Source organism: Ursus maritimus, unplaced genomic scaffold (genome assembly GCF_017311325.1).
Source record: "Ursus maritimus isolate PB19 unplaced genomic scaffold, ASM1731132v1 scaffold_25, whole genome shotgun sequence".
Lineage (NCBI taxonomy): Eukaryota > Metazoa > Chordata > Mammalia > Carnivora > Ursidae > Ursus > Ursus maritimus.
Window position 1 is genome coordinate 10,506,381 of NW_024425008.1, and position 62,061 is coordinate 10,568,441.

General features: G+C 43.5%; 1 protein-coding gene across 1 annotated transcript; it reads right to left on the reverse strand.

Annotated features, from left to right (window-relative positions):
- Positions 1-27,749: 27,749 nt before the first annotated feature.
- On the reverse strand, positions 27,750-59,994 carry GOLGA5 (golgin A5; the record flags this gene model as incomplete). The annotated part of the gene is given in 12 exon segments (XM_008698460.2): positions 27,750-28,228; positions 29,513-29,576; positions 30,929-31,034; positions 34,013-34,238; positions 36,204-36,302; positions 38,750-38,878; positions 41,844-42,014; positions 45,933-46,136; positions 49,241-49,364; positions 50,044-50,263; positions 51,830-52,057; positions 59,421-59,994. Coding segments are annotated over 12 exon segments (2,196 nt in total). The 3' UTR covers positions 27,750-28,147.
- Between the last annotated feature and the right edge of the window lie 2,067 nt (positions 59,995-62,061).

Genomic DNA, 62,061 nt, shown 5'->3' on the forward strand with positions numbered 1-62,061 from the left:
TCTCTGACCTCATCCTTCCAGAGTTTCCTTGCTTGCCTCCATACAGCTGCCCAAACATGCCAGGTTCACTCTTGATCACAGAATTCGCACTTACAGTTCCTTCTGCCTGGAATGCAATATTCCTAGATACCCGCCATGCTCATTCCTTCACCTCTTTAGGTCTGGACTCGAATGTGAGGCCTTTCCTGGTCAGCCTTAACACTGAAGCTCCAGCCCCACTGACAGCCCTCCCCGCCCTTTCCCTACATCATTGTTCTCCATAGCACTGACTACAGCTGTCACACTTTATAACTTACTCCTCTGTTGATATATTGTTGTCTCCCACCATTCGACTACTAGCTTCACGAGGGTAAGGGTTTGGAGTTTTTGCTCCCTTCTGTATCTTAAGCGCCTAGAACTGGACGTAGTACACAGTAGGCTCCTTATGAATGTGGTTGAATGAATAATGTTTTGGATGAGGAAGCAGAAGTACAGAGAGCTCATCAGTGGTCACCCCAGCCCAGCAGGATCATATGAAATGATACTTGTGAGTGAATGTTCTCTAAACTAGAAATATTGATGACTGTCATTTCCCCCTCACTCTTAAGAATTAATATCCCAGGGGCACCTGGGTGGCTCAGTCAGGTAAGTATCTGACTCTTGATTTGGGCTCAGGTCATGATCCCAGGGTCGTGAGATTGAGCCCTGTGTGGGGCTCTGGGCATAGAGCCTGCTTAGGATTCTTTCTCCCTCTCCCTCTGCCTCTCTTGCCGCCTCCCCCACCCCCGCGCCTTTGTGAGTGCACATGCTCTCTCTCTCTTCCTTAAAAAAAAAAGAAAAAAGAAAAAAGAAAAAAGAATTAACATCCCAGCGGGCAGGAACTGAAATGGAAACCTTAGAGATCAGCTAGTCTGACTCATTATTCTACAGGTGAAGATGAGAGATTCTTGGGTTTTGGAATCCCAAGCCTCTTAGAGGCTCATGTTGGATGGCTTTGGACCAAACAGTTTGGGCCAACGTCTCAGACGGACACCTCCCTGTGAGGAGGAGAGTCAGAAAGGCAGCCATCCAACTTACAATCCCTGCACCCTTCCACCCCTCCATTCATGCATCCATCCACCCATCCTTGCAACCATCACTCATTCTTCCATCCATTTATCCTTCCTTCTATCCATCTCTACATTCTTCCTTCCAACCAACCATCACTCATCCTTCCGTCCATCTATCCTTCCTTCCATCCATCTATCCTTCCAACCAACCATAACTCGTCTTTCTATCCATTTTCTACCCTTCCTTTCATTCTTATCCATTCGTCCTCTCTTCTCTCCATCTGCCAACTCCTCCATCCTTCCCCGCGTCTACTTATCCTCCATACTTTTATTCCTCCATTTCCTAAATCATTCATCCAAAAACCAATCCTTTTCCCAACTGTTCATCCTTCCATACATCCATCATTCCACACAGATCATCTCCTGAGGGTCTGCCATGTGCCAGGCCCTGGACTTGGAGCTGGGGACACAGAGATCAACAAGACTTCTCCTCTCCTGGAGCTGACAGCCTTGAGGAAGGGGGAGTAGGGAGAGTATGGGAAAGCACCCAGCAGAGCTCTTGGTATGCATCAGTACTTGGATCTGGAGCTCTGTCTATGAATAAGTATCTCGCTGGAGGTCTCTCACTGGTATGTGGGGGAGCTGGCCCCAGCACCCAAGCTTTGAGTGAGTGTTCTTTTCACCACCCCCACGCTGTCTCTTTCTTGAGACTAGCCTGACCATTGTCAGCTACAGGGAGAAAATGCTAAGGGGGGTGGGAATGCCAGGGCCAAGACCTCAAGCAGTGAGGACACCATGCTGGCTGTCTTCATGGTGACCCATGACACCAGTGACCTCCGCCCAGGGAACAGTCAGGGGGGTAGGACAGCGGGCTGGGTGCCAGCAGGCAGGAGGCTCCAGAGTGGGAGGGAACAGATAATTTATTAGTCATACAAGCCAGCCAAGCTTTTCACATTAAGCCCCTTTATCTCCTTGCAATTGCATCCGATCAAGCAATAGAAAGCAATTTGGTTAAGTGGTGAATTTAATCACGCTGCAGCCATTCAGAAACCACTTAACGCCTTCGCCTGCAATCGTGCTCTGCTTACTTGGAAAGCATACTTCTTCAAATGCAAGGCTTTCGGGCTCTCAGCTGCTGGGTCTGCAGGGTGATAGAAACTACAGAATGTTCGCAGCGCTGAAAGGCAGCTCTGGGAATCTTCCCGGGGCAGCCCTTTCATCTTGAAGAGATGAGAGAGTGGGAACGTGGGCAAATCTGGTTCCTCATCTCTTCCTCCCCAGGTCCCCTGGCACGGGCACGCCTCCTCTCACAGACGCTGAAACCACCACCCAGAGACGTGAACCCCTCAGCTGGGTTCAAGTCCCAAACTTAAATCATTTCTTCATAACCGTATCTTCGCAGATTGCTTTTGTTAATCAAAAATTCTTCCATTATAGTACTCAGCCTCCTGAGTCTTTTCCATTTTATCTTCTAATCTCTGCAGCTGGCTTGCTCCCCACCCCAGAGGCACTAAGTTCAAGCCCACATAACTCCGTGCCAGGATCACGGCGGCCCCGCCCCACCCCTATGATCACTCAGTCCCCAATCTTGATGTCCTCTAATTCTCCGCCATGTCGCTGCCTGAGAGGCCTTTCCAAAGAGCAGATCTGGTCAAATCTCTCCCCTGCTGAAAACCCCAGTGGCTCCCATCACCCACCTCAGCTCTGGAGCCCTTCCCTAGAGCCTCAAATGGTGGAGAAGTGTCCACGACCAGGGAGGTACCGAATCTGCCTTTCTGTCAGATTTACTCTAGATCTCAGCTCCTCGGTTCACAGCATAGTGCACAGCCCTCGTCCTGCCTCTCCTCTGCACAGAATCCTTCCTCACTGCCCATTCTCTGCAGGATAAAATCTAAGGACGTTGGTCCAACATTCAAAACCTGCCACTGTTCAACCCTGCCTTGTCTTCCATCCCACCTGATGGACCCACTCACCATTTCCCCAACAAAAGATGCATTTTCAGATTTAACAAGCCTCTTTCAACCTCAGGGCCTTTGCATATGCTCTTCTTCCCTCTTCCCCCAAAGCTGGCTCCTTGCCCTGGCCCTCTCTAGCTCTTCTCGCAACTGGCCGCTTCTCACGTTTTAGGTGTCAGCTTTAGGTTTATCCCCTCAGAGAGGTTGTCCTAGGCCGGCTTCGTGTAAAGCCAAACCCTGAGTGGGGAGACATGGGTGAGGGATTGATTAAGGAAGTGCTGGCGTGGGGAAGCAAGACTGAAAGGAGTCGAGGAAGCAGGACAGGTAAAGGGGACGTGCTAAGCAAGTGTGCGATCTCTGGTCTGATCCCCCTAACCTCTCGCCTGGGAGTCCTGGAGAGTAAATTACAGCTTGGAGTTTTCCTTGACTCCAAGCAAGGGGTCTGGGCTCTTGTATTCCTGCACTTCAGTCAGTGGCCAGGAGCCCCCAGCCCCCGGGGAAGGGACATAAACCCCAGACACTTCCTGCTCCAGTGGCCCCAGGGAAGTTTCTCTGAAGAGCCCTACAAGAGGGCTGTCTGCCTGAAGCCTGAGAAGCAGAGTGGGGGGTCACAGAGCCAGCTAGTGGGGGCTGAGGGCATCTGGCCACAATGTCTGCCCCGGAAGCCGTCTTCAACCACCCATCCAGAGGGCGTCTTTCTCCATATCCACAGTCTCAGCCCTTCTGCCTTTCTCTCTACAAAATACTACTTGTGTTTCATTTTCTTGTTTCTTCGCCTGTTTGTGGTCTCTCTCCTCCTGGAGGATGCGAGGGCCTCGAAGACGGGGACCCTGTCTGTCTTGCCCACCATTCTGTCTCCAGTGCTCAGCGCAGTGCTTGGCATTAGTGTGTGTTAACGGGCAGTTGTGGAGTGAATGAATGAGTAAATGGATGAATGAATGAATGAACAGACACAGCCAGTAAGTGATAAAACCCAAATTCAGGGCTCCAAGCCCAGCTCTTTCCATTCAAGAAATCCAAAACTGAGTGAACCAATGGCCGAGAAAGGAACTGGCAAAGTTATAACAAAGAGGTTTTCATCGCAGGTGTTTTAATAGATGAATTCTTTCAAACTGTCAAAGGACAAATAATCCCAAGGAGCATATATACTTTGGGGAGACATAGAAAAATATAGAAAGCTACATAATTTATTTTACAAAGCCAACAAAACCCTGGATAACATCTAAGGTAGACAGAGCAAAAACTATGGACAGGTCATGAATACAGACAAAACTATACTCATTCACCACCACCCCCGCCCCTTAATAATAAATGCCTGATTTTAGCTGAGCACACGGATGTCCGCCGTAAGTGTCTACCTTTCTCAGCAATTAGGATTCAACTGTGTATTAAGAGAGTAATACGACATAACCAAGTGGGATTTATCCTAATGATAGAAATCTTCCAATAAAATGTAGCAAGTATTATATAAATCATGCAGGAGAAAGCATACAATTATCTCAGTAGATACGCCAAAAGTCTTCAGTGAAATTCAAGCCTTTATTTTAGAATCTCTAAAAATTAAAAGTATAACGAGATTGCCTGAACACGATAGAGGAAGTACCTCGACTTCTATGCCCATATCACATTTTATGATGGGACCCTAGAGGAGTTCCCATGAAAATCAAGATTAAAGTGAAGTGATCTCTGCCACTGTATCAAATATGAAACTTATGAATTAAAATGACCAGAAAAATAATGTCTTAAATGAGATAGAAATTTCCCTCTCAGGCAATAGAAATCTGAAAGTAGGAAATTCAGAGCAACCCCCTTGTCATTAGAACACAGAATTTCTTCTTTTTTTCCCCACCATCCTGGTGTTTACCCACCATCCTAGGTTTGTATTATTCAACGCAGATGTACCCTCTGACCGGTCTAGGGGGTCAGAAGTACTCGGGAATCTCACTGGGCTAAAATCAAGGTGTCAGCAGGGCTGTGGCCGTGTTCCCGGAGCAGCCCGTCTCGAGGGGTGAGCCCCTCTCCTTCCCTTTCCAGCTTCCAGAGGCCACCCGGGTTCCTTGGCCCTTGGCCGTATCTTCCCGTTGGTGTTTTCACATTGCTCTTCTCGCCCTGACTCTCTTGCCTTCCTCTTGCCCTTATGAGGACCGTTGTGATTACACTGGGACCGTGCCCATAACCCGGATGATCTCCCCATCTCAAGGCCTTCAGCGTCATCACATCCGCGAAATGCGTTTTGCCATAAAACCAATACACTCACAAGTCATTTTCGAGAGCGAGTTATCGGTGTGCATGTAACTATGTTTACCAATTTATCGGATGAAGATTTCTCCTTCAATCTCTCAGACCTGAGAGGGGAAAGCACCGCTCCCTGGGCCGACCTTATCTTTATAAATAATAATAGTATTGAGTGTTTGCTCTGCACGGGGCTCCGTGCTAAGAGCTCGATCTTACTTAACCCCGTGGCACAGGGACTGTCTGCTTCGTTTTGCTGGTGAGGGAAGCTCAGAGAGGGAGGGCAGTTTGCCCCTTTCCCACCGCAGATACGTGACAGGGTAGGACTGTGCGCCTCACCCCCAGAGGCCAGGGGAGAGAAGGAGCTCCTCTGCAGCCGTGGCGCAGAGCAGGACTTGAACCCAGACCTCCGGACCCCCGGCTGTGCTCTCTGGGTACGAGGCTGGCTTCCTGGAGGCGGGTCCTGCTTTACGCAGCTCTGCTGTAACCCAGTCCTTCCCTACAGGCCTGCCGGCTGCTCTTGCCTGTGTGACCGGTCCCTGCAGGGTTTGTTAAATAGCAGCTCCCCCTAGTGCGCTGAGATTGAGGACCGCGCCAGCTTTGTTAAAGAGGAGGGGGAAAAGAATAGAGATGGGAGGATGCAGGTGCAGAGAAGAAAGGAAGAAAAACCCTTTATCACTCTATCTAGGAGCTGGGAGCAGTGCAGGAGGAGATCTGTCTAGCGTCTCTGGAGTTACCAAGCAAGGAGCCAGCATCCCCTGGGGGCCTTGGGAGCAAATGTTCCAGTGGACGTGACCAGAAGGCAGGTGGATCAAATCACCATCAGAAATCTGCGAATGGGGCCGGCTTCCCAGCCCCCACCCCTAGGCTTTCAGTGCAGGGCCTGACAGCGGCTGCCCGGGGAGCAGGGTGGGGAGGTGTGTGTGTGGGGGGGGGGGTCCTGGTACCAGCGGAACCAGCTGCCTTCAGTTCCCCGGTTGAAGAAAGGGCCGAGCTCCTCACTGCCAACCAAAGATGCCCCCTCCAGGCCTTGGTACCTGATTCCAGAAAGTCAGCACTGTGGAGGAGGCCTGAGACCCTAGGTCCGGCTCTCCTGCTAAGGCCCAGCGAGGCCGGGTCCCACACCAAACTGCTTACCAGAGTTGGGGCTGGATTGTCCCAATCTCTTTCTTACTTGTAACCCTTTCCAAACCCATTTTAAGGGCAATTTACAGGGACTGAGAGGCATCTCGAATACTGCCTGTCTTCAATTGTCAGAACACCTCTGGGTCTAACCACCAGTTTGCAGGACATACGGGGAAATGGATTTAACGTTTCCGAAAATGCAATCAGATAAACGCAAAATGCAGAACGTAGGCAGGACAAGTGACCCAGTTTCTTCCCTAAATGCACTGCAGGGGGGAGGAAGGGGGAGGCCTAATGTGGGGACTTAAAGACACATCGACCCAATGCAGAACATCTGCATCCTTTGGGTCCTGATTTGAACGAACCAGCTATAGAAAAAAAAAGAACATTTAAACATTGACCAGACATTTTCATATGATATTAAGAGATCATTGTGATGTTTTAGGTGTGATATTAGGATGATGTGAAAAACAAAGCGACCTCATCTTCTGCAGACGCAAACCGACGTGTTTACAGAGGAAATTGTAGGATGTCTGAAGTCTATGCTGTACTAATCCGGGAGGGGCGTGGGGAGTCCAGACATGACAATAACTCCCCGGCGATTCATTATCCTACTTCCTCTAACTTTACGTAGTTACGTTTTCCCTCATTAAGAAAAATTAAGACCCGAGAGAAGGGGCGGGGGGGAAACGTGATTTAGAGTCAGACCCTGAGTATTGAAGAAACTTCTTTTTCTTACAGTTTCCTTTTTATGAGCGCACAGAAGAGTGAGGACTGATGGGTAAGATCCACACACAAATGACACGGGTAAATGTCACGGCGGCATGGGCTGTGGCTTCCCTGTAGGTGTCTCAGCATCTATGGGACCTAGCAATTGCTGGCTTTCCAACATGGAAGCCGTCTTGACTGGGGGCTAGGCGGGAGAAGCCCAGCATGGGTCCAGCCCAGCAGCACGCCCTGGGGGCTTTCCATTGCGCACAAGCCCTTCCCCCGGGTTCTCTGGGGACACGGCCTGGCCTCAGATGCCAGGAACCCGCTGCAGCCGACACTGATCAATAGCGGCCGTGGGGGCCACTGACACTCAGCAGGTGGCCTCTCGGAAACAGAGCCGGAGCTGGCGGAGGGTCAGATCCCGCAGGAAATGTCAGACCCAAACTCAAACAGGAATCATGTGCGTCCTCCCCAGAGTTTAGAAGGATGGATGGGGTGTCCTTGCTTGGATCAACAACTGTGCTATTTCAAAACCCTGGCCAAAAGGCTGAGCGGGGACACGGCCCTGGGAGGGGGCAGGGGGCAGAAGGTCTCCCCTTTTTCCAGGCCAGGGTCTGCTTGTCTATTTCCTATGGTGCTGCTGCTCTAAATCCATGAGCGAGGGACACCCCAACAGACACAGGAGACAGGGGGCAGCAGCAGGTGGAACGCAAGAGCAGATGCATGAGTGAACAATGCACACGGGGAGAAACATGCAGCTCTGCCAGAAAGAGAAAAGATGAAAATCAGGACTGGATATCATTTGGGCCTGTCGAGCTGTCAAAACACGCTGTATGATACTGCGTTTGGATCCTGGAGGGGCGTGGGGGGGCACACACTCCTATAGTGGACGTTATTGAAATAATGGGTTAATTTTGAATAGGAGTTAAAAAATAGTATCGTATCAAGGCTAAATTGCTGATCTTTTTAAAAAGATGTATTTATTTATTTTAGAGAGAGAAAGAGAGTATGAGCAGGAGGGGCAGAGGGAAAGGGAGAGAATTCTAAGCAGGCTCCGTGCTCATCGTGGAGCCTGACACTTGGCTCGATCTCACCACCCTGAGATCATGACCTGAGCCGAAATCAAGAGTCCGACACGACACGGACTGAGCCACCCAGGTGCCCCAATTGCTGATTTTTTATACCCGTATGGTGGTTGGAGAGGTCATTAGCAAACACACTGAAATACTTGGGGGTAAAGGGTCATGATACCTGCAACTTACTCTCAAATTGTTCAGAGAAAAACAGGGGAGGAGGTGGAGGGGGAGGAAGATGGGGAGGAGAAGGGGAGCGAATGGGGAAATGTTAGCACTTGGTAAATCTGGGCAAAGGGGGAGTTCTTTGTACTGTTCTTGCAATCTCTGTAAATTTGAAATTACAGGGATGCCCCTTGTTTTGAATGTTCGTATCACGCCACTTTGCTTTATAGAAGACCTTCGTTAGTATCTGTTTTTGCTAAAGGAAAATATCTGAAGAGGATTTTGGCTTTTACAAAGCGGGGAAAAGCAAAAGTAGTGTTTGGCATTTGTTTTGGGGCAAGCTGAGCTGTTGTAGGGCCAGCCGTCCCCGAGCGGAGAGGGCAGAGAGGGGCCCCCACCAGGACCCTTCCCCAGAACCCGCTCACCCTCTCAGCATCAGGCTGCCAGCTTTGACCCGTGTCTGTGAGCATCTAGGCTTCGTCTCAATTTATTTTGAGCATCCGTGAGCAAGATGTGTCCTAAGGTATCAGAAAAGCCTGAGAGAGGTTATTTTTTGGGTCTGGGAATGCTAAAAAAATTTCCGTATAAATTAATAGCAGGACGCCTCGGTGGCTCAGTCGGTTAAGCATCTGACTCTTGACTTCAGCTCATGTCATGATCTCAGGGTTGGAGATCGAGCCCCGTGTCGGGCTTTGCGCTGGGCATGGAGTCTGCTTAAGATTCTCTCTCTCCCTCTCCCTCTGCCCCTCCCATCCCGCCCTCTGAAAATTAATGGTAATTGTTTCTCTGCTTTACACAATTTCAACTTACAAAAGGTTGCGCAGCCACACTCCACTTTCAGACAGCTGGGGAAAGCCTGTATATCAAAAAGTTGTTTTTTTTTAAGTGAAAAAAAAAAAAAAAAAGCTTACAATGCTCCGTGCTGCAGGGAGCGAGGACTCGGAAACTCTGGTCCTGCCCTCGGGAGAGAAAACCAGCATATGTAATCTGGAGGATTAAGCAAGAAATAGCACAGCTTTTGACCCAGACCTTCTGCTTCCAGGTAGTAAACCCCAGAACAAAACCACAGATGTGTACGAAGATCAAAGTGCTAAGATTCTCCCTGAAGCCCTAAGTGCTCAGCAACAGGTTAGTTAATTAATGGTGCGCGTTCACAGAACAGAGCGCTGCGTGGTCCTTTCGATGAGCCTGTGGAACACGATGTAATCACACGGAGAGCTGTTCGGAATACGTGAATTGGGGAGAAAAGGTTCCAAGACATTACGTCAATGATCATTACGTAGAGTGACAGTCAAAGCCAAACCGTGAGTGTGTGTGAGTGCGAATGTGTGCGCCTATGGGTGTCTCCACGCGAAGCTCTTCGAGTCAGGAATCAAGTCGTGTATTTACTACCGTATCCCCGAGCCTGGGACCATGCCCGACGCCCAGTGAGTGGTAGTCAGAGTTCAGTGAATGAGTGACGAGCCGTAGTCCAAGGGGCCCGAGGACGTACTTCACAATGTCCTGAACAGTATTTCTAGGCAGGCTGAATACAGTGATCTTCATTTTCTTCCTGTCTGTATGGCCTAAATGTTCTACATCGAACACTGATCAGTTTTCCAGTAAATTATTTAAAACAGGACATGCAATTATTTAAAAACAATCGTGAATTATTCCGAACAATAACTACGATTATTTAAAACAATAAATACAGGGCGCCTGGGTGGCTCAGTTGGTTAAGCGCCTGCCTTCAGCTCAGGTCGTGATCTCAGGGTCCTGGGATCGAGTCCCACGTAGGGCTCCCTGCTCAGCGGGGAGCCTGCGTCTCCCTCTCCCTCTGCCTCTCCTCCACTGCTTGTGCTCTCTCTCTCTCAAATAAATAAATAAAATCTTAAAAAAAAAATAAAACAGTAAATATAAACTGGAAAAAAGTTGCCTTCATCTCAGGGCCCCTGGATGCGATCTCTCTGGAGAAAGGGTCAAGTTACGGAAATGACTCCATCCAAACCTCACGGGCAGCAGTATTCCCAAAGCCCAGTCGCACGGAGGTGGGAGGGGGCTGTGACTTGAGGCAAGTCGTTGGACCTCTCAGTGGCCCCTGGTTTCTCCTCTGTGGGGCAGGTGAGGGTGTGTGTGGTGTCCAGCACAGAGCTCTGCTGTCAGCGCCCCTCCAGGCATGCCACGGACCCAAGGAGCTTTGGCAGGGGTGGGAAGCGGATGAAGATAATTGTCCCCTTGAAGATGAGGAGCCTGAGGTCCAGAGGCTGGAACCCGAGACCCAGGGGGACCTGGCTTTCATTGCAGGTGTGCCTACACCCCCATGCCCGATAGCCAGCAACCCTCCGGAGCCCCGCTCTCACCCTGCCTAATGGACCTGCCTCGGGGAAAACAAGACTCACGAGTGTCCCCTGCCCCCTGAGCTTCCCTAGAGCAAGCGGACTCTCCCAGCCGAATGATAAACGTCTGCTCTAAGTTGGCCGAGGCTTGTCACCTCTCTGAACCAGGGGGTGCTTCAGAGCTGACCTCTTCCCCAGCCCAAGAGCCTGCCCAGATCGGCTGGAAGACGCTCAGCCTGTGGTTTTTGCGGCTCGCAGGATGGTTGCTGACAAATCCCAGGCTTTGTATTTCATGAAAAGCAAAGTGAGGCCTTTTAAAAATCAAGACTTCATTCTTTAGAGTGATTTTAATTTGTCGAGAACTGAGCAGAGCCTACAGGGGCTCCCAGAGAGCGCCCGCCTCCGCCGTCTCCCAGGGGCCCCCCCCAGTAACGTCTCACGTCGGTGTGGCCCATTTTTTACAATCCATGAGCCAGTGTTGTGGCCTTTTTGTACTCAAAGCCCACAGTTTACAGTTTCTTTTCTTGTCCTTGTGGGAAAATACACATCACACAGAATTTACCCTTTTAATCATTTGTAAATGTGCAGCAAAGAGGCACAAAGGACGTTTCACACTGCTCGGCAACCATCACCAGTGTCCAACTCCCAAACTGAAACTCTGTGTCCATGAAACAGGGAGCACCCCCCCTCCACAGGGTTCGCGTCTGCTGGTGAATCGCTCCTGGGGTTCACACGCATCCCATGTGTTTGGACAAACATGGAAGAAGCTGTAGCCACCGGGACACATCACGGAGAAGAGCTTCCCCGCCCCAAACCTCGCCTGGGCCCCACCTGGTCATTCCTCTTGTCTCACCTAACCCCTGGCAACCACGAATCTTTCACCGTCCCTATAACTTTGCCTTTTCCAGAATGACATGCAGTTGCAATCATACAATGTGTAACTTTTTTAGAGTGACTTCTTCCTCTTAGCACACGCATTTAAGCGTCCTGGTGACACGACAGCTCATTTCTTTTTAGCCCCGAATATTATTCTGTTGTCTGGATGCATCTGGTTTGTTTATCCCCAAATGAGCAATTTTTCATAATAAAAAAAACTGTATACTAACTTTTGGAAACGGGGAAAAACCAAGAGAAACGGAAGAAAAACAATCCCCATGTCACCCTATGCCTGGAAACCACGTTGTTAGTGTGCCCCCATCATTGCGTGTCTGCGCTCATATGGACATCTTTCTGGGTTTGACATAGCATGGTGCCTAACATTTTTATTCCTCTTTTTTCCCATTAATTATAACTTAGCTCTCTTCACGTTCCAAGTTGTCCACGAGCATCTTTCCTTGTGCCTTGTTTGAAGTGTCTGCAGTATTTTCGCTCGGCCGGGGATGTCCCAGTTTCTTAATCATACCTCTGTTTCTCCACCCTGGGATGGTTTTCGGTTTTGTGCTAATGTGAATAAGTCTGTCTTGAACCGTTGGTACTTAAATAATTGTATAGGTTTTCCTCCCAGTTGCTAAGAAAGGAGTTGCTTAGTCAGAGAGTTTGAACATCTTAAACATATCCCAGAGAGTTCTTTCTTTTTTTTTAGTGCATTTTTAATTGTGATTAAAAAACACATAAAATTTAGGGAGCCTGGCTGGCTCCGTCGGTGGAGCGTGACTCCTGAAATCGGAGTTGTAAGTTCGAACCCCACGTTGGGTGTACAGATTACTTAAAAATAAAATCTTAAAAAAAACCACATAAAATTTGCCATCTTAATTTTTAAGTGTTCAGTTCAATAGTGTTAAGTATGTGTTCATTGTCATGAGAAAATCTTCAGAACCCTTTCATCTTACAGACCCAAAACTCTACCCCCTGACCAACAGCTCCCCATTCCTCCTGCCCCCTAGCCCCTGGCAACTACCATGCCACTCTCTGTTTCTACGAATTTGATTTTCTTAGACACCACATAGAAGTGGCATCGTACGGTATTTGTCCTTTTGTGACTGGCTTATTTCACTTAGCATCACGTCCTCAAGATTCATTCCTGTTGCTCCTTCTTAAGGCTGAATGATATTCCCTTGTGTGGGTACATCGCGTTTTGCTTATCCATTCATTCGACGACGGACATTCGGGTGGACTCCACCTCTTAGCTACCGTGAATAACGCTGCTACGAATATAGAGCCATGAACATACGAACGATTATCTGTTTGAGTCCCTGCTTTCAATTCTTTCGGGAATATACCTAGAAGTGGGACTGCTGGACTGTATTTTTAATTTCCGGAGAAACCTCCATCCCGTTCGCCATAGCGGTCACACCAGCGACATTCCCACCAACTACGTGAATCCCTCTGATTTCTCCACATCCTTGTCAACACTTGCTCTTTTCTTGTTTTGTTTTAAATTTAAGAGGCCAAAGGGATCATCTGGTCAGTGGTTCCCAAAGGTCATGACTTTCTTTTATTTTTTTTTTAAAGATTTTATTTATTGTCAGAGAGAGAGAGAGAGAGAGAGCGAGCATGAGTGGGGGGGAGCTGCAGGCAGAAGGAGAAGCAGGCTCCCTGCCGAGCAAGGAGCCCCACGCAAGACTCGATCCCAGGACCCCAGGATCACGACCTGAGCCAAAGGCAGACACTTCACCAAGTGAGCCACCCAGGCACCCCCAGGTCATGACTTTCATTTGAGCTCATGCTTGAAGAGAAGTTTGTCTCTCAAACACACACTTAACCAAGAATTCACTCATTTCCTGTCTCTACACTTAGGTCCGGCATGTCCAGGTCTGGAGATTTCCCTGGGAACTGACTGCTGGCTCTCTTCCCGGTTCCGTGCCCCCTTCCTCCTGGGTACACTTCCAGGCAGACGCATTTCCCGCAGCCAGCGGGGGCCACGAGTGGCGTCTCCATTGCAACGGGCACAGAAGTGACCCACACAGCTTCTGCCCTTGGCTGTTTAAAGGCCTTGTTTGCCCTGGGCTTTCTGTCTTTCTCCTTCCTGCAAAAGCAGCACAGGACAGTGGCCAAGGCGATGGTGGGGCATTCTGTCCTGCCATCCAAGGTCTCTTTGTAACAGCATTTAACCTGGTCCCTAACTACTACAATCTTAAAGGCACCCCCCCGCCCCCCGTGGTGTTTGTCGTCCCCAGTGTCCTGCCCTGGGGCACTGTTTGTAATAGCAGAAGATTGGAAGTGACCTTAGGGTCCACTAGCAGGTGACTGGCTAAAGAAATGGAGGACGTTTAAAAGATGTTTTTAATAGACTTTATTTTTTTTTAAGATTTTATTCATTTATTTGAGAGAGTGAGAGAGAGAGTGATCACGAGCATGGAGTGAGGGGTAGAGGGAGAAGCAGGCTCCCCACTGAGCAGGAAGCCTAATGCGGGACTCGATCCCAGGACCCTGGGATCATGACCTGAGCTGAAGTCAGATGCTTCACCAACGGAGCCACCCAGGTGCCCTAGACTTTATTTGTAGAGCAATTTAAGGTTCACAGCAAAATTGAGCCAAAGATACCGAGATTTCCCATAGACGCCCTCCCCCCACATGCACAGCCGGCCCCACTATCAGCACTTCCCCAGAGCAGTGCGCTGATCACCATCGATGAACCTACATCGGCAGGTCATCACCCAAAATCCAGGGTTTACATTAGAATTCACTCCTGGGGGGTCTTCTCTGTGGCTCGGACAAATGTATGATGACACACGTCCATCGTGATAGTATCATCCAGAATAGTTTCACTGTCCTAATGAAACACTGCATCACTTGGGGGGGAAAGGAGGCAAGAATTAAAACAGTGCCCTTGGCCCCTGAACAACACAGGGATTAGGGATGCCGACCCCCCCCCATGCAGTCAAAAATCCGTGTATAACTTTTGACTCCTCAAAACCTCACTACTATTAAAAACCTAACCTGTTGACCAGAAGCCTTACTGGGCATGAATAGTCGAGTTGCACATATTTTGGACATTGCATGTATTGTATACTGTATTCTTAAAGTAAGCTAGAGAAAACAATATTATTAAGAAAATCATAAGAAAATATATGTGCAGTACTGTAATTTATTGAAAAAAATCCATGTGTCAGTGGACCCTCACAGTTCAAACCTGTGTTGGTCAACATGTATCTGCCAACATTTGTGTGTGTGTTTTTTTTAAAAGATTTTATTTATTTATTTGACAGAGATAGAGACAGCCAGCGAGAGAGGGAACACAAGCAGGGGGAGTGGGAGAGGAAGAAGCAGGCTCCTAGCGGAGGAGCCTGATGTGGGGCTCGATCTCACAACGCCGGGATCATGCCCTGAGCCAAAGGCAGACGCTTAACTGCTGTGTCACCCAGGCACCCCAACATTTGTGTTTTTTTAAAAAGTGGGAGACAGGGTGCGTATGTGGATTTATTGCACGTGCAGAACACGACTTCTGCAAAGTACCCACAGGAGCAGGTGATGGCAGCTCCTTGTCTCACCCTTGGGTGGGGACAGGTGGGGGACTGCGCAGATGGGAGTCAGGAGGGGGCAGGAAGACTTCCAGTTTGTCTTTTCATGCATTTTGATGGTAGAACCACGTGAATGTATTACTTATTTAGAATTTAAATAAATAGATGTAAAAATTTTAATGATCTGCCTTTCCATTTTCTTGTAATTCAGAGTTCAGATACACCACATCCAGGCTTCTGATGTTGGCTCCCTGAGCCGAAAGGTGCCGGCTGAAGGCAGAGCTGCTCAGGGCTGGAGCTGCCATGTGGCCTCCACGCGCCCAGGGCAGCTCGGCCACAGCCCCTCGCAGGACTCCTGTCCCTGTCTGGCCTGCATCCGGCCCACTACGCCCGGGCAAGCCCCAGCCCTCCATCTGCTGCCCAAACAGGCAAGCTGCTCACCCACTTCCTGCCAACTGAGCATCCTAATTACACGTTAATACTAATTGCCTGTGACTAGAATCTTCCACAGTCATAGATATTAACCAAAGTCACGCCTAACAAGCCTCACCGTTAATTATCTGTGCTTGCTGCTCCAGGATTTAATTAAGCCTTGGCAGGAAATAGCAATCCACATAAGATGAGCGGGGAGAGAGAGCTCGCAGAGATGTCCTCTTCCCATCAGGTGGCCTGGCAAAGCTGCTCCAAGTCTTCCTTCCACACCTCCAGGATTTTCCCAGTGAACAGGCAGAGATAGGAAGGGAGCCTGCATTTATCCAGTGCTGGCTGATGCCAGGCAGAACCAGACCCGGCTGCACAGTCATCATCTCATCTAATCCCTGCAGTCACCGTGGAAGCTGGGGCTCCACTTCATGGATGAGGAGACAGAGGGTCAGAGAGGGCCAATGACTTGCCCAGAGATTGGCAGAGCCAGGTCTGAGTTGCAGACTCATACATTTCCACAATTCGCTGGAGGAATGGTCTTGATCATATTTTTTATCCTAACCTTGAACTTGGGTTTTTTCTTTCTCCAAAGCAATCCCAAGCATTATTTCATCTCAGTCCCACATTCGTTTATTAAGAAAACAAAAAGCTGGGGCACCTGAGGCTCAGTCAATGACGTGTCTGCCTTCGGCTCAGGTCATGATCTCGGGGTCCTGGGATCAAGCCCCGCATCAGGCTCCCTGCTCAGTGGGAAGTCTGCTTCTCCCTCTCCCTCTGCCCCTCCCTCTACTCGTGGGCTCTATCTCATATGCTCCCTCTTTCAAATAAATAAATAAAATCTTAAAAAAAAATAAAAAGCTAAAGTAGCTGAAACTTACAGAGAGGGCGACGCACACACGGCCGCACACCCAGGCCTCATGCTCCAGGTGTCATGGCGGGAAGGGAATGGAGGGTGGGTAACAGGATGACCCCGGCACCCCGACTGCCTGGTTCCAGTCCCGGCTCCATCACTAGTGGCTGTGTGACCTTGGTCATGTTACTTGTCCTCTCCGCCAATGGTGCCTAATCATTGGGCGGTTATAAGGACCAAATGGTACACAATATCCCTTCGCACAGGGCATGGCGCCTGGGAGCTTCCACTGGCCACAGCTCACTGGCTCGTCGCTTTTCCTTCAAAGCCACTTTGATTGTAAAGACTGGGCCCAGCGACGCGTGATTCCCTGCCCTGCCTTTTGCAACGTGACGAGAACATCAACTGTACTCACTTCGTGGCTCTTTTGCTGAGTCTTTCTGCTGACATGACCTGATTTTATAAAACACATTCAAATAGTAAACATGAAAAATGTTCTGACTATACTCAACCTGACCAATAATCAAAGAAACCAATGCTCAACCAACGAGACACCATGTTCTCTGTTGGATTTCTAGAACTATTCTTTCTTTCAAGATTTTTTTTTTAAAGATTCATTTATTTATTTGACAGAGAGAGAGGCAGCCAGCGGACCAGGGAGCCTGATATGGGGGCTCGATCCCAGGACTCTGGGATCACGCCCTGAGCCGAAGGCAGACGCGTAACGACTGAGCCACCCAGGCGCCCCAAGATTTTTTTTTTTTTTGAGAGAGAGAGAGAAGGGCAGAGGGAGAGGGACAGACTCAGCACTGAGCATGACTCAGGCCTTGATCCCAGGATCCTGAGTTCATGACCTGAGCTGAAACCAAGAGTCAGATGCTTAACTGACTGAGCCACCCAGGCGCCCCATCTCTCTATTTTATCCTGACATTTACTGATGGTGAGAGTGAGCCAGAAATTGAATTCACTTCTGGTGGGTGGGTAAGCTGGCACTGGCTCTCCGAGGGGCATTCAGGCAAATTGCAGAGAGAGTCTGCAAAGTCTCTCTACCCTTTTACCTAGTAATTCTGCTTTAGGATATATTCTCAGCCACTCATTCTCAACTCAAAAAAATACATATATATATATATATGCACACACAGCTTTCCATCACTGTGTTATTTTGAATGGTGAAAGGATTCTTTCTCCTCAAGAATCGTTAAGTTGTAGTCCAACCACTGAGTGGAAATATGATGAAGCAGTTAAACATGGTGGTGAGCAATTTTAAAAATTGTTACGGAAGATCCTGCTGTTGAGATTGTTGTTTCTAACTATTCTCCATTGAAAAGAACCAGGGTTTTGTTTGTTTGTTTGTTTGTTTGTTTGTTTGTTTTTGCAGAAATGGCTGATTCCAGATCCAGGGCAGGGCAAGTCCCAGGTTGGACTGGCATATTGTGGTATGCCAGAAAGCAAAGCAGTGCTCCAAAATGAATGGGGACAGGTGGATGGGGACGTGGGAGCTGGCTTAAAGGGGCTCCCGCTAGCCAAATCTGGGACAATTTAATATCAACAGGTATAGGGATGAGAGTGGATTTTAACACACTGGATGAAAACAAAAAGAATCCAAAAGTACATAGTGATCAAATTTAAAAAAGGAGTGGAGGGAAAGAAAATGGCCAGCTAACAGTGGTAGAAAAAGGCTGACCAATTGAGAAAATCAGGATTTTGCAATGACCAGTGTAAAAATTCAGGCAAGGATTGTCAGTGCATTTAAAAACCACTGTTGGGGAATAGGACATTTCCGTGGTCTCAAGGTATCACCCCACAAAACATTTTTTAATTAATTTTTATTATGTTATGTTAGTCACCATACAGTACTTCCTTAGTTTTTAATGTAGTGTTCCATGATTCATTGTTTGCGTATAACACCCAGTGCTCCATGCAATACGTGCCCTCCTTAATACCCTTCACCGGGCTAGCCCATCCCCCACCCCCTCCCCTTCTAAAACCCTCAGTTTGTTTCCCGGAGTCCATAGTCTCTCATGGTTCATCTCCCCCTCTGTTCTCCCCCCCTTCATTTTTCCCTTCCTTCTCCTGATGTCCTCCATGTTATTCCTTATGTTCCACAGATAAGTGAAACCATATGATACTTGTCTTTCTCTGCTTGACTTACCCCACAAAACATTTATTCACAGGAAAGGAGGGGGATATGCCTTTATGATGGAGAGGGACCATTTTAACCAAGCAGGCACCATTTTAACCCAGTGATCAAACATAGACTCACTGACAGTGTGTGCCTCCCGAACGACCTAACACCACCTGTGTTCTTCCCCAAAATATTACATCTGAATCTAATCGTGAGGAAACAGACAAATCCATATTAAAGGTAAATGGCCCATACTCCTCAAAACACCAATGCACAAAGGACAAATGAAGGGGAGGGGAGAGCTGGGATTGAAGAGATAGGATAATCCAGTGCAATCTTGGATTGGATCCTGCGTCAGAAAAGAACTTACAAAACAGCTTACAAAGAACATTTTTTGGACTCTGAGAAAAATGTGAACAGGAACTGGATATTAGGGAATATCCTTGCACAATGTCAAGTTTCTTGGATGTGTTAATGGCATTGTTAAATAGGAGACTGGGTCCCAGCTGAGATATCCCGGGATGAAGTGTCATGAGGTCTGCAATGTGCTTTGTCATTCAGAACAAAAACAGAAAACCAGGGCGGGGGGGCGGGGGGGGGAGGAGCAAAATGTCGACAACGAGGGGAGCTCGGTGAAGGGCATGTGTATATTCATTGTGTTATTTCTTCTACTTACCTGAGTTTAGCATGAGTTTAACATTTTTTGTTCTTATTTTCAGCAACACTGACAAAAATTGCCCAGGAGGTATTTATGACAATACTGGTAGATACTGTTGTGTCTTCAGATAGTATATAAAGTTGCATGGACACGTGCGATTTCAAATTCGCAGGCACCCACGGTGGATGGGCCTGACTTTTATCATGCAGCTTCCATTCCACCTGCCTCAGCTAGCAGCACCCTTATTTACTTTTGGAGCCCACCCCTCCCTCTCTTGGTTCGTGAGATTTGGATGCGGGCATATGAACGACATCCGTCTGTCCCTGGGGATTGGTGGGCACTTGTCTTCAGTTAGTCCAACCAGAGCCAACGGACATCAACCCCAGGGCTTTTGCTGGTCTGATGGGGTAAAGGGAGTACTCTTTCTCACGGAGCTTGTCCAGCCCATGGGATGTAAGCCGAAGCAGTGTTGTCGTCTTTGGGGAGTAGCTGCCTGTGAATCAAACAGACACTGAAGGAGACTGAGAAGGAAGGAAAAAGACAGCAGTTTACAGTGTCTGAGTACCTGGATTCAAACGTGCCTGAAGTTAGGTGAACCCGTCGATTTCCTTGTTGCTTCCACCAGTTTGAGCTGGTGTCTGTTGCTTGTACCCAAGGAGTCCCAACCACTGTAGCACAGAAAGTGTACTAGCTTTCTCTTACAATATAACCAATTACCACGAGTCTAGTGGCTTAAGACAACACACGCTCATTATCTCACAATCTCTGTGGGTTAGGAGTCTGGGTACAGGTCAGCGGGGCGCTCTGTTCTGGATCTTACAAAGCTACAGTTAAGAAGTTGGCCAGGGCTGTGGTCTCATCTGGAGGCTTGCCAGGGGGGAAGAATTTACTTCCGATCTCCTTCAGCTTGTTGTCAGGATTCATTTCCTTGCAGTTGTACAACTGAGGGCCCCAGGTTTTTGCTGGCTGTTGGCTGGAGGCTGCCATCAAGTCCTGGACACTGCCCACTGGCCCTTGACATGTGAGCTTCCTCAACATGGTCACTCATTTCATCACCAGCAAGGAGAATCCAGTCTGCTAAGACAGAATCTTATACACTGTAATCACAAGGCTGACATCCCATCTCCTTTGCCACGTAATGCAACCAAATCAAGGGAGTGACATCCCATCTCCTTTGCCATATTCTATAGGTTAGAAGCAAGTCATGGGGGGCGCCTGGGTGGCGCAGTCGTTAAGCGTCTGCCTTCGGCTCAGGGCGTGATCCCAGCGTTCTGGGATCGAGCCCACATCAGGCTCTTCTGCTAGGAGTCTGCTTCTTCTTCTCCCACTCCCCCTGCTTGTGTTCCCTCTCTCACTGGCTGTCTCTGTCAAATAAATAAATAAAATCTTAAAAAAAAAAAAAAAGAAGCAAGTCATGGGTCCCACCTGCACTCACGAGGAGGGAATTACCCAAAAGCATGGACAGCAGGAGGTGAGAAATTATTGGAGGTCGGCTTAGGGTCTGTCTGCCACAAAGAGAATGAGGAGAATCCACTTAGCAAGTGCCACACAAACACTAAACATTTATTTACTACTTAGGAGGACTAAAGCATCATGTGTATTAACCCATTTCTTCCTAATTTCACAGTGGTTGTCACTGGAAAGGGGCTGGATGGGGAGGTGCTGAAAGGACACTAGAATGTTCTGTATACATTGGTGCTTGGAGTTTTTGCAATGAGCATGGACTCATTGAAAACTATGATTTCAACTATACCTTCTCTTTCTTCACTTCTGGATCTTTCTGCACATACACAAGGGGGAGAAAAAGACTGGAAGGAAATAGGCCAAAATGTGAAGACTTACTAGTTTGGAGTGGTGGGCCTATGGATGAATGATATTTTCTGCTTTATATTTTTCTGTTTCTCACGATTAAGGAATATTATTCTAATGATCAGGGGGGAAAGCCCAAGTGATCCGAATGTTTTTTATGTCCAATTTTACAGTTAAAAATAATGCAAACCCTCTTTGTTTCCCTTCTGCAGAAAGGCAATTTCCTGCTTGGGTAGCTGATGGTGTCTGCTCCCAGAGCTCAGAGAAATAAATCAGATGGCAGCAGGGAACACACACCTGCTTCCTCTCACGCTGATAAAGAACAATGAACTCTCATCAGAACATACCTGGCTTTGCCCCAGGACTAACTGTTATTTGAAAAAATATGGCAGGTTTTCTCCAGCGACTAAAAGCTCCTGGAAGGTTCTAGCCAAGATGGGAAATGGAAGACTCAGTACCAGGCAGATTTGGTAAGAGGACATGTCCAGTGACAACGAGTTTAACCCCGTGGCTGTATGAAAACAAACAAGCAAAAGATCTATTTGATCTTACGTTTGTAACTGGTTGGAGGACTTTGACGGGTCTCTGAACTCATTTGCTTGCAGGTAGAATGAGAGAATCGGATATGGAGGACCTTCTACCAGAGCCAACTGACCAGCCCACACCTGTGGTCAAAACCAATAAAACACAGACGCCCAAAGTTGGGGATAAGCTCGCTGACGCAAGGGAGAACGTGGCTCGGGAGCACATCCACAGGGGAGGTGACAGGGGCTCCTCAAGGGCTTGGGCTTGTGTGGGATGATGGTGCGGTCATGAAGAAATTGAAGCGGTTCTGGTTTGGATGGTCTCAAGAGCGGGGGTTAATTTGGTGACTGAGTATCTCAGTGATAAGCGTCTAGAAGGGAGTTAAAATGGGGTCTGAGTTTGTATCTGTGATACGACAGCAATGGCTCAGACAGTAGCCGTGCTTGTCAGAAGAGGGGAGGTTTCGTCATTTTTGTGCTCGCAAGAGGGGCCTTGTCACCGTCTTGCTCTAGGGAACAACTGGCTGTTTCCACTTTCTTGGTCCATTCCAACTTTAAAATAAATGCACAGCCCAACAAACAAAAAAACCCCTAACATTTGGGGGAAAACTTCAATTTAGAAAATGCTTTTTACCTACGGGGAAATTCTTTGTGATTCTTTCCAGTTTCTCCATTCTTCAGACGAGGGAACCGAAGTCCGAGCTGTTTAGTGGCTTTGCAGCTAGGTAAGCAAGCTGGAAAGGAGCGGCACCCAATTCTTAGCTTTGTATTTCTTCGTTGTCACACATCACTGTTCCTCCTGTGTCCTAGTTTCTAAAATTGCACCCATTCTGGAAATCTGCCATGTGCCCTCCTAGGCTCTGGAGGTACCACTGAGACAAGACAGGGTGTATCAAGCGTGGCGTCCAGCCAGAGTGACAGAGGGTGAGGGGCAGCTCTGTTGGGCACCAGCGTGAAGAGGAGGGCCTGCAGTGTGCTCCGGGAGCTCATGGCCGGGGAGGGGCACTAGGGTGTCTGCTGCCACCGTACAAACTACCATGAACGTAGTGGCTTAAAACAATGCAGATGACTTACGACAGTCTGGAGGTCAGAGGTCTGGAACAGGTCTCACTGGGCTGACATCAAGGCCTCGACAGAGATGCGTTCCTGTGCGGAGGCTCGAGGGGACTCCGTTCCCTTGCCTTCTCCGGCTTTGAGAGGTCGCTTGCGTTCCTCGGCTCACGGCCCCTTCCCCGTCTGCAACTGAACACCTCTGACTTCTGCTTCTGCCACCGCATCTCTTTCCGACTCTTCTGCCTTCTTCCATCTTGTAAGGACCAATGTAGGGTTATTGGGTAATCCAGGATAATCTCCTGTATCACGATCCTTCATCTACTTGCATCTGCAGTGTCCCTTTTGCCATAACTATTCACAGGTTCCAGGGATTGGGACACAGACATCTTTGGGGGGCCGTTATCCTGCCCACCATAGGCACCCAGCCTAGCATCTTTTTTGGTGGGGGAGAGAGGTGTTCAGACTTCGTAGAGAAAGTGGCATTTAAGTTGACAGCAGGAGGGGACGGGGGTAAGAAGGCAAGTGTCGTAAGCAGAGGGGAGGTCTGGAGGTGGACAGGAGGCATGTGCACTGGTGGGTCCATTAGTCAGTGATCACTAGGTTATGTTCCCCCACAACCAACATGTCCCCTGTTGACACACTCCATGTCTGACCGTGCTCCAGAACCTAGGCTGAAGGAGCAGCACCTATCTGGGACACGCTGGGCTCACGGCAAAGGAACAAGTAGGGGCAAGACCACAAGATGCTTACAGCTCCTGCTGGGGAATGGCACATATCCCCTCCACTCACATTTCACCAGCCAAAGAAGGCAGTTTAGAAGGCCAAGGCTGAGGTTGGTGGGACAGAAAGTAAAATCCTCTCAAGGGAAGAGGCTGTGAATAATTGCGGAGGCTCGGCTGGAATGGTGCAAGAGACTGGAGTGCAGAATGAGACGTGTGATGGGGCTTGAAGCTCAGACCATGCAGGGCTCCGATGTGCATCAGTTTCCCTTGTTGGGCTGCAGGCTCCACGAGGGCGGGAGCTGGGTCTCTGCCTTATGGTCCAGCCCAGTGTCTCCCAGCCTTTTCTGTCATCGTCACTCCCCTCCATGAAATCTCAGTGCAAGGCTGCCTGGTATGCACACCTGGGCTTTACATATGAAAACAGTATTTTTTGTAAGAACCAATTTTCACCCACTTGCTGGTGATATTGGCCCGTTAGCATGTTCTAGCCATGATTACGTTTAAGGTTTTAATTAATGCTCGAATTCAATTGACTTCCACCGTATTTGTGAGTTGAAGCAAATTGCTAGTAGCTGGAAAGCGTGCACACAAACCTTCCAACTTCACGTGCGCTCAGCTTACGCAGTACTCCCAGAGTGGAGGGGTGCCGTGGGGAGGGGAGGGAAACTGGAGATGAGGAAAGAATCTAATCACAGGCAGGTGTGGCTTTGCAGAACTTCCAAAAATTGCACCTGAGTATCTTTCTGCTTTCAGAAATCTTCTCCACTGTCTTTTGGGAAAGTCTGCTAAGCATGACCGAACTTTCCCCGATGATTAAAGTTCTTCACTAAGTGCAGCTAGGACCAGCAGTATCCTCGGGTCACCTTTTGGTTTTGTATTTTAAATACTTATGGCCTTGCCCTTTGGGGGGAACTCCTGGCAAGCTGCCCAGGCTGAGCCCTCAGCACTGCCAACATACCCCGTCAGTCAGTTAGTTGCTCTTTGGTCTGGTTTTAGGAACCAGACGCGGCGCACGAACGGGACAGATGCTGAGTGAAGGTCTCGGGAGCCCTGGAGGAAGCGTGCAGGAGCTCGGTGCTTGGCCTGATGCGGTCAGTGAGGCTCAGTGAACATCAACTGAAGGCCAGTTATGGGCTAGGCATTGGTCTAGGCACCGAGGCTACAATAGCAGGTAAAAAAGGACAGTCCTCGCCCTCTGGGGATCAGAGATGTCCAAACACACTGGCGTTTCTGAGGTTGGACCGTGCGACAGCGGTGGTGCCAGGCAGTGACTCATGCCATGCTTGGTCAAACACGGGACACGTGTGTCTTCAGCTGTACTCTCGGATTTCATTTCATTTTTGTTTGCTCTTGACTTGAACAAACATGAAGAGTTAACAATGAACGTGGAGACGGAGAAATTATGAGGGAATGCACAAACTCACTGATCTGTGTTCCTTGTAACTACACAGGAAAATGTAGTCACCCACCTTGGGTTCGGCCTGTCTTCACGGAAACAAAATGAAATCTATACTATTCATCATTTGTGTGTGGAGCAATTGTGGCCTGTGGATTTCTAAAATACAGATTTTTTAAAGTTTTCAAATTAAGAAAAGATATTTGAAGGAATTGGTGGTTCAAGGTCAGAGGGGTTACTAAGGAGAAACAAAAGGATTTCACATTCCAAGTCCTTACCGTGGGCTATAGGTCCCTACCGCACTGGCCCCAGCGCTCTCTCTTCCCTCATTCTGTTCCAGTCACGCTGGCCTCCTTGGCCTCACCAAGCCTACTCCCATTCCAGAGGCTTTGCTCTCATGTAAGCTACTGCCCAGGAAGCCCACAGGGTGTTTCGCACGGCCCACCCCTGCGCTCAGGCCCTGCACCAGGGTCACTTCTGCAGAGGACTCCCCCGCCCCTCCCCTACCTCTCTTTGAACCTTTACACTGTTCTTCCCAGCATTTAATACCAAGGGCTACGCTATGCATATGCTTAGTCTGCCTTCTCACTTAATGGTAAGCCCCACCAGGGCAGGGACTTTAGTTCCCTGCCACTCCCCAGTCCTAGAAGGGACCAGCACACAGGGCACTCATAATCTGGATTACTTTGTAGCCTTATTATAGACTAAAAACTTGACCGCTCACTTTTTTCTTTGGGACATCTTCTATGAATAAGGTTTCTGTAGGAACACACTTGATGCTCAAATATTCTTATAAAAGGAAAAATCTTACTTATTTTGAGGTGTTTGTGTGTGTCTTAGAAGTGTGAAGTTCACTTATTCCGTGTTCTTCTGACTCAGGAATGAGTTAATCGGAATACTGGTTAAACATGTTCAGCATGACCACTAAGACATTGTTTTCAATCATTTCTTTCTTCTAACCGAATCCCAGCCCGAAGAGCCTGCCTGCGGCCGTCAGTCCTGACTGCTCTTCGGCTCTAAGTCCTTTCCTTCTACTTCCATCCTACCGAGGGGCCCAGGGGCCTTTCCCCACACAGCCAGCCTCTTGCCACAGGGCGCTTGCACCCACTGAGGCGCATTCGAACCCATAGTTTGGGGTTTTGCCCCCACAAGGTGAGTTGGATATAAGGCTTCTTAAACTGAGGCTGGACCACCAAGCCCCAGACAGCCTAACCCCTCCTCCACCAAAGGACAGGCCGTTTAACATGTGTTTACAAAACCCACGCTTTTCCTTTGATGGTTTTGTTCTGGAGCAATAGAAATGGTAGCTTTTGGTAAGCACAAAGTCTAGAGAAAAAGAGATATTCTTATAATAATAAAACAATCTATTCTCCAAATGATAGCTACAAACACAAAGCAGTACAAGAGTTCTGAGAATATATGTATATGTGCGTATATATAATGTATGTCTACTATACACTCTGTATTATATGTATATACATATAATGTCTTTAAATGAACACACTGGATAGAAAAGAAAACAATCGGCTCTCATGCAATCCTTTTAATTAGGTCAAGGTTTCGTGCTATCTGAGGATAAATGAAAGGGAACACTTTTTAAAATTCCCCAGTTGTTAGTGGCTAAGAATACTGAAACTGAAACTTAATTAAAAAGTAACTGCAGAAAAATAATCTTGGAAACACTTTGTCAAACTATTTCCAAAGCCAAGAAAGTGCAAAGACTGAAAAAAGATTTAGAGGCATCCCTACCAAAGCCAGGAGGACGCGCAGAGATGGGAAGTCTGGCAGGACACGACGGTGAAGCATGTGCTGTTTTCCATTTTAAGTTACGCAACCTGGTTTTAATCATTTTCCAGAAATTTTTCCAAATTAGAAGAGAGGAAAAACCACCTTTAAAAGATATTAGCAAGACTAAACTTTTACTTTACCCCATTTAAGATCAAACCTGGCCTCACAGCTCCACTCTGACAGGCCCTCACAGCCGAGGAAGAAGGTGACATAAACCCTGCGGACTGAATGGCACGCCTCTACCCCCAATCCCTCACCTCCACTTTAAGCTGATGTGGCATTTCTGCCTTTTGCATTCATGCTAAACTGAGAAAAAGCGCAAGCATCCGTCAGATGACCTTCAAAACTTCATTTTCTGATGAAAAATAAGAAACATATACATTTCCTAGGGTATCAAAACTTCTGAAGATTTACAGGTCAATTAAAGTCAGAGTACAGATGTCGTTAAGAACAGAAACTCTGCTCGGGTTTTCAGTTAGGCACCAGCCGACATCCTCAACAACATTCCTGATGGGAAGAACTACACCCCTGCCCAAGGTCTACACGTATTAATCACTCACGAAGAGAGACCACCAGTACCCAGAGGACAAAATAAGAATTCAGACATGTGGAGGAAAAGGAAAGCCAAAAGAGACATTATATTGAACTTAAAGCAAAGAAAATTTCTCTTTCCAGAGAATAATTCTGTAATGTCTTTGCACTGGAGTGTTTTAAAAGTGCAAAGGTCGATAAAATAGATTTCATTGCTAAATGCTACAAGCAGGGGATATCTTGAGCTAACCCAAGGCGCAGGCTAGAGAAAAGGAAAAGAGGAGGACAGTGAATGAGAGTGTAAGAAGCAGAGGAAGCTGGCACGGTGGGGGTGGGACGGAGAGGTGCATCCAACAGAGCAGGGGCAAAGCACCAAGAATCACTTACAGGTGGCACCCCTGCTGATCTCTGCTCCACTCGCTAGAGCCCATTGGGAAAGGTCCTATTTAATGGCGATGAGAAACTATTATTTTTTAAAAAGAAAAATGCTGGGGCGCCTGGGTGGCTCAGTCATTAAGCGTCTGCCTTCGGCTCAGGGAGTGATCCCGGCGTTCTGGGATTAAGCCCCACATCAGGCTCCTCTGCTGGGAGCCTGCTTCTTTCTCTCCCACTCCCCCTGCTTGTGTTCCCTCTCTCGCTGGCTGTCTTGCTCTCTCTGTCAAATAAATAACTAAAATCTGTAAAAATAAATAAAAGAAAGAAAGAGAAAGAAAGAAAGAAAGAAAGAAAGAAAGAAGAAAGAAAAAAGCACAGTAAATTTTATTTATGTGTTTATATGAAAACTTATACCAATCGAGTCTTTACCATGTAAGAAGTAAATCCATATTTGCAAAGCTAAATATATGAAAATACAAAACCAGACTGACTTATCAAAAAGAAAACATTTTATTTGTATCACTAAATACAATTAGTTTCCCTGATTATAACCCATAATGCATGTCACCTAAAATAGGATGGTCTGTACAGAGGTGAACAAACCCAGCAGGTCCATGTGTATACAAATAAACACTGAACCTCTGACTTCAGAAAAAGCAGAGCTGAGCTTATTAAATTATTGTCTGTCTGTTTTAGAAACTCTTACCATTTGAAGGAAATGAGAGGAAGATTTAGGTAGCAGAGTACTTGTATAATAACTTAACGAGTTAAAAGCTTGTAGTGATGAAATAACCTTGTGCACTGCTGTCAGCAATTTCAGGCAACTGGTCCTTTTGCAGATGCCAAGTCTGGAAAAAGACAACCAATCACTGAAGCAACTGGGCTCAGTTCATTTGCCATGTGGTTGGTCGTGGTGCATTTCTGGTGTATAAGTCAATAGAACAATCATGACCCAGAGATGAAGCAAAGCCTAAAGAGAGAGAAAACAATTTACAGATTAGCCAATGAATCAATCTTCACCAAAGGCCCACTGTGTCGTGTACTGAGGGCAGGAACCATGTCTTGTCTTTGCATGGCCAGCACTGGTCTGCAACCTTGCAGGGGCCCAGTGCCTGTTTACTGGATAAATAATGAAGAAACAAACATGCAAACAAACAAGCTAAGTGCGATGGAGGGTAACGGTTTTGAGACCTACAGAATTCTCAGGTGAGAATTATCAAAGTCGTTAGCACATCCGTAAATGCATGAGTGCACATGAATAACCGATCAGGTGACTATAATGCAGAGGAGATGCAGGACTGGAATTGCTAGATGTACATGCAGTTGGTTGCAAAGGCTTTTTTTTAGAACAGAGTCATGGTTGTACGGTTGGTGTTCTGCAAAAGGGTTTAGCCATGATTTGGTGAACAGGAGACGGGAAGACATTCCTGACAGGAATAATGTGTCAGGCTTCAGAGGCTGATTCAGGGTCTAGCACAGGACCCACAGTGAGGAATTTCCCCTAACTCCCTCATGGCAGCGCTGACACCATGACACATGGCGCAGGTGTTCTTCCTCATCTCCAACAGTGGGAATCCACCTGCGTGCACCTATTCTAAATCCTTCTTGATGCTGTTCAATTTTTTTCTTTTCTTCTCTCCATCCCTCACTTCTTAAACACTTTTTATTCAAAGGAGTAACTCTTCCCTCTAGTGGATCACAGAGAAATTTCTTTCTAGGTAAGTTTTTTTCTTTTTCAGGAAGACTGCTTGTCTTAATTGAACTCAACTAGACGTCCTCATTCAGAACAGTCAGAGGCTTTTTAGGGTCAAAGGACACATGAAACAGTATCCCAAACCATGGTGACCACTGTATTAGAGCTAAGAAATCTGAAAGAATGGAAATCAATGTTGAGCTCCTTTCAGAATATAAAGCAAAACACATGAAAATAATCAAAGAAACTTAACATCAACCTAAAAATGAAATCAATTGTTTTGCACATTTTTGTCATTAGAGGGGCTCAGAAGTAGAGGTAACTATTAAACTGCATTACAGGTCATTTTATTGCAGGACAAGCCTTTGAGCAATTTATATTTTAGATGCAATGAACTGTCACTCTACATGCATCCTTGAGAAAAAAAGTTTTAATGACTGAAAATGAGTTCTATTTTCTTTCAAAACTAATTGCTGGATTTTAGTCAAAATGCTCAGCAGCTGGAAAAAAAACTTGTTAAAAATCAAGTGTAGCATTACTTTTTCAAATAAGTTTACTTACCATATATATAATTACAAAAACTCGTGCTATGGGGTATCTTCGGAGAAAAATTCCCAGGCGGATGCTGTGCAAATGGGGGGCGGGAAGAGGAGACAGTTACATTCAAAGCACATCTTCCTGTGGTAACAGCCAACGATGCCTTTTAGGATTTCTCTCATTTAAGCTATTTATGTGGCCATCATAAAAGAAAAATCATTTTACAGCAGATTGTTAAATGATTACTTGAAATAACCATATAGAAACATGATAGTAAACAAACACTTTCTCTCGTTTGTGGCTTGACTGTTAAATACGGTCTATTTCCCTTAATTCTTCAGCTGCACCTATAGGGGGCAAACTCTCTGAATAATTTTTCTTTTAGAGACCAAACAAGTTACGAGAGAGATAAGGCAACAGTCAACACGTGCACAGGAAAAAGTCTGGTTAACACTTGGGATAGCTAATCCGGAAGCTAGTGCACAGGTTTCTAAAAGGCTCAGAACTACAGAAACTCAAATACACACCAAAGTAAATGCGGGAAGAATACGAAGTCCAGACCTGACTACTCACGTCTCTCTGCAACATTTTTTCCCTGTCAAGATGGATACATACATAGGCAAATACACCTTTCTTCTAGGCCTTTCTGCTTCTTTCACTGCCATCAGCATAACGCCTAGTATCTAATTTCTCTAAAAATTATTACGTATGTTGAATAAACAAATAGTTGAAATAAATGTGCTTAATAATCTGGACATAACGACTATGGCATCCTTGGCCCATGGCCTCAAGAACCTTAGCAAATCACCCTCTTGATTTTTAACAACACAGCTTTATTCTGACACAAAAAAGGTAAGAAAAGATTGCTCTATTTTGCAAAAATTCATTATAATTGTGTTTAATTAGAAACACTAAGAGGCAGTGGATTTAGTGGATTAAACATGAAGTTTATCAAGGCAAACATACACTGTTAAAACATTTTCTTTATAAGGTACATGTCTGCTAGTATAAAGAAGTTACAAATATATAATAACATGTATATAAATTAACATTACTTATGTAGTATATATCAAGTATATATTAAAATGAGCACTGTTCACTATACATAGTGGCATCTTTTATTCTCACCACATGATAAAGTAATGAAAGAAAATATTCCAGTGGATGTATTTACATGAGATAGAGGTTTTCTCAATGAAATTTAATAAGAGTTTACTATAGAAAGAAGAGAAATGATCAGGGTTAGTCATCTTCAGTAAAACACAGGCACTGGCCGACCACATAAAGCAATCTCATGAGATCGAAATATTGTGAGAGGAAGTAGGGAATATCACTCTAAATATCAGCTCTGCCTGATGGGACTCACTGTGACTGAAGCTACCGGAAAACGGTACAAAAATAGCTGACGATCCATCACTCATCATTACTGCCCTTGCTTACCTAAACTGGTCAATGGAACTAGCAGCTTTTCGGACTTTTCCATACATTCCTGCCAGATTTGTTTCTGTATCATTAAAAAGAACAGGTACATTTCGGAGCCGTGTGCCTGTTTAAACAAGAAAATAATGAATTAATGTACAAACACCAAAAGCAACGTCCTAACAAAATTATAGTTGAATATATTACTGTACTACAAATGGAAGAAATTCGCAAGGCCAACTTTCTAAGCATTACATTCAAAGAAGGTGAAACTATAAAGAAAAGACATAAATTTGATTATATAAACTACTTAAACTTCCATATCCACAAAAATAAAAATTAAAAAACTAAAAAATATATTTCCCCATGAAATTAGCAAAAATTGAAGTTTACAAATACCAAGTGTTGCCAGGAGTCAATATCAATGAGCAAAAGTGAGGCCAGACACCCTTTCTACAATGCTGATGACTCCCAGATTTCTATCTCCAGCCCAGACCACCAACTCCAGACTCATCTAATCGTCTGTTTTGTTTCCATCTGGATGTCTAACATCATCTCAAGCTCAGCATGCCCAAAACCATGATTCTGACTTCCTGCCCTCCCTGACAACCTACATACCCTGCCTTTTCCCCCATCTCAGTATTTGACAACATTGTTTCATCAGCTCAAGCCAAAACCCTTGACTCCTTTCTTTCTCTCAAACTCCACATCCAATCTGCCACTCACCTTTAAAATAACCCCCCCTCTCTGGTTTAACTGCCACCATCCCCCATGCACATTATTATAATGGCTTCTCTCTGGTCCTCTGCCTCCGCTCAGTTCTCTGCCGTCTATTCTGGACATAGCAGCCAGAGGCATCTTGCTAAAATGCAGTCAGTCACCCCTTTCAAGATCCTTCAATGGCTTCCTACTTCATTCAGAGTAAAATTCCTTACACAGGCCAAACAATCTCCTCCAAGTTCTCTGAATTCCCCCTTTGACTACTCTCCCCCCTCACTCAGTCTTCTCCAGCTGTACTGGCCTCCCTGCTGTTCCTGCAACATGACAGCACTGCTCCTACCTCTGGGCCTTTGCACCTGCTCTTCTCTTTGCCTGGAAACTCTTCTTGCAGACCCCTTCTAGTCTATCATCACCTTTGGGACTTTAATAAAGTGCTTTATTTTGCCTTCTTTGGTATGTGTGATTACTAGTGATACTGAACATTTTTCTAATCAGAAATATCATAAATATTTAATGACTTTTCTAGTTTTTTCATGTTTCAATTTAATATTTAATTCTTCAATATAATAGGGATTAATTTTGTGTACAAGTGAAATGAAGATTTAACTTTAAACAAATTCCCCCTAGCTCACCAGCTGGTCCAGCACCACAATGATTCACTGATTTCTGACAGATTATTATATGTTTAATTCTTATATATTAATTAGGATTTTCTTCTGGGCTATTTTGTTTTGTTTGTTTTGTTGGCATCACAGATTAGAATTTGTTTTTGTTTTTTATTTTTTATTTTTATTTTTATTTTTTTTTAAAGATTTATTTATTGGACAGAGACAGCCAGCGAGAGAGGGAACACAAGCAGGGGGAGTGGGAGAGGAAGAAGCAGGCTTCTAGCAGAGGAGCCTGATGTGGGGCTCGATCCCAGAATGCCAGGATCACGCCCTGAGCTGAAGGCAGACACTTAACGACTGCGCCACCCAGGCGCCCCTTGTTTTTGTTTTTTAACGTAAGCTCTAGGGGCACTTGGGTGGCTCAGTCAGTTAAGTGTCCGACTATTGATTTCAGTTCAGGTCATGATCTCACGGTTGTGAGATCAAGCCCTGCATTGGGCTCCACACTCAGTAGAGAGTCTGCTGGAAATTCTCTCTCTCCTTCCCTCCCTCTCCCTCTAGTAAATAAATAAATCTTAAAAAAAAAAAAGAAAATTGATTTATTGAAAAAAGTTAAAAAAACAATAAAACAGACAATATAAACATATATAGGAAAAAAGTCTGAAAGGAGATATTCTAAAATGTTATCTGAGGGGAACAGAGTATTTGGATGATTTTAATATCCTTTTTTTGAGATTTCTTTTGACAGCAACCATGTTATTAAAAACATATCTATAAAATGTTATTTTTTAAAAACTTAAAAAAACTTTTTTTTTTTTTTAAAGATTTTATTTATTTATGTGACGGGCGGGGGACAGAGCACAAGTAGGGGGAGCGGCAGAGGGAGAAGCAGACTCAATGCTGAGCAGGGAGCCTGACGTGGGGCTCGATCCCAGGATCCTGAGATCATGACCTGAACCGAAGGCAGATGCTTAACCGACTGAGCCACCCAGGCACCCCTTAAAAAACTTTTAATTTAAAGCCAAAGAACTGAGAAATTTGCTGAATTTCTTTATGAAGCTCTAAGATTAAAAACCTGATCTGTTGAAGCTTATACTGAAATCTTTAAAATTCTTCTTGATTTGGGACTTGACTTTGGGACTCTACAGATTTCTCTATTGAAATTATAGAGAATGGATATACTTATAAGACTAAGTATTAACTTTAATATTCATAATTATGGACTAGAAGATTATTAAAGCAAATCTTCAAGTTTCCTGAAAGCCCCTCTCTGCCAAATTATCTACCTTATCATCAATATCTTGTTGAATGTCCTACGTATTTCAACATGATCATTGTTCCTCGGGCCTCCCTTCTCAAAGTCCCATGCTAACAAGGGGTATATTTGACAGAGAGAGACAGCGAGAGAGGGAAGACAAGCAAGGGGGGTGTGAGAGGGAGAAGTGGGTTTCCCGCTGAGCAGGGAGCCCGATGCAGGACTCCATTCCAGGACCCTGGGATCATGCCCTGAGCCGAAAGCAGACGCTTAACAGCTGAGCCACCCAGGCGCCCCATAACGAGGGGTATATTAATCAGTCCACTCTCCTGTCTGCTAAAGATCATGTCAAACAGTGCATGGCTCAGGCCTCACACATCAGGAGAAAAGCAGTGTTCTGCTGGATGGAGCTTCTTTTCAAATAAAAATGGTCTTTCTGTAACTTTTCAAAGTCATGCCTGAATTAACAAGGTTGGAAATTAAGGCAATGCAATGTTCTCTCAAAATTCCTTTTTTTGTTACCTTCGCCACTGTCAACTCCAGACATATTAATGGAAGACCCATTGTTGCTATTTCCACTGGCAGAGTTCACCTGCTGCTCGAGGCGCTCCAGCTGGAAGACCAAAGAGTTCTTCTCTGTGCTGAGACTCTCCAGCATGGTCTGCTTCTGGATGAGAGTCTCTGTCAGCTGATGGAGTCGGTTTTCTAACTCAGACTGACTGCTGTTGCTTAAAGTTTTATTAGTAAGCTGAAAGGCAAAGTGTTTATACAATTATTACACAAAGCAAACGTCATACAACATAGAATTACATTCCCACAGGTAAAGTGTGGCATTATTCAATTTCTCAAAACTCTATGATCATTCTTTCACTGTCTACAGAAGAGATTTTCAAACTGCATTAATGGGCCACAAAATCGATTTGGTGGGCCACAATCCACATTTTAAAATAGTTACAGAATACAATGGGACAGAGAGTACACAGCACACAGTATGTAAGAGTAATTCTGTTTTAGTGTTGTATTTCTAAGTACACGTGAGTACTGAGACACAAGGTGTACTTTACTTCTTACTGTGGCATCATGATCAAAGATATTTGAAAGCATCGATCCATAGTACAGTTTGAACTTCTCGGCTGGGATTCAATACCTTCCATAACTCAGCAGTTGGGGTGCGATTCGAAGACCACAAACAGGTTTTCACCTCTGCTCTGCAATTTTCTAGCTATCTGACAGTGGACACATTGCTGTAGCTCTCTGTACATGACAGTTAGGGATACAGTTACATTCTAGTGAGCAACAGTGTACATCCCACTGAGGCTTTAATTTGCATCCCCTGATGACTGATGATTTTGAGCACCTACCACGTACGTGCTTATCTGGCCACTCATTTATGGGTTGCTTTCTTTTTTTTCTTTTTCTTTTTTTTGGCAATGTATGAAGATGCCGATCTCTTTTTAAAATTGTACAAATCAACTTTCTTTTATGAGACAAAGGTTTTCTTTCCTCTGTTCTACTTAGATAAAAAAATCTTTAAGAGATATCCCCCTAAGTTAATTCTTAATTAACAAAAATAACACAATATCTTAGGCTTAGTAGGCACTCAAAAAACATTTAATAAATACAGGAATGTTTAAGGATTAAACAAATTGGTGGTTTATGCTCCTTTCTTTTGACTTTCTGCTAGAAAGTCATGTTACCACTTGTAAGCATTTCACAAAGGCAGGTGAGGTAAGAATAGAACACTGAATGTTCAGATGTTCCCAACTCTTACAAAAATAAAAATATTTTAAAATATTTTAAATTATGGACTACTATGAAGTCTGACAACTTAAAAACTAAAATTATTTAGGGGTGCCTGGGTGGCTCAGTCATTAAGCATCTGCCTTCAGCTCAGGTCATGATCCCAGTGTCCTGGGATCGAACCCTGTGTCGGGCTCCCTGCTCAACGGGAAGCCTGCTTCTCCCTCTCTCATTCCTGCTCCCCCTGCTTGTGTTCCCTCTCTCACTGTCTCTATGTCAAATAATAAATAAAATCTTTAAAAAAAACCACTAAAATTATTTGACTTTTTATGTCCAAACTAAGTCATCAGCTAATGAAAAAATGAAGAATCAATCTTCATGTAAATTATTTAAATGATCAATGAGCTCATTATTTATTAAGTCAATAAACATAAGGGATAAAGGACAATGTAAACATACGGGAGAAAAGGACAAGCTAGAGTTACAGGATAAGCGGATGCATGATTCTGTCACAGTTAATGATATGCACTGGTAAATCTGGGTGGTGGACACATGTTATTTCCTATATTTTACATTGTCAGAGTTAAAAAGAAGTCTTGGTGACTTTATGAAAGACCTATCAATTGTTAATAGGAAGATTTATCATTGGATTTTTCTTAGGAAACAAATGGTAATTATGAAACTGGCAATCAGCACCAGCACCACTGAAGTTACAAGATATGAAATTTTGGGGTAAGTCACATGTCCTCAGATGGCTCTGGCTACAAGACACTTCTAGATGAAGAAGCCACAGAATACAGCAAACACAGACTAAAATGGCATTAGATGAAAATTCTGTATCAGATTGAAAATAACATCTCACTGTTGCAATGGCAGAATTCCAGTGAAAATATGGGAAAAGAAGGTCTTTCTGTACCCTTTAAAAAAAAATTACCACGGTATCTTTTCCCAAGTTGTGAATACTCATTCATACCTGATTCCTAAGTTTTTGAATTTCTTCTTCTCGATCTTTAATCCTGCTTTGCAATGTGTTCTTTGTTCGGTACAGATCTTCTTCTATGTAGTGGAATTCCTACAAAGTGAGACATGAATAGACAGAAGCGACATCAGTGTTCCCCATTTCATCCCCAGTACCTAAAACAGTTCCTGACACACAGGAGGCACTCAGCCAACACGCGCCACATCTACACTGAATGAACAAACGAACAGACTTGGGTGAATCTGATGAACAGCACTCCAGTACGATGGATCAAGTCTTTCCGTGGTCACAGGTCTTCATTTTTCTTGGGTAGATATGTAGGAATAGAACTGCCGGATCGCCTAAGTGTTATGTCTAACTTAAAGGGAAAAAACTTGCCAAATTGTTTTCTGAACGGTTTTCAAAATACCTGCACCATTTTGCACTCCCACGGCAATATGAGGGAGTTCCAGTTCTTCCACATCCCTCCCAACATTTGGTATCATCAGTCTTGGTTAAGTGTAGCTATCCTATGGGGACGTCCTGATATCTCACTGTGGTTTCAATTTGCATTTCTCTAATGATTAATGATGCTGAACAACTGTTCATGTGCTTATTTGTATCAGGCAGTATCCTGAACCTTGTTCTAGGGGAGGGGAGGGCAGGGTAGGGCAGGGCAAGACCAGACCTCTGGATTCCCTAACAACTGCACGAATGTGCTGCTGGTTTGTGCAATGGATATGATGAGTCGGTGTCAGTAGGAATTTTAGAGCAAAGCGCATGTCAGGGAAGAAAGATTAATTAAGGATTATCAAAAGCATTATGCTTAAGTGTGCAGACGAAGTAAGTAAAGGGAGCTGGAGGAAGAAGTAAACAGGAGACAGGATCAAACTGCTAGACTACTTTAGAACATTTAGTTCAACCTGCTCATTTCACAGATGAAAAGAACTGAGATAAGTGAGAATAGAGAAAATGAGGCAGTAATTTGGGTAGGAGAACCACAATTTACAAAAAGGTCTGCATGATTTCTTTTAAGCTCTAGGCTAGCACAAAATTTAAGGTTGAAATTAATTAAATTAATAAGAAGCACTACAGGACTATTTAATCCCAAGACCAAGCACTTGTACCTAGAACATCCGATGACTAAACAAATCGGCTAGAGCTACGTTCAGCTGCACTGGCCTCTGCTGGACTCTATCATTTTAAAAACGGGCACTGGCAGCGGATGCAGGAAGACCAGCTGCCATAATAAAATAAAAATTATCTCACTAACCATCAAGAACATCAAATTTTTGCCTTTCAATACATAATAGCTCCTTGAATAAATTAAAATGCAATTTCTGAAAGGACAGCCAATTTTATAACTAAATTATCTAAGACAGCCTGTGATGTCCTCTGCAGCTTGCTACTCAATCGCTTTTCTTACCACTCAGGAAACAGATGCAAGTGGCACCTTCGTAATAAAAACAAACATTTCTGATAACAGAACCAGTTTCAGAAACGAGAAATCCTAAAGAAAAGATCTAAAATATATAAACACACAAAACTGAAGATGTTATGCGATGCAGTGATCATTTTAAGAACCGTTTTCTACAAAATGAAGAGAATACAGATTTTATTGTCAGGATAAAATAAAATCATGTCTACAAGTGCCTATAACAGTGTCATTATTCAGTAAGTTCCAGATGTTATTAATATTAGATACAGCATCTTGTTCTGAAAATGTGGATGCAAGCATGTACAACTGTTTTAATAAGGAAACTATATGTAAGCATACCAAAGTAAAATAATTTGGTTGGGGGAGCAGACAACTGCTAACTGAACAAAGAAGTGTAATTTTAAACATGATTGGTAAGAACAGTCTATAAATATTTCTTCTCAAACAGAAAGAGCAGTCTAATCACAGCACTAATGTTGTATTTATATTTCTATTAAATAGTATTACTGTTGTTCCTAGAAAATACAAATGTAATAAAATGTGAAAACCAAAGGATGTTTTTAAGTTTTCCATAAATACACACTGTGACAAGGAGATATAATAAAACAGACAAGGTAGCAGAAAGAACTCTGGGACAGGCACCCTGGGTTCTATTCTGTTCTCTAGTTAACTGTGTGAGATTAGACAAGTTCCATAACCATTCTGTGGCTCTGTTTTTTATCTGTGAAATAAACAGTGAGGGGGGTGGGTAGTAACAAGACAGGAGGGAGCTAGAAGGTCCCATGTGCCATCACCACTCCACGCCCATTCTGTAAGAATTTCAGTAAGTTGCTTCACTGGAGAGTCTCCTCATAGGACTGCCAGCAAAGCGTCTTCCTTGGCAAACACCCATCTAAAATCTTTACCTGTGGGGCGCCTGGGTGCCTCAGGCAGTTAAGTGTCGGGTCATGGTCCCAGAGTCCTGAGATCGAGCCCCACCTTGGGCTCCCTGCTCAGTGGGGAGTCTGCGTCTCCCTCTCCCTGTGCCCCTCTCCCCACTCATGCTCTCTCACTTGCATGCGTGCTCACTCTCTCAAGTACATAAATAAAATCTTGGAAAAATAAAATAAAATAAAATCTTTACCTGCTTTTGTCGCTCCAGTTCTGCCTCCAGCTCTTGTTTAGATGCTTTCTGTCCAGCTATTTGGTCTTGCAGATCTTGTAACTGTTCTCTTGCTGATTCTGCTTCACTCACCTGCTGCGCCTCCACATCCTGAAACAACGGGACTTACGTGTGAAAGCAGTAATTCACTGTTCGTGTCAACATTTATCAAGTAATTACGATGCACATGAACTGGGCCCAGCAGGCACTAGAGGGATAAAGATGAGTGAGACATGGTCTCAGCCTAAAAGGAGCACGTACATGGACGCTTCACTGTATGATCCGGCAAACGGTGAGAGAAATGGACAGGACACTAGCCGCCCCAGCGCACGAACCGTATGGCTGAACAAGGAGTCGTCAACAGCGGCTCACTGGGAGATTATAGCTCTACCCAAAAGCTAACAATTTCCAAAGGAACACAAACATACCATCAAAAAGAACTTCGCTGCATCAGGCCCCTGGAATTGCAGGGTTTAGTTAGTTTTTGTGTGTGTGCGTCAAGTAGGAATATAACTTCTCTCTCACATCACCTGAGGTTAGCCTATTATTTCATTTTTTAAATTTTATTACCATTATCTGTTTTTATATCTTTCTCTATTTCTTACTCCTTCTTACTCCTTCACTTAGTGTCATTATTCTCACTTCTTCAAACTCAAAAACCACTTTCTAGATTTCCTGTGGAATGTACTAGTGGCAAAGAACATGACTCTGGTTTCTCTATTTACCCCCTGTATGAGCTAAGCGTGTGTCCATCCATACAGTACCACAAGAGATTAAAATTAGCATCTTAGGGGCGCCTGGGTGGCACAGCGGTTAAGCGTCTGCCTTCGGCTCAGGGCGTGATACCGGCGGTCTGGGATCGAGCCCCACATCAGGCTCCTCTGCTATGAGCCTGCTTCTTCCTCTCCCACTCCCCCTGCTTGTGTTTCTTCTCTCGCTGGCTGTCTCTATCTCTGTCGAATAAATAAATAAAATCTTAAAAAAAATAAAAATAAAATAAAATTAGCATCTTAATTTGCTTTTTATCTTTTCGTACACTCTGTTTTATACTCATCTAAGCAAACTCTGGCACTTCATACTCTTTGAAGAAACAGATTAATGATACTCTCAGATAATAATACCAGTGTGATACTCTACAGTGATACAACTTTGGGGATTTAGAGGAAAGCAGCAATAAGTACAATTGTTTTCCCCATCCTTGAGTTTTTGGGGTTAGTAGTAGGTAAAGTAATCTTTGTCATCAATTTGACTTAATCAGACGAATTCTTGAGAGGCGGGAAGTATGAGCAGTGGTTAAGAACATACATTCTGGAAAAAAAAAAACCAACACACTTGTTCTGGAATCAGACAGACTAAGGTTTCTAATCCCGACTCTGTTACTTTACTGGTTATAGGAAGCTACTTTCCTTCTCTGTGACTGAATTTCTTCAAACTGTAAAATGAGAATACACCATCTCCCTTAGAGGTTACAGTAAGGAACAAACGGAAGGCTGCATGCTGAGAGGTCCGCGCAATGCCTTTGTTCTGGAATCAGACAGACTAAGGTTTCTAATCCCGACTCTGTTACTTTACTGGTTATAGGAAGCTACTTTCCTTCTCTGTGACTGAATTTCTTCAAACTGTAAAATGAGAATACACCATCTCCCTTAGAGGATTACAGTAAGGAACAAACGGAAGGCTGCATGCTGAGAGGTCAGAGCAATGCCTGGCAAGTAAGTGCTTAACGGTTACAGTCATTAACAATTCTCCCATTTTGCTAGATATGCTATAATCCTTATCGTAGATTTTACGAACTTCTTGAGAAATGGTCAATGTCATCAATGATGCTGGGGTAAGGATATTAAATAAAACAAGTCATATTTTCATAATCTCATCCCAAATACATGTATGAATAAGAAAAGGTATGAACAGGATTAGCATCTACTCAGTTTCTAAGTTCACAGGACTGAATTCTTTGGAATTCAAAATTAATTATAGGAAAAAAAAGTCCAACCATACAGACTATAAGGACGACAGCCTTGGCACTGAATTCTTTGGAATTCAAAATTAATTATAGGAAAAAAAAGTCCAACCATACAGACTATAAGGCTGACGGCCTTGGCCAGCTCTTCTACTTTGCCAGTAAGAAATCCAGAAGTAACAGTAGCTACTATTTGTTGAGAGCCTAATGCACGTCAGGGACAATGCTCTGCCCCTGACGCATATCCCTCATCCTCAAGAGAACCTGTGTTTATCTCCACTTCACAGATGAGAAAACTAAGGCTCAGTGAGATGAAGTGTCTCGTGCAGGTAACACATCTACTAAGCGCCAAAGACGGGACCTCTATCCAAATATGATATTCCAAGCGCACACTCTAGACACGAAACCCTATTCTTACAGCTTCCGCACTTTCCTTTGTAGGTCATGCACATCTTACGAACCAATGATTTGCTGAGTTAATGCATGGATGAATATTCTTTGCAAAATGTTTTTTTTCTTTTAAAGAAGGCTTGTCAGCCTGCACTTTATCTTCTCTCCATTCTCAGAGACTCCTCCTATGATATTTATGTCAAAGACTCCACGTTTAATCTAAATGAACGGTCCAACTTACTTTTGGATTAAAAACAGCAATTACATATAAACTATAAATCGTAAGATTATTCGTGAAACTATAATTTAGGGACTGTCCCTGTGTCCATTCCAGTATCAGAAAACGTCCCAGTTTTATAGATAAGCCCAAATATCATTGTGTTTTAACTACTAGATTGTAACATCCATAAATATGAAGATTCTGTCGGGCTCCTTGTGTAACTCCGAGCCCACAAGACGCCTGGCGCATGGTGGGCACAGGGTAAGAATTTGTTTTAAAGATCGCACCTAGTTACCTGTGTGTTATTCCCACGACTCCACAGTCCATCGACGGACAGGAAACCGACTGCCTCCGATGTGCTACTACACGGCGACCACTGTTCCCACACCAGTTCCACATGCCATCTCACTAACACGCTTCCCCCAAAATACAGACTCCACCGCCGCTCACCTGCCGATCGCGGGGGTCGGGAGCTATCTGCACAGTGGAGCCGTACTGAATCTTACCTGTAATTCGGATCTCAACTGATGTATCTGGCCCAACAGCTTCTGTATTTCCTCCTTTTGCATTTCCTTTTCGTGCCGAAGTTCTTCCAGCTCCATGCTGTTAGCAGTACTGCTATCGAGGCCTTCAAAACCAGAGCCTTCCTTTAAGCTGTTAATCAATTTTTCTTTAGACTATTATAAAAAAAGAAATATCTTTAAGCAAAACAGAGATTAGCTTGTATACTGAATACCATTAATCTTACACCAACTAAGCCACTATGGAAATAGTCCAATTACGTTCTCCATCAAAGAAAGTCTACATGGGGATAAGAATGCAGTAGGGCTTTGCTGTACACCGTCCTTGGATGTTAGTCCCCAGGACCACGTTACTGTTGAAAACTTTTTATTAACAAGACTTCCCTTGTATTTTCTTCTCATTCTTTCTCATGCTTTTTATCTCCATCACATGCTACTCAGCAAATATTTACGGAGCACCTACAATGGGTTTGGCACTGTGCTCAGAGTCCCATGCAATGAAGAAGTCTCTCATTTGGGATAGTACTCCCTGCCTTATAAACTAGAAGGGAAGTTACAAGTATCCAGTAGAAGGCAATAAACAAGTTAAGAGAGGCACCTGCTAAGATTACTTGGAGAGTTCCAAGGAGAAACCACTTCCTGGGGAAGAGAAGGCTTTACCTGAAAGCAGCAGTTATGCAGATCCTGAAAAATGGCCAGAATTTTTTTTTTTTTTAAAGATTTTATTTATTTATTCGACAGAGATAGAGACAGCCAGCGAGAGAGGGAACACAAGCAGGGGGAGTGGGAGAGGAAGAAACAGGCTCATAGCGGAAGAGCCTGACGTGGGGCTCGATCCCACAATGCCGGGATCACATCGGAGCCGAAGGCAGATGCTTAACCGCTGTGCCACCCAGGCGCCCCAAAATGGCCCGGAATTTAACAGGTGTGGAGGAAACAGGACAAAGCATAAAAATGCAAAAGCATTAGGGCGTACAAGAAAGTATTGTTGAGATGCGCGTGGACAGTATGTTAGGACCAATCTAGGGGGGCTTCAGATGCCAGGCTAAAATGTTTGACTTTTATCTGGTGGGTGAAAACAAACAACTAACAAGAAGACAGGGAAGTGATAGGACCAGAGATGCATTTTAGGAGGGTTAATCTGGCAGTGGTATAAAGTAGGTGTTCACAAACTGTGGCTGATGGGCCAGATCTGGCCTGTGACCTACTTGTGTACAGCCCATAAGCTAAGCATGATCTTTAGATGTTTAAAGGATAAAAAAATAAAGACAAAGAGTATGTGGTACCTACAATATGTACTATTTGGCCCTTTACAGAAAAAGTTTGCCAACCCCTGGTAGAAAGGATGAGTTGGAAGAAGAGATTTGATGTGGGAAGACCAGTTTAAGAAGTGCTATAATAGGGGTGCCTGGGTGGCGCAGTCATTAAGCGTCTGCCTTCAGCTCAGGGCGTGATCCCAGCGTTCTGGGATCGAGCCCCACATCAGGCTCCTCCGCTATGAGCCTGCTTCTTCCTCTCCCACTCCCCCTGCTTGTGTTCCCTCTCTCGCTGGCTGTCTCTCTCTGTCAAATAAATAAATAAAATCTAAAAAAAAAAAAAAAAAGTGCTATAATCATAATTCTAGGCCAGCAGCAAGGACCATCAGCTCTTTCACCTTCAAGATGAATATCTAAGAGGCACTCTCCTCCATAAAATAGTTCTCCTTTTCATGTGGTAGAATTATGGGTGACTTCTTCAAACTTCTCCGTATTTTTCATATTTTCTGTAACACACATAATTCTCTTTCTCTGCCCCCACATGGCTAATGCCCATATCCCTGTGCTGAGCTTCAGGCCTCTACTTCTGATTGCCTTCCTGAACCTTTCACCTTGGTGTCACGGCCGTTCTGCAGACTCACTGTCACTTGTCCTAGAGTCCATCCGTGCTAGCCGGCTGTCTTTCCTGCGTCTCTGCTGCACTACATGGGGCCGCATCACTCACACGCTGAAACCAGAAAACCAGAGTCCTCCTAAGGTCCACTTGCAGTTCCCCTTCCTCCAGCTGAATCCCTAAGTCTCACACATCCCACCTCCTACACGTCTTTTAGCTGTCCCATCTGCCATCCTCACTGCCACAAATTCGACCAGGTCCTCGTTACTTCTCACCATTAATTCAGATACTCTCATCTTTACCGTCTCCCTCTCACCATCCCATCCTCACCCGTCAACGTCCGCAGCGATTTGCGGAGCACCTCCTAAGGGCCTGACTCGATGCCAACTCTCCCTTCGCCTCCTCTTCACCGCCAGCCCTCACGCTCAGGAAGCCTCACGCTGCTCAGTCTCTCACTTCTCACCCCTACCATCACTGAGGAGATACAAATCAAAACTCCTCTGCACAGGATGCGAGGCCCTCCATGGGTCTGCCTGTCATTGAGTTGTCTCTCCCCCCTCTTAATCCCTAACGCTGCATGCCCCAGAGGCAGGAACCAGCTGCCGTCCACTGAAGATGCCATGCTCCCTCAGACCCCCTCTGCTCTGGCCCAGCTGCTCTATCTGAAATCTCTTCCCTACCACAAGCATTCCTACTCCTCCTTCAAGTTCCTCTTTATACAGCATCTCCAGCCATCCCTGACATTCCCCGGCAGATTTTAAGGGCTTACTGCATTAATAACTTCATTACATCGATTACCTCAGTGTCCTGCTAACTGAACTCTCTTTTCAGAAAGAAAACACACCCCCAGCATCTAACATAATGCCTCGTGAATAGTTGGGTGCTCAATAATAAATTAGAGTGACACAGAAAGAACAGTTTAGAGGACATGGATATGCTGTCTCATGAAAGGGGACTCAAAATGGTGCTCATACGCAACAGGAGGCTGGAGATAAAGGAAAAAGGTAGAGTCAAAACGTCATCGTGGTTCAAGCTGTATTGCCTGGGAAGAAGGTATAATATTTACCGAAACCGGAAAATGAAGGAGAAGCTGGTGTGGGGGGATGGGGCATTCCATGTAGAGAAGCCTGGCAGGCACTTAGAAACGGGGGTCAGGAAGTGAGGCTTGGAGACACGCTGAAGTCACACCAAGGTGACAGACAGAAGCAGAGTGAATAAATGATAACGCCAGGTAAGGAGTGAGAGAGGGCTTGGGACTGAAGCTGAGAGGACTCTTTGTCTCTGGACACTCTGGAGCAGTGCGAGAGGGCAGCTCGAGTGGCACCGGAGGCAGGAGTTTAAGGTAGGAGGACTAACAGTGTCCGACGCCCTACCCAAATCAAAGTGGATGGAAATTAAGAAAAGGAAGAAAATACGCATTCAGGTCATTAAAGATGTCTGGGAAGACAATTTCAGAAATGTATCAGGGACAGAAATGATATGAAGGAGTTAGAATTAACAGCTCTAAAATAAAGACGGCATATTTACAATAATTCTAATAAGGCTGATATTGAAAGAAAGAACAGGAAATGGATCCAAGTGGTCAAAAAAGACAAAGGATGTTTTTTCCTTAGGCAGGAGTTCCAAGATCTAGTCTTTGATTTTCCACCAAGCAACCATAGGAGTTGAGTAAGCTGAGCCGGAAAAAGGCTGCAGAGAGGAAGAAATAAAGGGAGAGGACAGACTCAGGAGGAAGAGCTTACATAAAGCAGAAGAGGAACCAGCACACAGGCTGACAAACCCTCCCAGGGAAAGATAAGAGGATACCTTTCCCTCAGGAGGCAAAGGACAGAGAAGCCGAAGACTACATGAGATGACACAGCAGAAGATGGCTGAGGCTGAGACCAGCTGCTCTGAAACACTCAACGGAGGATCAGCCAGGAAGAATAAAGTGGCTGCTTTACAGCAACGTCAATACTGCCATGTTTAAGGGGACAGGTGAAGACCTGAGCTGGGCTGTGGCAGAAGGACTTTTAAATAAAAAGAAACGAAAGCGGCAGGAACAAGGGACATTTCAGCCTTCTGTAATACCTCTAAGTAGAGGAAGGCACCTGAAGTGAGCCAACCCAGCCGGACACGAACAAATCCTCTTGCAGATCTATATGGAGTCGAAAAGTGTCTCCCACTTGGGAAATCGTTAACATCCAAAAGCCATTTCATGCTTACTTGGAGTATTCTAGTAGCTTTCTGCTTGTAGTCAATGAATTCCTGCTTCGAGGACTCCAAGCTGGACTTGTACACTTTGACCTGCTGCTGTAGTTCATCAACTCTCTTCTTCTCCTCCGAGTACTTTCTTTCTGCCAGAGTAACCGCTTCTGCCAAACTCTGACGTTCCACTTCCATTTTATTAAGGCGTGCGGCAAACTCACTCTGTGACAAATTTTTATATCAACTTTATATCATTTTCACTGAAATATATTTTACGACCATCCAATCAGATGTCTTATGGGATTTTTTTTTTAGCTCAGCCCAACAACATAACAGGGAGGTTAAAAAAAACACCACCTCATTTGTTAGGAACTGAAGAATAGGGACTCTAAGGTTGTTGGCTCCCAAATATGGCAATGCAGCGGAATCAATTATGGAGTTTTATTATTTTTTATTTTTTTAAAAGATTTTACTTGTTTATTTTGAGAGAGCGAGAGCACAGAGGGAAAGGGAGAGGGGGAAGCAGACTCCCCGCTGAGCAGGGAGCCCAACGTGGGGCTCAATCCCAGGACCCTGGGATCATGACCTGAGCCAAAGGCAGACACTTCACCGACTGAGCCACCCAGGTGCCCCAATTAAGGAGTTTTAAACAAATACAGCCACCCAAAGCCTTCCGCAGGCTTCCTGAATTGGAATTTCCAAGACTACGCTTAGAAATGGAAATCTGTTTAAGAAATTTCCAAGGTGAATCTGGTCAGCCTGATACTAGCTGATCAATGAATAAAACAGGAAGTCTATCAGAAAGCAAATGAAGGGGCACCTGGGTGGCTCAGTTGGTTAAGCGTCCGACTCTTGGTTTCAGCTCAAGTCACAATCTCAGGGTCATAAGTTCAAGCCCCACGCTCAGCGCACAGTCTGCTTAAGTCTCTCAAATAAATAAAAAGAATCTTAAAAAAAAAAAAAGCAAACCAAAGAGATAAGCAAACAGCTACATCTTTTTAAATAGCACAGCTAACGTTTTCCTTTTATTTCACATTTTCTAATAAACTATTCAATATAATTTGTTAGCTTAAGAAACTTTCAAAGCCCATTCTAGAAAAATCACATGTGTACCACTAGCCTATCTAGTGCTGAGAATTATTTATATTTTACTTTTATGCTCAAAAGTTCCCATCACCAAAACACTCAGAAGGTAAGGCAGAAGTCCGAAAGCATTTATAGTTCACACACCAATAACTAAAGCCACAAACCTCTGACCTAATACTAACTCCTGTTTTGAATAAAAAGAGCAAGAGGACTATGCTAATGTCTACTAAGCATGTGAAATGTGCCCATTGCGACTAAGAATTGAATTCTTCTGTTAATTAACTTTAATTTTCCTGTTAATTAACTTTAATTTTTCTGTTAACTAACTTTAATTAAACATAAAAATACTTAATTAATAATAGATTCATTGGGATATAATTCACATACCATAGAACTCACCTTTTTATGGTGCACAATTCAGTGGTTTTCAGTGTATTCACAGAGTTAGCTGTACAACCATTACCACTACCCTAATATCAGTACATTTTCACCCCAAAGGGAGATCCTTCTCCCTTCCTCCCAGCCCCTGGCAAGGATCAATCTACTTTCTCTATAGATCTGACTATTCTGGACATTTCATGTAAGTGAAATCATACAATACGTGGCCTTTGGTGTCTGCCTTCTTTCACTTAGCATAACGTCTTACAGGTTCATCCATGCTGCAGCATGAATCAGTACTTCATTCCTTTTTATGGCTGAATGCATATGCCACACCTTGTTTATCCATTCAGCAACGAATTGATATTTGTATTATTCCCAGTTTGAGCCTATTGTGAATAATGCTGCTATGAACGTTGGCGTACAATTTTCTGTGTGGCCAAGTATTTTCAATTCTCGTGGGTATACATCTAGGACAGAACTGCTAGGCCATATGGTAACTCTATGCCTAACTTTCTGAGTAACTGTTAGCGGGAAACTTCTGAGTATGTTTAGAACAACTGGGCATATGAATTATTTTTTCACCTCTAAATTTCATGAGATCTAAATATAGATCAAGTATTACATAAGAAAATTTGACTGAATTAAGTATAAAATATACCATATTTTAAAGAGCCAGTTTGCAAAAGAGAATGTAAAATACCTCATTAATGATTTTTATTATTATACATTGAAATGATAGTACTTTGATTTTTGTTGTTGTTTTTAAGTAGGCTCCATGCTTAGCATGGAGCCCAATGTGGTCCTTGAACTCACAACCCTAAGATCAAGACTTAAGCTGAGATCAGGAGTCAGATGCTTAACTGACTGAGCTACTCAGGTGCTCTGAAATGATAGTACTTCGGATATACTGTGTTAAATAAAACACATTCATAAGATTTTCAAAAAGCCCACACTAGCTGATAGTTACTTTCAGGGCTGAACTATTTTCACCTGTTGAAAATATAGTCTGAACCAGTGGTTCTCAACCTCACTGGCCAACAGACACACCTGTGAATCTTATAAAACTCAAACACCGCTGCTTATTCCCTACCTCACACCGTGGGATCAGACTCCCTGGGAGTAGAGACCTGGCATCAGAAAATGTAAAAAGCTACACAAGTGATTCTAATGTATAGGCTGGGTTGACAATCACTGAACTAGATGCAAAAAAATTCATTTAAGAGTAAAACTCTATGTATTATGTACAATTTTCTTTGGAAATAAATGTATCAGTTTGAACTGGAATCAGAAAAAGCTTAAGTGAAAAAATAAACAAGATGCCCCACATCAGTTTTTTCCCTCACTTGGCAAAGTGTTTTATTCAAAAGTTTCTCAGCACCATCTAGTTTTAAAAAAGAGGCCCCAAATCAGCTTTTCATCAAATAATGGTAATGTTGGTCGCACAACAAAATTAAATGAAAAAAATCTATCTCTACTGAATATTAACTATTTTAATTCTATTCTTTTTTTAGAGAGGTGCTGAGGGGCTGCTCCCCTTTTATTATTGACAGAGGTTTCTCTAAAGAGAGTGTATCACTCCTCCTCTCTGGGACCATTGTCCGACCTGTGCAGCATCGCTTCAAATACCATCTCAGAAGAAAAGTCCCCACATTTCCTGCCAATGCCTTGTTGATCATAGGGGATGTTGAAGTTTAATTGTATTCCAATACACAAGAGTAAGTAAATTTAGCAAGAATCAAGTTACATTTTCAAATACTTGGTTTTTGTCACAGAAACAGATTTTTCTGAACTGCACTGCAGAATTTTATTAAAGAGAAAATGTGTGATAAAACCGCATAAAGGCATCCCTCCTTTCTAACCTGCATTTGCTTACAGCTCTCCTGCTCTCTCTTCCGGGCGGCGTCCGCCTCACGCAGTCTCTCCTGAAGAGTTTGCAGAGCTTGGTTCTGCAGGCTGCTACCTTCGCTGTGATCCTGCATTATTCTAAAAGAAAAGACACCACTTCAAAGGACTTACTTCCACAGTGTACAGATGAGAAGGTGGAGTAATTTTAAAGCATCAGGCTGATAGTAAAAAAGACATAACTTGACTGGGGTCCCCAGGTGGAGTGGAGTTAGGCGTCTGACTCCCGGTTTTGGCTCAGGTCGTGATCTCAGGATCATCTCAGGGTCGTGATATCGACCCCTGTGTTGGGCTCCATGTTCAGCACAGTCTGCTTGAGATTCTCTCTCTCTCTCTCTCCCTCTCCCTCTGCCCTTTCCCCTACCCTCCTCTCTCTAAAATAAAAAAAAAATTTTTTTAAAGATGGTTTGACTAAAATATTCTTAAAGAAATCTTTTTGCTTTTTAATGGAATGTAACCTGTATTGTTAGGCATCCAAATAAAAGCACACACCACATATCGTTATATGCCAAAAAATTAATGACACTATATTCTTCAGATATTTTTAAATTTGGAATTCGCTAACAATGCATCTCAAGATTCAAATAATAAATCAACTTTAATCGCACACATTCACAACAGTACTGAAAGATAAGATTTCCCTCTCTAAATTTCAAAAGCTTTTTTTTTCATAAAGTAGTATACACTAACGTGTTTATCATTACTTGTGTGGGCAAGAATCTTCCTAGCTCCCTTGGTCATTATTACTAGAACGAGCTACCGTGATTTTTCAGTCTGCAAGGCTTCCAGGGCTTCGGTGCGTGTGGTCAGGAGCTGGTCGGCCTCCTGCAGCCTCACTTTCAGCACAGCCAGCTGCGAGTCCTTGGCAGCCACTGCTTCAGTCAGGTCATCTACTTGGGCTCGAAGTTCTCGAGTTATTCGATCACTCTTTGAATGGTCAACATTCCACTTTTCAACTCTTGCTCTTGCTTTGTTTAATTCTTAAAAAAAAAAAAGTGAGAGATTTCTGTCTTCAAGCAGACACATTTTTCTCAGAGCACACAGACTCTCCCCTGCGTCCCTGTAGTACTTACTGCCAAAATTAAGAGCTTACAAATATCTTCAAATTATTTGCTTTAAATGGGATTCCCACTTATCAAGGCCAACATTCGCAGCTACATCACAGTTAATAGGTTGGAAAGGGCACGATTCTAGCTGCTTTTCTACAAAAAAAAATGTTTTTGAGACATATCATAAGGCATTTGGGAGCCCAAACCACTATACATCAGAGTGCAGAGCACTAGACCGTCAGTGGATTTGCCGAGTTCTGCTAGAGACAGGAAGGATGCAAATACAAATCAAGGGTAGCTGGCGTACACCCCAGTAAGACCAAAACAAACAAAATCAAAACCTGAAAATACACACAGGAAAGAATCTGTTTCTCTTGATTACTGTAGCAAAAAGATGCTATTTTTTTAAATCTAGGACACTGGTGCAGAAAGAGCAATGCAGTACGGATTTCCACACCCTCACATATCTATAATAGCAGTTTGCAGGCAAAAAAAAAATTTTTTTTTAATATTGAAGCAAACTCTACAGGGTCTCAGGAAAAGCTCTATTTCTAGGTCTTGGTCAGTCTGGTAAAGTGAAGCTTTTTCTGAAGTCAGTCCAACAAGCCCTAAACTTTCTTCCTCTTTCACTCTTCTGGGCCTCCATCCATGTCTTGGCAAAACTTCTCCCACTGTCCCTGCACTCCTTTCTAATCACTGCCAGGAACCAAGGCAGAGACTTCTTCTCTTCTCCCTTTTGTCTTCCCTCAGCCACACTTACATTAAGACTAACGTATTCTGCCCCCATCACCTTTTTCATGAGATTATTTACTTTTAAATTACCCATTTCTGAGGAATCCCAGAGTTTTCTACTCTAGGGCCACTTCAGTGCATATTTCTAGAAGGTATTATTTTTTTTTAAAAAGATTTTATTTTTATCTATTTGACAGAGACAGACAGCCAGCGAGACAGAGAACACAAGCAGGGGGAGTGGGAGAGGAAGAAGCAGGCTCCCAGCGGAGGAGCCCGATGTGGGACTCGATTCCGGAACGCCGGGATCACGCCCTGAGCCGAAGGCAGACGCTTAACGACTGTGCCACCCAGGCGCCCCAAGAAGGTATTATTCAAACTGAATTCCATGTTCACTTTACATCCCCTGGAGCAGTACAATACTGTCACCTTGTCTGCTGGTATCCACTCCTTCATCTAATCCCACCTTCGGTTCGTCAACAGTTCCCCCTGAAGGTTCTGAAGAGATCAAACGAACCAGATAATTACTAATGTTCTCAGTTCTTAAATTTCATGACTCCTAAGGAATGACCAAACAAAGGCAATGTTCTGTTTCAGATTGGTAGGAGGATGACTGGTTCTACTTCTAAATCTGGGCCTTATATTTCTATGAAAACATGATTCTGTAAGTCTCATATGAAATATTTCTAAGTTTCGATGTAATCAAGTTTTCAGTTTATTTCTGAAATGTTAAATTCCTAATCCTCCACAATTTAAATAAGGCTCTACCTTCTTGAGTTTCCTTGGATCTCTGAAGTAATGAGGCCATTTCTTGATTTAAAGACTGAACTTCATTCCTCAACAGCTGATTCTCCAGTCGAAGATTAGACAGTTCATGTGATTTGCCATCGTGAGGAGGTGTTGGGTTGTGGTCAGTGCAGGCAGCACTCGATGATACATTTTCCTTTGCAGAATCCTCTTGAACCTCATGGCCAGAATCTGAATTATTAGAGGTTACTGTAAAACAAAAAAAAGAATACATTTTTGTTACACTGGAACACTCACTACATACACATTAGTAGCTTACTTTGGTAGAAGGCCTTTTGGCTCAAGTTGACTGCTATCGCTCAAGTATCGTTAAAAAGTAAACTTAAATTCTCAATAGATTTCCTTCCGATGAAATTTCATTCTCCTACATGGAGGCTCTAGATCTCTAAGGATCTCAAAATTTGGATATACTGAATGAATGGTGATAAAGAACAGACACAAGAATACTGTTCTGGAAAGAAGAAAATCAAGATATAATTTAAGTGGTTGGGATTAGGAAAAAGGGTTTCAGTCTCCCTTTGTCTCCAAAACATTTTCTTAAAAAAAGAGGAAGGTCTCAACAGTGAAAATACTAGAAAGGCACAAAAGAACAGCAGTGGGTTTCAAGGCAAAGAGAGTAATAATAGGTCAGAGCCATTTGTTACATACCAAACTGGAATCTAAAATGCCTTACACAAAGAGATAGAGACTCATAAATTCAGATTCATCTTGTTTTTGGACTAAATGTGATCCAAATGCATTTTTAAGAAGATTTTATTTATTTGGCAGAGAGAGAGAGAGAGAGAGAGAATGCACAAACAGGGGGAGCAGCAGGCAGAGGGAAAGGGAGAAGCAGGCTCCTGCTGAGCAGAGAGCTGGACCTAAGCCGAAGGCAGTCACTTAACCAACTGAGCCACCCAGGTGCCCGCCCAAATGCATTTTTTACTTACTCCAAAAAAAATTAAGTATGTGCTAAAAAGTGAACTGTATCTAAATGATAAAATGGACTAAGTAACTATATGGGCAAAAGAGTTGGCACTTCGCAAAGGAAGATAAACAAATGATCAATAATCTTATGAAAGTTCTCAACATCTTCAGTGATCAAGGAAATGCAAATTAAAACCACAATGAGAACGAATACACACCTGCTAGAATGGCTGAAATTAAAAGGACAACACCAAATGCTGACAAAGACGTGGAGCAGCCAGAACTCTCAAAGATTATTGGTGGGAGTACAAAATGGTATAACCACTGTGGGAAAAGGTTTTGCAGTTTCTTATGAAATTAAATATGCACCTACCATTTTGTCCAGTGACTCCCCTCCCAGGGTTTCATTTCCAAGAGAAATGAAAACATTTTCCCAAAAATAGACAAGTACAAAAATGTTCATAAAAGCTTTATTCACAATAACCCAAAACTGGGAATAATCCATTGTCCATAAAAGAGAGTGGATGAATTGTGGTATATCTCCAGTAGAATACTACAAAATAAAAAAGAACAAACTATTGATATACCCAATAACATGGATGATCTCACTAACATGGTGACTAAAAGAAGTCCTATAAGAGAGCGTACATAATACAAGATTCCATTATGAATTTTTAGGACATATATATATATATATATATGAATTTTTAGGACAAAACTAAGGTGAAAAAATCAGAGCAGTGGTAGTTGGGGAAATGGGATGGAAAGATTAACTGGAAAGGGACATTAGGGAAAGGGGCAAAGAAGTGTTTTCATAAAAGTGTGGGTTACATAGGTATAGCCATTTATCTGTATAGCTAAGATTTGTGCATTTCAACATACAGAACAAATTATGAGAAATGGAAATTTGAATAATGACTAGGCACTAGATGATACTAAGGAATTACTACATTTTTAAGGTGATAATGGTGTGGATGCTTGTTTCTAAAGCTTGCATTGTGGGGCGCCTGGGTGGCTCAGTTGGCTAAGCATCTGACTTCAGCTCAGGTCATGATCTTAGGGTCCTGGGATCAAGCTTGGGCTCCCTGCTTAGCAGGGAGTCTGCTAGTCCCTCTCCCTCTGCCCCTCCCCCCTGCTTGTACTCTCCCTGTCTCTCAAATAAATAAATAAAATCTTAAAAAAAAAATAAAGCTTGCATTTTTTAGGGTAGTAAGATGAAGTATTTCTAGGAGAAACGATATGAGATCTGTGATTTGCTGCAAAATAATTCTGTGGAGGGCAGAGGTAAAGGAGGGATGGAAAATGGGAGGTATAAATAAAACAAGAATGGCTGTGTTGATTAATATAGCCAGACAATAGGTAATATTTGAGGGAGTCACCAAAATCTACTTTGATATGTTTGAAATTTACAAAACAAAAATTTTTCAAAAGAAATAAAGTATATATACAAACTTGTGGGATACATCTAAAGTAGTATTTAGAAGGACAACTATAGTCTTTAATATTTACATTAAAAATGAAAGGAAGAAAATTAATGAGTTTTCCATCCACTTTAAAGGCTATAAAAACAGCAGAATAAACCCCAAAGCAGAAATTAACAATACAAACCAGAATTTAACAAAATAGAAAAGAAACTTGCTAGAATCAAAATGGTCTTCTGAGGGACATATCATAAACATTATGCCAATAATTTTTTTAAATGTATACTATGTTGAAACCTACCAAATTGTATACTTAAGTATGTATAATTTATTATCTGTCAATTATACTTCATTAACACTAATTGAAAAAAAGGAATTTAGCACAGTGCCAGATATTGATATTTTTCTGGTAATATCTGTGATCAAACTTTGGTTTCTGCAGGGTTAATATGAATGATTAGTGTCCAACTGGGTTTGTTTCAGCTCTGACACTTTCATTATTTTCCTGAAATTAAGTAAAATAAATATAATCCCTCAAAGTGTATACAGAATAGACAAATTCTTAGGAAAAAATGTAAGTCACCAAAAACAGAGGAAATGGAAAACCAATGCAATCGTTAAAATCTTCCATTAAGAATACCCCCAGTGGGGGGGGGGGGGGCCTGGGCGGCTCAGTCGTTAAGCGTTTGCCTTAAGCTCAGGTCATGATCCCAGAGTCCTGGGATCCAGCCCCGCGTCAGGCTCCCTGCTCAGCGGGAAGTCTGCTTCTCTCTCTCCCACTCCCCCTGCTGGTGTTCCCTCTCTCGCTGTGTCTCTCTCTGTCTAATAAATAAATAAAATCTTAAAAAAAAAAAAAAAGAATACCCCAAGGGCCCCAGGGTGGCTCAGTCAGTTGAGCATCTGCCTTCGGTTCGGGTCATGATCCCTGTGTCCTGGAATCTAGACCCACGTTGGGCTCCCTGCTCAGCAGGGACTCTGCTTGTCCCTCTCCCTCTGACTCCCCATCCCCTGGCTTGTGTCTCTCTTGTTCACACTCTCTCAAATAAATAAATAAAATCTTAAAAAAAAAAAACAATAGCCCAGACTCTGATGGTTTTACCAGTGAGTTTCAGCAAACAATTAGGGAATAAACAATCTTACATCAAATAATTAAGACAACAGGAAAGGAGGGAGCACTTTGCAAATCATTTTATAAGGCTAACATAACTGTAATACCAAAACCTAACAATATTACAGGTCAATCTTGCTTATGAAATAAATGCAAAAATCCTAACCAGAATACTAGCAAACTGAAAATTAAGTTTGGTTTTATGTTATAAAAAGTCAAGTGATTTGTATACCATATTAAAGAACAAAAATCATATAAAAAATCATATGATATCTCATACATACAGGAAAAAATGCTGCTAAAATTCAACAGAAAAGCTCAAACTAGATATATACAGAAACATTCTTCATCTGATAAAAAGTACCTATCAAAAACCTAACACAAACATTGTATTTGGTGAAACAGTCAAAGCCTTCTGTTTTAAGACAAAGATACAAAATTGGTATTCAGTCCAAGCCAATGCAGTGAGGCAAGGAAAATATATTTTTTTTAAAGATAAAAGGGTTAAGAAACCAAACTGTCATTACCCACAGGTACTATATTGTTGAAAATCTACATGAATATACAGAAAAATATGAGGATTAAGAGCTATGCAGGTTGCTGTGTGTCAAAAGCCAATACATCAGCAACAGAAAGCAAAAATTTTAAAAAGATACCATCTATAAGTTTCAAAAAATATAATCTGACAAAAAGTATGCAAGACTTTCATGGAGAAAACAATAAAATCTTAATGAAAGACACTTAAAAACTGAATTGAGATTATACCATGTTATAATGGGTGAAAAGCCTCAGTATTGTAAAGACGCTGATTCTCACTCAACTAACTGTCCGTAGAGAAGCAATGGACTCCCAATAAAAAGACCAACAGAATTTTTGCGGAACTCGGCAAGCAAATTCTAAAATGAATATGGATGTATAAAAAAATCCAAGTATAGCCAAAACATTCTTGAAGAATGAAGGTGGGAGAAATTGCTCTAGGGGGTATCAAAACACTATAAAACTACATTAATTAAGATAGTGTGGCATTGGCACAAAAACAGACAACCCAATGAAACAGAATTAAATGTCCAGAAACACAGCGATGTGTCGATGGATGCTTGATAATATGCCAGGGGTGATATTGCAGACTGTAGGCAAAGGAAGTATTTTTAATGAATGATGCTAGATGCTGAGATAACAGATTTCCAACCCCTCTTCTTTTTCACCTGGAAAACTTCTACTCATTCGTTAAGACCCAGCTCAAATCACAGACCACCTGTGAATCCTTACCTGAAGATAAGACAGTGTACATACTACACAACTCCATTTAAATGAAGTTTTAGGACAAAAACTAGGTGAAAAAAATCAGAACAGTGGTAGTTGGGGAAATGAGGTGGAAAGACTTTTCCCCATATGGGAAAAAATGGAACTAGATGCCTACCTCACACCGTTCATTTAAAAAGCCAAAATTTTAAATAATCATAGAAATATGAAAGGCAAAACTATAAAACCTTTAGAAGATAATATAGGAAAATATCCTAATGATCTTGGGATAGAGAAAATTTTTCTAAGACACAAGAAAGCATACCATCAAGGAAAGATTGATAAATTCATCTACATTAAGAACTCTATTGAGACACCGTAGAGAGAGGCAGGGGGAAAAACAAGGTAAAACTGGAGGAGGTGTAGAAAGAGTTACCATCTGGAATATATAAAGAATATCTATGAATCAATAAGGAAAAAGACAAATGATCCATTGGAAAAAACTGATCAAAAGACTTGAACAGGCACTTTCCAGAAGATGAAACCTGAAGAGTTAAACATTTGAAAAGAGGCTCAACCTCATTTGTAATGAGAAAAGTAAAAAATAACAATAAACTTTTTCACACCCAATTAACAAAACAGAAAAAGTCACTGAAAATATCCAACCTTGGCGAGAATGCAGAGCAAAAGGAATGTTAACCACAGTTGGTCAAGTATAAATTGGTACGACCTCTTCCGAAAACCACCAGTGTACTTGAACACTGTCACACCCTACAACTCAGCAATTCCATTTAAAGACATTTCTAGGCATCCTTGGGCACTGGTTCTCAACCTAGGGCGATTTAGCTCCCCAAGGGACATTTAGCATCATAGAGAAACATTTTTGGTTGTCACATCTGGAGATGTCACTGACATTTAATGGGTTAAGAGGCCAGGGATGCTGCTGAACACCCTACAAAGGACAGGACAGCCTCACACAACAAAGATTTATTCCACGCAAAATGTCAATAGTCCCAAGATTGAGAGACTTTGTCCTAGAGAAACAAAACTTAATCTTTATAATTCCCATGTATTAACTGGTTCTAACTCATTTCCCTGTCAACCAGGTTTCCTTTGATCCATCCTTTACAATTAAATCTAAGTGGTTTTCCGTAAAACTAGAAAATCCTGTCAACTGTCTTTGAAAGACCTCTATTAGCATCACATTGCTATGTCACTTACAACTTATACAGGCATAGCAATCACCTGGAGAACAACAAAAAATCACATGCCCTGGCTCTGTCCCCAGAAAAACCTGATTCAAGAAGTCTGGGGAAGCACCCAATGATTCATTTTTTATTAATCACACAAGTACTTCTAATGCAGGTTGTTCAGGGACCACTCTTTAGGAAAGAATGATGTTTACAAACAATAGGTTTAAATATGTAAACAAAGGTATACAAGGGCCTCACAAACAGCTCCCAACCTTCTTCGCTAGCTTCATTTCTTCACTGCCGTCCATCTCATACGCACTTATCCCAGGACAGTTACTCCACTAAACTTGTAAAGAATCTCTGCATCGAACGCTGTCTCCAACCTTTCTTTTTCACCTGGAAAACTTCTACTCTTTCTTTAAGACCCAGCTCAAATTACAGACCCCCTGTGAGTCCTTACCTGAATACTTTAGACAATTAGTTACTTTCTCCTTAGTGTCTCCATGATACTCTAACCATATCTCAATCGCTATACTTACTATACTATTTACTAATAAATTATATGTAAATTATCTGTTTACATGTCGGTCTCACCCACCAGACCCTGTTGAGAGAAATTTAAGAGTGTGTGTACATAATTAGTGAACAGCTACTGCATGATCTGGTCTCGAATGCCCGATACATTTGCCTCTTTACCACTTTATCTCGAAGATACAAGACAGATTTTTATACACCAACAGCCAAGACTGTGGGAGAAGCTGTAACGTTTAAGAAAATAACAAGCTTCCATTAATCAACTTTATAAAGAATCTCTGCAAGATCCTATCAAGTATGTTGCTATTTTAAAATGGGAGAATGCCTGGGTGGCTCAGTTGGTTGGTTGCCTTCAGCCCAGGTCATGATCCTAGGGTCCCGGGATTGAGTCTGAGTCAGGCTCCTTGCTCAACATGGAGCCAGATTCTCCATCTTCCTGCTGCTCCCCCTGCTCATGCTGTCTCTCTCTCCGATAAATAAATAAATAATAAACAAACAAACAAATAAATAAAATCTTTAAAACGCTTAGTAGGTACTTGAAATAGCCACATTACCATGTTAACCTCATTTTTGCGTAGAGGTAATTTCATATCAAATTAACCAACTGAATACCAGAATTCTAAACTGTTACTTCACTACCAGGTCAATGCCTTCAACCCTTCAACTTGGACTGAAGTTAGGTCTCTCAGCTTTACTTCTGATGGATGCAAGAGGGAAAGAAAATTATACACACAAAAATCCTCACAATCCAGAATATATGTGAAGTACAGCCTCCTGTTTTATAATCCCAGAAAGAAATGAAATGAGATAGTCCCAAATCCAAAACTATGTTTTCTTTCAGATTTCAAAACTATCCTTTTTGTATTTTAAAATATCTTGGAAAATCATTCTGGACAGAAGTTCTTAGATGCTAGGCTGGGTAAAGTTACCCAACAGACAGCATTTAAAGGTCCCTATTATAACTGTATACTGACTAAAGGCATGCCATGTTGTCTCCCTGGTTTATACCACACGTTTCAGAGACTGCCTTTACACTAGTGGGGAAAGGTAACAAAACAGAGGATGAGAAACACTACCAGAATGTTTTAGACTAGGATAACACATCCAATTTGCTTAACTCTAAAAGAAACAGAAGGCCGATTAACTACCATCGCTTTGGCTCCCAGAAGGATTTTCCTCAATGGTTCTGACGGCGGTTACGCTGCTGTTCACAGAACTGACACCTGCTGTCCGAGAACTCTGAAGGACAGGTGTCTTGCTCCTTTCTTTTTTGATTTCCACCCTCCCAGTAGGCTCCTTCTGTGAACTATTAAGAAAGTCAAACAGCAGCTCATCATCAGGTTCTGACTTTTTTCTTCGAACGAACTGGGAGGAAGGCCTAGGAACAGATGCGTTTTCAACAGGATGGGAAGCCTCCGCTGATGTCCTGGATCCTACTTTTACATTTGCAGTGCCAGCTAAGATAGTGGCTTTCTGATTTCTAATGTTATCAGCTGCTGAGGAAATATATGTAGCTTTAGATCCGGTCTGATAAGTCAAATCCGCATTTTGCTGAAGTTCAGGATAGTCAGCATTTTTGTTATATGTGATGTTGCTGCTGTTCTCTTTTCTACTGAGAGCTGTTGCAGCCCCTTGATCAACTCGATTTAAAAGATCTTCCGCCTTTCCAGCAAGATCAGCAAACCAAGACATGATGGTAGCAGAATAATCCTATTGGAGAACCTGTAAAAAGGACATAAAGGGATCAGTATGGCCTAACAGCAGAGCACAGCAGTTAAGACCAGGTTCTGGAGTCACACGGTCCTGGACTGAAAGCCTAACCCTGCCTCTTACTAAACCTCAAGCCAACTACTTCACTCCAAGTGAGAAGCTTTATCTAGAAAAATGAGAAAAATAAATGTACTTACATCACAGGACAGTTTAAAGATGAAATAATATATAAAAAACTCTTCGCAAAATGCCTGACACACAGTAGACATTTTAGTAGTTGCTATTACCATCATAATTACACTTATCACTACTGTTATAACTCCTATTTCAACAAAAGGTAAATGTTAACAAAGCAAAAGCATTCGAATAGCAAATCATCAATACGGCAAAACTGCAGTGCAGCCAAATAAAAACTCCCTGAAGTTTGCTTTAAGGTGCTAAAACTTGAAGAAACTTCTGATTGATACTAACTCCTTCTTCATGTTAAAATGCAGCACTACCGGGGCGCCTGTGTGGCACAGTGGTTAAGCGTCTGCCTTCGGCTCAGGGCGTGATCCTGGCGTTATGGGATCGAGCCCCACATCAGGCTCCTCCGCTAGGAGCCTGCTTCTTCCTCTCCCACTCCCCCTACTTGTGTTCCCTCTCTCGCTGGCTGTCTCTGTCTCTGTCGAATAAATAAATAAAATCTTAAAAAAAAAAGCAGCACTATTATGGATAATTTAGGTGTCCACATATATAATCTGTGTAAAGTACACCTACAATAATTTAAATACTTAGTACCCACTATGTGCACGTTGGCTAAGTTCAGAATTTTTTAAAAAATGACTGCATAGCCATTTATTTGATAAATAGACCTGAGTACTTACGGTGTGCCAGAATGAATCAGAATGATGAATTAGTCCTTACAGATATAGAAGTGTACTATATAAAAAAGTCAACAACCATTTCCTGAATGTGCACATTGTTCCTTTTGCCTGGAATGTTTTCATTGTTAACTCTTTCTTGTTCTTAGTCTCCATTTGAATGTCATCAGCTCCAAAACACAGCTTTCTCTCCATCTAGATTAGGTTGTATCATTCTCTGTTCATATGCTATGCTTTTCTCTCATAACGCTTCATGTTTTATATGGTTTTCTCCTGTCTCACTATCTTTATCACACATAATTTTCAAACCACATTATGTGGTCAGTAGCAATATCCTTTTTCCACAAATGGGAAGAAGATTTAGAAAGATCCCAGAGTTTAGATGGCAGCTGAGCAACTCAAATCTAAGTCAGCCAAACCCACTTTTTCTTAACCCCTGCCTTTCCCATCTAGCATCTCAGGATCTGAATAACCTCAAGAAGAAACTCACCCTCCAAACCTGCTCCTTACAAAATGGGATTACATGTCCGTGCATCTCACAGTTTATGTGTCATCAAATGAAAATGGAGGTGTAATGCTCTGTAACATATAAAACTCCCTACAGATGTAAAGCGTTATTCTCAAGTAGACATTGGTGGTGATTTGGCGGCAAACGATCCTTACTAATAAAGCAATCACTCTTACTAATCCCCTATATCTCGCCTCCCATTTTAAAGTTAATAGAGCTTTAAAACAAAACCCTGTGCCTTAATATTGATTACCCAATTTAAATACAAACATGGGTCCTGCGCACTTGCCCAGTGACAAACTCCAGCGGACTTCAGAGGTACAATGCCCTCAAGCAATTTCTCAAGCACTGCCCCCAGGAAATGGCCCACACGGCGGGGAAGATAGGGTGACAGTACGTGGCATGGGGAGGGGTCCGCAGACAGCAGTGGCGGGACCTGCTTCGAAGGCCAGGTGTCAACACAGTGGAAGGGAGGCTGGGGTCAGCCGGTGGGTCCGAGAGAGTTTGTCATCGGTTGATCCCAAGTAGGCGAGTTACAGACCCCCACTTCGCTCCCCACCGCCTCGCAGAGCCTCTGGAGCGGGAGGTGCGACCAAACCAGACTGGGGTGGGGAAGGGAGGAGAGGAGAGGGCACTAAACAACACCTGCTGAGGCCGCAGGGGGCTCCGCTGCCCCCTCTCGCAGCCCCCCCAAAGCGGAGAGACCAC